Consider the following 72089-nt stretch of genomic DNA (forward strand, 5'->3'; position numbering starts at 1 on the left):
TATATATACTTTGATTTGTGAAAATCATTTTGAACATCTCTAGGCTGATCTTAGCAGGTCTGTTTGCTTGTTTTTCAAAGTCATCTTTATTAAAACTTTTAACACGTTGCATTTCAATGGATAAAAATGAAAAAATTCCTTCAGAAAACAGTGAAACATGAAGTAGACAGTTTAGGCACAAGACTTTCAAACCACTTGGTTTAAGATGATTTTTCCCCCACAGGTAATATGACCTTCAATTCAAAGCGTTTTCAGTTATTTAAATACAAGCTGTGGGTTAGAAATTCTAAAGAAATTGGGCTCGCGTATGTGTAACATGCATGTACTTCCTAATCTAGACAAGACAGCAGGCTAACACAATTCATTAGCCGTGTTTAAGCTTTGGCTTGTTTTAACTAACGAAATAATTCCACTTACGTCTAGCCGGAAATGACTGAATGTTCCTTTTTGTTTAAAACAGATGTGACATAACCTGGTTCATTAATAGGCGAATGGAAAAGAGCCTAATATGTAGGCTACTTTCTGTTTTGATGGCACAGCTGCGCAACCGCGGCGCAAAGATGATGTTCATGAGTACGCAGTGTGAGTCGCTCTATGATTGGCTCCCTCAGTGGTAATTTAAATAGCAATCTTGACATTTTATTGTCTGTTATGAAGAGAAAACACATAAAATGTGATTTGGATGGGGAAGGACGTATTATTTAAAAAATGTTTTAAAGAAATAATTGGTTTGAATAATATGATATGATGCTACTAATAGATAGTTGGGCAATCAAATGCAGCTTTTTAAAACTTCTTTTTGGTATCGTAGAACTCGAAGTGTATTAATCTGTCAGTTAATGGCGTGTCGTTCAGTTGTATACATTAAACACAGATAATGTTAAACGCGTTGAGTGGGTCCTGATCTGCAGGGCTGATAGGGCTGGACGCACCACCCGGTGGGCTCGAGATAACAGGATCCTTCAGACCAGAAGATACTTAAACGCTATTTGACGCACGTTTCACAAGATTCACAACGACCAAGACAAGGACAAGGTAATACTGTTTAAAATGTTTACTCAGCAATGTCCATATGTATTAGCCCTATATGTACAGTTAAAAAGTTAATTTAAATGATCGATTAAATGATAAGTGTGTTAAATGCTTAAATGCATTTTGTCTTTAAACTGATTTGATGTTTGAGAAGCCTGTCATAGCTGATTTATCTTATGGATATTGGACTTATAGGCCTATTTGTATTTACTTTATACCAATATTAGGCTACTTTATATACAGTCTGATAATATATAATACCAAATTGCATATTTAATTTTATTTGTAACTAGTTTCTTAGTTTGAGAAGGCCTATGGTTCATATAATATTGCACAAACACTGGCACATGGAAAAAAGCTATGCAGGCAGCTTTCTGTTTTGATTTTATATATATATATATGTATATAATATAGAATGATTAGCATATTAGCAATGATTTCTGACAAGATTGCAGATTAGAATGATTTTTGAAAGATCATGTGACACTGAAGACTGGAGTAATGGCTGGTGAAAATTCAGCTTTGAATCATATTAATAAAATATATTTTAAAGTATATTAAAATAGAAAACCATTCAGTTAAATTGTAAAAATATTTCACAATATTACTGTTTTTTTCTGTATTTTTGATCAAATAAATGAAGGCTTGATATGAGATAAGAGACTTCTTTCAAAAACATTAAAAATAGTAATGTGTCCAGACTTTTGACCGGTAATGTGTATATATATTACGCTATAATCAAAATAGAAAATTGTCTACATAGGCTCTTTTCCAAGTGCCAATGTTTGTACAAAATTATAATATCTATCTATCTATCTATCTATCTATCTATATACAGTTGCAAGAAAAAGTATGTGAACCACTTGCAGAATCTGTGAAAATGTTAATAATTTTAACAAAATAAGGGAGATAATACAAAATGCATGTTATTTTTTATTTAGTACTGTCCTGAGTAAGATATTTTACATAAAAGATGTTTACATATAATCCATAAGACAAAAAAAAATTAGCTGAATTTATTAAAATAACCCCATTCATAAGTATGTGAACCATTGATTCTTAATACTGTGTGGTTACCTGGATGATCTACGACTGTTTTTTTTGTTTTGTGATGGTTGTTCTTGAGTCTCTTGTTTGTCCTGAGCAGTTAAACTGAGCTCTGTTCTTCAGAAAAAATCTCCAGGTCCTGCAGATTCTTCAGTTTTCCAGCATTTTTTGCATATTTGAACCCTTTCCAGCAGTGACTGAATGATTTTGAGATCCGTCTTTTCACACTGAGGACAACTGAGGGACTCAAAAACAACTTTTAAAAAAGGTTCAAACATTCACTGATGCTCCAGAAAAAAACATGATGCATTAATAGATGGGGGGTGAAAACATTTGGAATTTGAAGATCAAGGTAAATTTGATTTAATTTGTCTTCCGGGAAACATGCAAGTATCTTCTGTTGCTTCCGAAGGGCAGTACTAAATGAAAAAAAAAAAAATGATATTCAAGCGAAATAAGAAAAATTTGGACCTCTTTATCCTGTTCAAAAGTTTTCACCCCCGACTCTTAATGCATCGTGTTTCCTTCTGAAGCATCAGTGAATGTTTGAACTTTTTTTAATAGTTGTGCTTGAGTCACCCAGTTGTCCTCCATGTGAAAAGACGGATCTCAAAATCATTCAGTCACTACTGTAAAGGGTTCAAATATGCAAAAGATGCTGGAAAACTGAAGAATTTTTGGGACCTGGAGATTTTTTCTGAAGAACAGAGCTCAGTTTAATTGCTTGGATCAAACAAGGGACTCATGAACAACCATCACACAACAAAAAAAAACAGTCGTAGATCATCCAGGTAACCACACACAGTATTAAGAATCAATGATTCACAAACTTTTGAACTGGGTCATTTTAATAAATTCAGCTATTTTTTTTGACTTATGGATTATATGTAAACATCTTTTATGTAAAATATCTTACTCAGGACAGTACTAAATAAAAAATAACATGCATTTTGTATGATCGCTCTTATTTTGTTAAAATTTTGCACATTTTCACAGATTCTGCAAGTGGTTCACATACTTTTTCTTGCAACTGTATACAGGTGCTGGTCATATAATTAGAATATCATCAAAAAGTTGATTTATTTCACTAATTCAATTCAAAAAGTGAAACTTGTATATTATATTCATTCATTACACACAGACTGATATATTTCAAATGTTTATTTCTTTTAATTTTGATGATTATAACTGACAACTAAGGAAAATCCCAAATTCAGTATCTCAGAAAATTAGAATATTGTGAAAAGGTTCAATATTGAAGACACCTGGTGCCACACTCTAATCAGCTAATTAACTCAAAACACCTGCAAAGGCCTTTAAATGGTCTCTCAGTCTAGTTCTGTAGGCTACATAATCATGGGGAAGACTGCTGACTTGACAGTTGTCCAAAAGACGACCATTGACACCTTGCACAAGGAGGGCAAGACACAAAAGGTCATTGCAAAAGAGGCTGGCTGTTCACAGAGCTCTGTGTCCAAGCACATTAATAGAGAGGCGAAGGGAAGGAAAAGATGTGGTAGAAAAAAGAGTACAAGCAATAGGGATAACCGCACCCTGGGGAGGATTGTGAAACAAAACCCATTCAAAAATGTGGGGGAGATTCACAAAGAGTGGCCTGCAGCTGGAGTCAGTGCTTCAAGAACCACTATGCACAGACGTATGCAAGACATGGGTTTCAGCTGTCGCATTCCTTGTGTCAAGCCACTCTTGAACAACAGACAGCGTCAGAAGCGTCTCGCCTGGGCTAAAGACAAAAAGGACTGGACTGCTGCTGAGTGGTCCAAAGTTATGTTCTCTGATGAAAGTAAATTTTGCATTTCCTTTGGAAATCAGGGTCCCAGAGTCTGGAGGAAGAGAGGAGAGGCACACAATCCACGTTGCTTGAGGTCCAGTGTAAAGTTTCCACAGTCAGTGATGGTTTGGGGTGCCATGTCATCTGCTGGTGTTGGTCCACTGTGTTTTCTGAGGTCCAAGGTCAACGCAGCCTGCTGCTGACCAACTTTATGGAGATGCAGATTTCATTCTCCAACAGGACTTGGTACCTGCACACAGTGCCAAAGCTACCAGTACCTGGTTTAAGGACCATGGTATCCCTGTTCTTAATTGGCCAGCAAACTCGCCTGACCTTAACCCCATAGAAAATCTATGGGGTATTGTGAAGAGGAAGATGCGGTATGCCAGACCCAACAATGCAGAAGAGCTGAAGGCCACTTTCAGAGCAACCTGGGCTCTCATAACACCTGAGCAGTGCCACAGACTGATCGACTCCATGCCACGCCGCATTGCTGCAGTAATTCAGGCAAAAGGAGCCCCAACTAAGTATTGAGTGCTGTACATGCTGATACTTTTCATGTTCATACTTTTCAGTTGGCCAAGATTTCTAAAAATCTTTTCTTTGTATTGGTCTTAAGTAATATTCTAATTTTCTGAGATACTGAATTTGGGATTTTCCTTAATTGTCAGTTATAATCATCAAAATTAAAAGAAATAAACATTTGAAATATATCAGTCTGTGTGTAATAAATGAATATAATATACAAGTTTCACTTTTTGAATGGAATTAGTGAAATAAATCAACTTTTTGATGATATTCTAATTATATGACCAGCACCTGTATATATAATATATATATACATATATATATGTATGTTGTTACTTGGATTTTATTTATTGAAATTATTTATCATAAATTTCAGTGACTAGTAGGTGGATTGCACTGATATAAGTGAGTTATAAAACTCTTTTCACAGAAGACATAATCAAAACGCCACCACATGGAGGAAAAGAAGCCTTCTCGTTTGTATTTTATCGGCAAGAAAGAAGATCTCATTCAGGCCAAGAGAACGACTGTAACTCTGGATGGAAGAGACATTCTTATTATATATCATCAGAGAACGTTCTATGCAATGGATCTGCAGTGTTACCGTGAGTAGCATGAAAAGCATCTTTGCTTATTTTTCTGCACTAGAGGGAGACAAAGTAGCACTGTAGCACTGCTGTTGAGCATGTGTGCCAATAATACTAGTGGTAAAAGCCCAGAATCAGAGGTCATTTGCTCAAGTCTGATTATTGTATATGTCTGAATGACCTTTTTTTTTTTTCCCAAACAGATGCTGGCAGTACCTTGGAAACAGGAGATATTGAGGTAAAGCCATTTCTGCTCAAGCAGCTGAATCAATGAGTGATCCATAGATGCACTTGATACGCATTGTTACCTCCCATGTGAACTCTGACCCCGTTTAATGTTTCATGCACAGGAAATCAACAACAAGCTCTGTATTGTGTGCCCAAAGCACAAGTATAAGATCACTCTGGCTGAAGGCGAGGGGTTATACAAGGCCAAAAACCCCATGGAAGCAGTCCCTACCCCGCAGTGGTATTCCAAAGGCATAAAGCAGAGAGTGCACAAAGTGACGGAAGTAGACGAAGACATCTTTGTGACGTTGTCCACTTGCCCCGGGTGGATTGAGTCAGACTTTTATCAGACTGAGAAGGGCAGGGCAGAACTGAGAAAAGCGCAGGAGTCGGAGGATGGAGAAGAAGACGTGAATGCAGATGCAGATGAAGACGTATAGTCTGGAAGCAACAGTGAGACGAGAGCTTCAAAGATCCTAAGGGAACTGCATATATTAAGATTGATGATTTCAGAGTCAGTCTGCTTGAATAAAAATGCAATTTGACATCATGAATCACAATAATATCATACCCTTTTTGGTGACAGTGCCAGGCTCTCTGTACATCTCCATATTTCATATTGATGCCAGTATAAATATATATATATACATATATTACATTTATGCATTTGACACGATCCAAAGCCACTGCTTTCAAGGCATACATTTTTATTAGTTCATGCATTTCCTTGGAATGCTCTACTGTTTTAGTTACAGGAATGCAATAATAATAGTAAAAGATGTTCAAAATAATTTTGGAGATGGTTTGATAACACACTTTTCTCGTATTATGATATCTTTGGGTATAACAGAAGGTTGGAACAGTCTATTTTCAAGCTGTGAGCTCATATTGACATTGATAATGCCATGTTTATTTTAGCAAAAATTCAATTGATTCTTGCACAAATATTTAATTTGGCATTTAATTATTATTTCATGCATGAAATATACTAAAGAGAAACAATGACCATCAACTTCAAGCATAGCAGAAAGTAAATGGCAAAGTGCCAGAAATTAGACAGTCTTGGAATACATCATAATTAATTTTCATATTTTAATAAATAATTCAATTTGTTTGGCTCCTGCATGCCTACATCGTTCATAATTGTGTAATTATGTGAGGGCCATTGCTGGAATGGTTTTATAATACATAGTCTGTATATGTTGTCTAATTGTCTTTCATCTGATAAACTGACACATGAAAATTGCCACATTAGACCCAGCAGAGCACAACTCCAGACAATAAAACAAACCCCATGTCAGTCACAAATCCATGTCTCTTCTAAAAGAGATCACTGGTTGCCAAGTCTGTGGTTTTTCCATGGATTTGGGCTACTTTTGAACTGTTGCCGCAGGTTGTTTTTTCCCCCCTGTGGGTTAAAAGTTTTGATATATTGCATAACTTATATTTAACTGAAATGCTTGTATTGAAATGTTATATTCTACCAGTGATAAATCTGAGCTAGATGTACTGATGATCAGTGGCTAGATGTTAAGTTTTGTGAAGAAGGGCCACTATTGGGGAGCTTTTGAGCGGTGTTTATGATCACTACGATATAGTGGTTTTCAATTTGCAATACAGTGACTGTAAATTATGTATTTTAGGTGTGGGAATGGCATATTTTGAGTTTTCATATTTGGGATATGGTCATTAGGCTACTTTTGGGCTATTTTTATGATTGGCCCTTGGGCTAGTTTTGTTACACAGACCTGGCAACCCTGTCTCCTTACAGGCCTTTATTGAATACTTGATTCTGATTGGCCAGTATATCATGTTCACTTACGCTACTGTTCAAAAGTTTGTGGTTGGTAAGATTTTCTAAAATATTTTTTAAAGAAATCTCTTATGCTTACCAAGGATGCATTTATAGATTAAAAAATAAAACACTAAAAACAGTATTGTGAAATATTATTATACTTTAAAATAACTGTTTTCCTATTTTAATATATTTTAAAATAATTTTAAAGCTGGGTATTCCTTCATAAATCATTCTAATATGCTGATTATGTGCGTAAAAAACATTTTTTAATATTATCAGTGTTGAAAACAATTGTGCTGCTTAATATTTTTGTGGAAAAAGTGATCATTTTTTCAAGATTATTTGACGAATAGAAAGATCAGTATTATTTGAAATGTCTTTACTGACACTTTTGATCAATTTAATGCATCCTTGCTGAATTAAAGTAGTATTATTTGTATTTCTTATTCTGACCCAAACTTTTGAATTGTATCTTTATTAATTTGCAGAGTAGCCATGTAATAAGGTCCTCATTGTGATAATGCTATGTAATATTACAAATCTTGCAACAATATCTGGACAATAATACCATAACATTCACTGGTTTAACAAAGGATAAACCATGCAGCAGTGTGCTGAGTAAGTGAAATGTATTAAATGATCCAGAATTATTGATTATGAATCTATTTAGCTGAGAGCAGAAGCTTTAATAAACTCAAATGGTGCCTGTTTAACAAATCCCATTACACTATGAACAAAGAAAGGACAAGAAAACACACTGATAAGTATCTTGACTAACTAGATTGGCAGATATCCATACACTTCTCATTCTGCAGTTATGGACTTATCTAAAAGAAAATTCACAAAGCTTGATGGTACAGTTACTGTAACGTAATATCCTGCTTAAACAGGGCCTGTTGTCCGTTTAATGGCTCTGAATGGACTGTTATTCCCATTCTCAATGAGGAATAATGTGTGTAGCCTGTGTAAGATCAGGAGTTACACTTCCCTGTGGAGTGATTGTGATCTCTGGGCCAAGAATGCACAAGACAGGCACGTGATTGTGCATTGGAGTAGAAATAAGATTCTGCATGGCTGATGACCTATAATAACCCACCCTGCCCTTTAGAAACAAATGTTCTCAATGGTACACCAACCAAGCAGCCTTAAAATAGCATATACACCTCTCAGCAATGCTTGTAAAAAGAACGTGTTTTATTATTTATTTCAGCCTGTTGACAAACAGAAATCATTTCTTTTAGCTTGTAGAATGGAAAGGACTGTCTGGCATGATAAATCCTCATTAGATAATGAATTTATGGAAGTTTGGAATACTGCACTCTAAAAAATGCTGGGTTAAAACAACCTAAGTTGGGTTAAATATGGACAAACCCAGTGATTGGGTTGTTTTGACCCAGTGGTTGGGTTAAATGTTTGACCAAACCTGCTGGGTAGTTTTATTTAACTCAACTATTGATTAAAAATTACTATATGACTGGCTTAAAATGAACCCAAAATAGGTTGGAAATTAAAGGGTTAGTTCACCCAAAAATGAAAATAATGTCATTTATTACTCACCCTCATGCCGTTCCACACCCGTAAGACCTTCGTAAATCTTCGGAACGCAAATTGAGATATTTTTGTTGAAATCCGATGGCTCCGTGAGGCCTGCATAGGGAGCAATGACATTTCCTCTCTCAAGATCCATAAAGGTACTAAAAACATATTTAAATCAGTTCATGTGAGTACAGTGGTTCAATATTAATATTATTAAGCGACGAGAATATTTTTGGTGTGCCAAAAAAAAAAAAAAAAACGACTTATATACTGACGGCCGATTTCAAAACACTGCTTCAGGAAGCTTCGGAGCATAATGAATCAGAGTGTCGAATCAGCGGTTCGGAGCGGCAAAGTCACGTGATTTCAGCAGTTTGGCGGTTTGACACACGATCCGAATCATGATTCGATACACTGATTTGTAACGCTCCGAAGCTTCCTGAAGCAGTGTTTTGAAATCGGCCATAAATAAGTCGTTATTTTGGTTTTTTGGCGCACCAAAAATATTCTCGTCGCTTTATAATATTAATATTGAGCCACTGTACTTACATGAACTGATTTAAATATGTTTTTAGTACATTAATTGATCTTGAGAGAGGAAATGTCATTGCTGGCTATGCAGGCCTCACTGAGCAATCGGATTTCAACAAAAATATCTTAATTTGCGTTCCGAAGATTAACGAAGGTCTTACAGGTGTGGAATGGCATGAGGGTGAGTAATAAATTACATTATTTTCATTTTTGGTTGAACTAACCCTTTAATTAAAATATAAAATATTAAACAATTAATGTAAATGTTCATTTCCAACCTATTTTGGGTTCATTTTAAGCGAGCAATATAGAAATTTTTAGACAATAGTTGAGTTGAATAAAACAACCCAGCAGGTTGGAGTCAAACATTTAACCCAACCGCTGGGTCAAAACAATCCATGCTTAACCCAACTTGGGTTATTTTTAACCCAGCATTTTTTAGAGGGTATATTTGAAGCAAGTCCAACTACACTGTAAAAAGTGTTTTTTTTGGTTAATATGTACATTTTCTGAAGAAAATGTGAGTGGCGCTTGCTATGGCAAAACTCGGCACTTGGCTGAGTTCTACTAGCGTCTTCTGCATGATTGCTAGAGAGCCAACTCCCATGTGTATACAATGTTCTGGTGCTGAGATATGGCTTGTTTATGTTGCTATATGGTTGCTAGGGTGTGGATAGACAGTTGCCAGGGTGATATTTAAAGACTACTTGTCAGTCTGAATCTGAGCACATCCCCATGTCTTTATGTTGTTCTGATCCAGAGATGCAGCCCAATTTGATTTACTGCAAGGTTGCTAGGGTGCTCTAAATGGTTGCTAGAACGTGCCTAGACAGTTGCCAGGATGATACCTAAAGCTTACTGACAGTCTGTATCAAAAGAGACCGACCCCATGTCTCTACAATTTTCTGATCCAGAGATATCCATCACATTCTTTTTCAGTGGAAGTCTATGGGGTGGTTTCTAGGGTGCTGTAACTGGTTGCTAGGGCATGGCTAGGAAGTTGACCCCATTTATTGGCTGGTTGCTAGGCCGAGTGAAATGAGCCCGCCCCCAAGTCCCTACGACATTCTGATATGGAGATATGATGTCACAAAGTTCCCTCTGGACGAAAATCGTACATCTGATCGCTTCACTTCGCAAGCACCACTAATAAAATTTTACAAGAAAATACTATTTAGATTTTTCTATTTCATAATTTCATGTTTAATTCAATTTGTTGCTTGCCGTTTAGCTAGTTGTTTGTGAAATTACTAGCAATTTCTGAATAAAAATTGTTTCTACACCACGTTTTTTTTTCAGTAGGTCATGAAATAAAAACATCCCTATACTTTTACCCTATAATTCAGCAATCTTCCCGCATGTAACGATGATGCAAAGCTTCTCTTTGCGTTCAACGTTGATGGATGTGGGATTATATTAGACCTGTTTGGATAAAAAGCTTGTTATGGTAGAATTAAAATGATCCTTTCAGGAGATCAGGACAGCATGACTGATGGAAATAAGGTGGAATGGGAGCTTAGATTCGCTGCGGCTCAGGAGAGATGATGCTATTTTGGTGATCTCAGAGGGGGATCTGAAGGGTGCTGAGGCTTTTTTGATGTCATATTGTGGCATACAAAGCAAATTAATACACAACACTTGGCTAAAAATAGAAGTATCCAATTTACTGAAGTAATGCAGCTTGTTTATGAATAGAGTTGTGTGAGTCTAATGAATAATGGCAAATAATTCCTGGAGATGAAGAGAACAGACAATAAGACAGCTTTTATTCCTTGCAGATTAGGTTATAGGGTCAAATGCTATTTTTAAACAGCGTTTTCAGCGTCAATACGTTGCCTCTAGGAGATCGACTTTGAATTTACTACACCTTTGTTCTACACCAGTGGCTCTAGGGGGCCTCAGTAAATGAAAGATGTTTTAAAAGATGTGGAAAAATCCTCTCATTGCTGCAAACAAAATTGAAAAATTTCACTATTCAGAGGCTGGTTGAGCTGAAATCATATATTATATATATATATATATGATTTCAGCTCAATATATATATATTCATAATATATATATACAGTCAAACCATAAATTATTCAGACATTTTTTACATTTTTGATATATTTTTACAGAGGGTGTAGGACACTATAGTTCATTTATGTAAGTGAGGATAGCAAAATAAGTAAACTGTTACATATTATACCCAAAAATTCTTCATACAGTGGACTACCAGTAAAATTGATAAAAATTTGGAACCAAAAATTATTCAGACACTTTGACCTGACCATGTTTTGCTGAAGTGTTATCTGACATAATTAAGATTAATTTTTTCTGACACAGTTTAACTTTGAGATCTTGTCATATTTTATTACCATTTTTTTTTTTACAGTGAATAAACTGTATTAATGAATGAAATGTTCAAGGTGTCTGAATAAATTTTGGTTTGACTGTATATACACTGTAAAAAAGAATTGTTGGTTTAACTTAAAAAAAAGTAAGTTACATTAAAATTTTGAGTTCATTGAAATGAAAAATTTGAGTTAATACAATGAAGGCAGTTGTTGGCGAAGGTGAAGTTGATTTGACGAAAGAAAAAATGTGATAAATCGTGAAAATATTTTTTACAGTATATATATATATATATATATATATATATATATATATACTGTGTGTGTGCGTGTGTGTGTATATATATATATATATATATACGCACTACCGTTCAAGTTTGGGGTCAATCTTTTTTTGTTGAACAAAAAATGCTTTTATCAAACAAGGATGCATTAAATTGATCAAAAGTGACAGTAAAAACATTTAAAAACTGACAAAATTATTAAGCTGCACAACTGTTTTCAGCATTAATAATATAAGAAATATTTCTTGAGCAGCAAATCAGCATATTAGAATGATTTCTGGATTTCTGATCTCTGGATCATGTGACACTGAAGACTGGAGTAATGATGCTGAAAATTCAGCTTTACCATCATAGGAATAAATTACATTTTACAATATAGTTAGGCTATTTTAAATTGTAATATTTCACAATATTACTGTATTAAGACTTTTCTTATATTTAGTATATTTATACTGTATATATATATATATATATATATATATATATATATATATAAACCTCCAGCCAAAGTAATGCACAGATATGGAGTCTAATCAATGTTTATTTGTATATTTGTTTATAAATGCCTATTATTACCACTGCAACCTTTCATTAGAGGATCAGTGCCTTGAAAGCCCATAATATAGAGGTAGTACAGTTGTGTGGGTCACGTCATGCAGTGGTGTCAGCATGCAGCATGTCTAATTAGTATTGCTTGTGAAAGCGAAGCATAAATATTGTTATCTCACACCCAAAGGGCCTCTGGATGCCCCTACGGACCCCTGCCATGTCTCAGCTCAGGCATGGCGGTGGGCTCTTTTGACTTTGGCTAGTGCACTGAAGGACTGTGGGGGGCTCCCAGGGGCCCAAAACCGATGTGTTTTGCACCAGCGAGCGTCATATGCTTGTGAAAATCTGGCTATGTAGTTGGTTTTGCACTTGATTGAGCTTGCGGTGAGACTGCATTTTTATTTGTTAGGAGTAACAGTCAAAGACTCTCTAATATCATGTATTAATGACTGAAAGTGCCATTGGTTTGAACAGACAAGACAGCAGAGGCACAGCACTAACACGAAAAGCCTGTGTGCGCAGCCCATGTGTGCGGTGTGGACAGCAAGTGTCCACGTCCGTCCGATCGTTTGCTGAGTCAGGAGGCACCCACTCGCGCTGCTCTTTCTTGTTTTCCTCTAGATTCTTATCTCATTGACCCATGAGCTTTGACGTTATGCTCAAGTGACGTCTGGTTTCAGGGCTCAGATCGTGCCATGCGTCCCGGGAAGCGCCGGATCCCTGTTTTCGGTGGAGTATGAACTTGTTTCTTCTAGCGCAGGATCCACTGGATCTTTTCTGCCTGGATGTGTGTGTTTACAGCCGGATCATTGCGCACCTGACACTCTTTCACTTTTACAGCGCGTGTTTAATGAATGAACCGTTCGCTTTTTTATTCTGCTGACGGATTGTACCGTGTCCGACCTTCATTGCGGAAAACAGCCGGAGACTGATGTGAAAGCCCGCCGCTGAAGTACGTGCTCTACGAGCCTTGTTCCAGCGGACGGCTGTTGTGATCATGTAAGTATGCATATGACTCTTGCTTTGCCATGACTGAAGCCCCAATAGCGCAAAATTGACAGGTATGCTACAGTACCCTGACATAAATATCAATGCACTGTTACTGTGCACGCATGCATAGGTTGCGTGTGCAGTAATAATAGCTTAATAACAGCAATTATTATATATGTATATAGAAAATGGTAGATAAATAGACGTATACTGTAATAACGTGTATGTGCCTACTATAGTGCATGCAAATATTAATGCACTATAACATGCAATAATAATAAAAGCCATTTTGGGCTCTTAACTGTATATTATTACATTTTGTCCCGGGACCTACATATTTTAGCAATAAAAATGCTCATAAAAACAAAACAAAACAAAAAAAAACTTTGTAATATTTTACCATAAAAATGTATTGTCTGATGTATTATATACTAAACATTCTCATTAAATTGTTATTTTACATCTTTTTTTAATCTTTAACAGTATTTAACAGTAAAATGAGTAAAATATAGACTATATTATAGACTATATGTGTGTGTGTGTGTGTGTGTGTGTGTGTGTGTATATATATATATATATATATATATATATTATATATATATAAAACCATACATTTGAAGGTATTTTATGCTAAAATTACATTTAATGCAATGTTAAGCCAGTTATTCACCGTATATGTGACCATGGACCACAAAACCAGTCACAAGGGTAAATTTTTTTAAATTGAGATTTATACATAATCTGAAAGCTGAATAAATAAGTTTTCCATTGATGTATGGTTTGTTAGGATATAGGACAATATTTGGCTGAGATACAAGTCCTTAGCAATGCATATCTAGCCACAAAAATACATTTTTTCTATATTTATAGATTTTTGGCATATAAGAAAAATCGATGTTTTTGAACAATACAATGTATTGTTGGCTATTGCTACAAATATACCCGTGCGACTTATGACTGGTTTTGTGGTCAAGGGTCACAGTTAACTTACAGTTAACCAATTAACAGGTTTTTACTGTAGCATTTTTGGAGTTTCTTCTGTAAAAATTACAAACATTTTCACAGTGTAGAGAGAGTTAGTGAATGACTTTGTGTGAAAGCTGTGGGTTGTGACTGCTTATATAAAGACAAATGGTTGGATTGTAATTTAAACTGCTGCAGGTCTATACACATAGTCGCCCTGGGTAGTGAGTGTCCTGGGGGCGTCGGTGCTGGGGATGAGACGGCCGGCCCGGGACAGGTCCAAGGTGGTTTGTTGTGGAGTTACCTGGGCCACGGAGCTCGGGAATTGGATCCAAACTCAATGACACCATCAAGGCATCCCCTGAATCCTGCGTTTATGGAGTACCAGTCTAGAGTATTCGGGGATGTCAGAGTGATGGTGCGAGATTGTCCCAGCTGGGTGAGTAACAGAGTGAATGAGAGAGGGATGATGGAATTCAAAAGCAGGATTAGGGTTTCTGCAGACACTTGCAAGGGAGTTGTTTCTGCCTGATTGGAAGACTTAGAGGAATTTAATGATATCCATAAGCTGATTGGTGGAACAGATGCTGAGCTACTGAGATATGCCCTCTTAGCATCCCAGGTCATTTCATCCTTCGTTTTAATCACAGGACCTCTTGGACAGTGACTGGGCGAGCGTGCGGAACGTTCTGGAGCAGGCCGACATCGTGGTCATTAAGTACTCGGTCAACGACAAACTGGCCTTTCAGCAGGTCAGAAACGGCTATGCTCCAAGACTTCGCCCTCTTCTTCGGCACTGGGGTCTTCCTGTGATTCTGGTAGCCATTGGGGCGAGACTAAATGGTGAGACGTGATTGTCTGTTTCTGCATTGCATTTGTTTAAGGTATTTTTCTCTATTATGAAGTTTTAAAGAAAAGCCTTTTGCAGTGCAGATGTGGGAGATAATGGCCTTAATGGAAACAATTTAACTAAACTCTAGTTAAAAATTGGCTTATATGGTTTTGCTTATGGAATGTGAGCTTAAGTACTGTAAGCAGAGGAAATAATGTCAAGTAATAATGATGGTGTGCATTTAAGCCTAATTACTTCATGTCAATCAAAGTATTAGACACTTAAATTGACTTTTAAACATTCCTAAAATGACAAAATGCAACATTCAATTAATTAAAATGGATGAAACGTATAGGAACACTATGGTACTGTGGTGTTGAACTGGTTAACCATTACTGATCTTCAAAAGTAACGCAGCATATGAGAAGCTTCTGACTTCAAGGAAAAGGAGAAAGTCTGATCGAGCAGAGATTTGGCGCTCTTTTGATGTGCTGAGCAGGGTTGCGCCGTGAGCGTTTGTTGAATATGCTCATAGGTAAACATTTATAGACTCAAAGCACTTAGACCACAGATTTGGCTCCATTCGCTGTGAAAGCGGCAGCTCTCTGCTCACTGCATGACCTTTGAGATGTATAATTCATCAAGATGTGATTCCATCCAGCTACATCATTTATCCCTGAAGGATAATGGAGGACAAACGAATACGATGGGTTTGTTTAAGACTTGCAAAAAGTTCCTGTAGCGCAGGGTTTCTCAAACTGGGGTTCGCAAGTTGATGAAAAGCTAATAATTAATTAAATAATAAAAAATATAAATTTAAAACAATTGAAATAAAAACACTTGCTAAGACAGAAATATTTCATTTGTTTTTATTTTAAATATTTGGTTTACCTGCATGTCATGTGATTATTAACCAACATTAGAGAACTGCGAACATGTGAATGTGTTGGTAATTTACAGAAAAAAATAATGTTAAGGGAGCTCAGCTGACAAAACTGCCGTAAAGTTTTGCTTGTCATAACTATATTTTATGATAATGTGAGTGTTGCTTGCCTGTGCAAAGCTGAGTTTGATGCTACAGGGTGTTGATATGCAGTAGGTGGTTTGTACAGGTGGGAATCATACGTTCAATCACTTAGAAAAGCAACAAGCATGTCTGTATTACAAATGATGCAGAATAAATTATGCACAAAGTTTAAAGGGATAATGAAATGAAATGAAAATTCTGTCATCATTTAGCCTACCTCATGTCCTTCTAAACCTGTATGACAAATATTCTGTTTATAATCAGATTGATGACTTTCATGTAAACACCTCAATTGATCCAATTAAGCTCGATATGAATGAAATTTCGGATTGAAAGGGGTGGTGTAGATCTGAAATAATCCGATCAACAGGAAAAATTAAAGCTGCTGTCCTTAACTTTAAAAATTATCCAAAATCAATTTTTGAGCAAGTACATAACCAGCCAGTGTTCAAAACTATTTTCTTACCTTACCCAGTTCACAACAGTAAGCTTGTAATTATGTTTTATAATTCGGGTAATACTGGTGGGTTTTCGCGGGAAATTCAAGCATGCCGCCGTTCGTCTTTGCGTCATTACGTCACATCTGTTTACATAAAGAACGAGTCCCAACTAGTAGGCTATATCGCATGTGAAGCGGATCATTTATAGCCTTTTCTCACAGCAGCTGCAATAATTAAACTTATGTATGGTATGACAAATTATTAGATTGTGTACAGAAATTGAAATCTACAGGTAACACTAACACACACTAAATACACATAGTCACACAATGCTGTTGTTAACATTAACAATTTGAGAACAAAGTATAACAATAATAATTATTTGCTCGGTTTGACATGATGCTTTTTTTTCCTCAGTTGGTTGGAACAAAAGTGGCAGGTTTGTTACTTACTTGTTCAGATGACATTTTCCAGTAAAAATTCTTACTTTGGTCATACTTCAAGACTACAATCTGTGATTCTGAAGTAAAGTATCCACACGAATGCGGTGACTGACAGCAAACATTAGATTCATCTGCGCTGAGAAGTCGTGCTGAGGCACAACCCACATAAAGATGATAATTCCGCAAACAACTGCAATTGCAGGTTTCAAACAGAGATGGCGACAAAGAGGCAAACATTACGGACTGCAGCTTTAAGCATGTAAACACATTTCAATTTGACTATTTTCTTAATCAAATTCAAAAATAGGCTACATTGCACACTGTGCAGTCCCGTGATGCATAGCCTATGTTTATATACATTTTACATAAGATGAATTTCGTATGTTTATTCATCTCATGTCTTATGAACTGGTCAGAGAGACTGTATATTTACTTCATATTTGCTAAAAACCTCTTCTTTTTCTTTTTGACATGTCTTCAAGCAAAAATGCTCACAGCAGCGCTGGTGACATTATCGTAATTCTGAAGGTAGCGACTACGCATGCACTGAAATTTTGTTCTGAATACATGTAATGCCATGTGCGGAATATGTGATAAAGGAATAGGTGAAACGGATTGCAACATTTAGGGTTCATAACAGAACATTCATTCTGAAAATGAAAAATTAGTGCATGTAAACATACCTTAAGGAACACAAAAGAAGATATTTAAAAAACACGATGAAAGTCAGTTGGGCCCAATGTTGTTCAGACTTTCAAAATATCTTCTTTTGAGTTCCACATAAAGTCATACAGTTTTGGACAACATGAGTTGAGTAAATAATGAGAGAATTTTCATTTTTGGGTGAACTATACCTTTAGAACTTACACTTAGTGGTTTGTTTATTTCTAATACTCTAAATGTGAGCAAAAGTAATATTTATGCTAATGAATTCATGCCATGATGATCGTGCTGTATTTCCTGTTGTTCGGCCGTGGAGAGACCTGAGGTAAAATGAGACTGTAAACATGGCCTAAAAGGCTCACACATACTCACACAGTACATGTTTTTCCATTTCTCCGGGGTTTTTCTTTTATTGGCTACAGTGATTCATACCTCTTCCTGCCCGTGCCCTGTTCACGTCTTTTTCTTCCACTCTTCCATTCTCACTCCATCTATCTCTCTCTCTCCATTTAGCTGTCTTTCCTTTCTATCATGTTATTGGCTCTTCTTTTCCCTGAGGCATTCACCCTACTAGCCGGCCAACTCCTCCTAACACACACACACACACACACTTTGTTTTTATCCAGCTATCCCGCTCTCTCATTCTGTCACTGCCACTCTCTCCACCCGTCCGCACAAACACATACTGAGTTTAAATTTACGCTGGTATAAACTTGAGCTGGCATGCATTGTTACGTAATAAAGACTCTGATTCCGTCGCTCCATATGCCTGCCTGTTGACATGGCTCTGAATGTTATGTGCTCTCTCTCTCTGTCAGTACGGGTCTAGATGTTTGCCTGCTTTATTTGGCCCCTTGCTCTACAAATGTCATTTGTACTGTGCATCAGTAATTCGTTTGCATATGCATATATCACTTTTATGTTGTGTTCCCCACTGTCATCATCCACAGATGAAGGCCCGCCGTGCACATGTCCTCTGTGTGCGTCCGACTGGAGCAGCTGTGTGCCCCACAGTGAGGGGCTCCAGCTGTCCAGGGACCTGGGGGCCACTTACCTGGAGCTGCCCTCTCTAAACAACTTTTTTGTGGGTCGTTACTTTGGCAGTGTGGTAAGTGTCTCTTTCTCTCTTAATCATTGTTAAGAAGTGTCATTAGCATGCAGAGGAACTGTACTTGAGGTTTAGTGGTTCCGGGCTGGTAACCACCAGGTTGGATGTTCAAACCTTGTAAGGGGTAATTTATAAACTCCATGTCTGGGGTGAAACATAAAACCCATCCATCACCACTGAGACCTTAAACCCTGGTTGCTCCAGAGGGACTGTAATAAGTGGACTGTAAGTCATTTTGGATAAAAGCTTCTGCTAAATGGCTAATTAGAATTTATATTTTGAGAGCGTTTAAGGTTTCTCAACAGTATCTACTGTATCACATGCAATAAGGAGGCAATCATTTTCTCATTCTTATGCTTGTAAACACAAGCAAAACATGTTTACAGAAATGCTTTTACAATTAAAGTCTATGGGGCAAGGCATTAAAGAAAGAATGCTTAAAGACATAATATGTAAGATTTTTGGATTAAAATATCCAAAAACCACTAGAACAATGTTATATATTTTGTTGACTTGTGTACTTGCATTATCCTTAAAGGTGGGGTATACATTTTTTCACTGTTTGGAAGTTAGTCGGGCCGATACCAACAACAAACGTCTAACCAATCAGCATTAGGGGGCGTATGACGATCGAGGAGAGAGAATGAGCAAGAGGGAGATTTGAAAATAACTGCAGAACGAGAGATGGGACACAATACAAAACAGCTCAAAAGAATATCACTGGAATGAAGGTTTATGATTGGGCAAGCGCTTTAGGACCCGCGTTTATATTAGAAAAGCTTTCCAGCGCTGGAAAGAGCTAAGCGGGAAGGCCTGAAAACAGACATGGAGGCTACTTTGATTCCTTCTCATGTGAGTACACTGGGTTTTGATGGTCTGGAGCTGCTGTGCTGTTGGCGACTAACAACAAACACTTGTTTGTATTTTTGTGCTTCCTTGTCGTTTGTTCATCATCTGCGTTTTATTTTTCGTGAAGCGACAGCTATCCACTCGCATCTACTCGCATTGCGTGTGTGAGAGTTTTGCAGTTAAACTACTGCACACTGACGCCCGCTAGAGAATGAAGTGTTTAGCGTCGTTGGTAGTACATTTGCCTCACATGCCAGCAGCGATCGGGCTGTGGTTTAAGACCGACTCGGAGCAGGGTGGTTAGTATTGGAGTGTGAGTTTTGGAGGCGAAGCAATGAAGAGAGGGGTTGGTTTGTTTGGGTTGATTTCAAATATCAACAGTGTTCAACAACGAATTTGAGAAATCACATACAGCGCCTTTAAAAGGTTAGTTCACCCAAAAATGAAAATTCTGTCATTAATTACTCACTCACATGTCCTTCCACACCCGTAAGGCAAGGCAAGGCAAGTTTATTTATATAGCACATTTCATACACAATGGTAATTCAAAGTGCTTTACATGAAAAGGAAACAAATACATAAGAATAAAAATGGAATGAACAGGAAACAAATATATGAGCCCTAATTGCCTGAATCACTAAGTTCGGGGTTCCCCTATCTGATGTGGAACAGACCTTGTCCAGTGCTTTACACTCCCTGTACACAGATGCACCACTTTCGTGTCCCTGTATTAGAGTGCGTTCAGTGTGCCTGAAACTTAGCGGCGAAACTTAGCGGCGAAACTTACATAATGTGCCTTTAAAGGGTTAAATATTAGTAATAATATCATTATCGCTTTATGTTAGTGCTAGATGATGATGTAAACCTCAAAATATCCAATATTGGTCAATAAATAATCGTTATTCACATATTATTATAATCACATAATCGTTATTTACATATGATTCACATATTCTTATTCTGTGACAACTGATTTACATTATATGTGCATTTTGAGACCTTTTATTTAGAAAACAAAAAGGTTCTATCTACAGAGTCAAATGGAATGTGTAGGAGCCATTTGTTTCAGTTTATATAGTTTGTTCTTTTAGGCCACTAGAGGGCGCATAACATATTTATGTTGTCGCAGAATGCAAAAATTTTGAAGCTCATTATCTCAAAACCGCTCAGAATGCAGATGGAACCTTATAATTCCAAGGTGGCAAAATATTAAATCAAAAAAAAATTCAACAGATAACTGGTGTAGTGCAGATGTATCATGCATTCCTGCAATTTAATGATACCAATTAAGATGCGCACAAATTTGCAGAATTTGAATGAAGCTCTAAGAAACCATCCATTAATATATTCTATTTTTTTACCTTAATATTCTGATGAGTTATTTTCTCATGTTCATGACTTAATATTTATTTTTTGTGTGGTCTTAATTTTCTTGTGATCTTGACATAATAAAAATTGTTTTCTCTGGATCTTTACATAAACACCTTTTATCAGACAGCAACACATCTGACAGTAATTTAATTATTGGGAACGCTTTACTTTTTGACTAATGCAATGTAAAATACAAGATAAAATAATTTCTAAATAAATAAAGCAGTAACTGATGTCATCATAGTCACGAGTTTGTTTTACAAGGCTGTTTATATGTTTTGGAACTCAACCAAGGTGGATTACTTTCATTAATCTGCCAATCTTGCCCCATAGACTTCCTCTGTAAGTGCAAAACTGTAAATTTTTGTTCATTTTTTATATATTGCCAGCCGAAAATTATTTTCTGTGGTAATTAGGAGTGCGTCACAGATGCTGTATTGAACATGTATGAAATCCAGATTGTTTTATTGATGTTCTGTGAATTTAAAATGTCAACAGTGTCTATTTACATTGCGAACTCCGTGAACCACTGTTCAGACAATTTACTCATATTGCACATATCACTCCTATTTAACATTTATCGCTAATCAGTCACTATTTGCACATAGTCTAAACAAAATGCTGTTTGTTGCTATTTAAACTTGGGGCAAACTGTATCTACCACTATTCACACTCAATTCCCATAGCATCTAACAAAAAACTGTCAAAATTTGGGTACTAATAGGCCTATGCACCTTTCTGGGGGGTAGTTAAGGTACAAAGTTGTCCTTTTAAGGGTATTGCCTCAGCGACAAGTTGTTGTACCCCTAATTTTTTTCTGACAGTGCACTTAATCTAAATAACCACAAATATCCCACCATATTTGGTCTTGGTGTGATTGTGGTACATTTAAATGTTATTTACATGCTCTCTTTTGAATCTTCATACAGCTGGAATACTTCATGATTCAGTGTCTGAAGCAGAAAGCCAAAGAACGGCCAGACAAACGGCGGGGTCACAGGCTTAACGAGCCCCGCCCCCCTCATTTGGACCAGCCAGGTTAGTGGCTGTTGAGATTTTTCCTCATTATTATGTACATTTTGTGTCTAGTGTTTGTATTTGAAATCGACCTCCCATTTTACTAAAGGATATTTAGGCATCTTTAGATTTTTCTGTTTCCCTTCAAACCTGTATAATTTTGGCTAATCTCACTAATAACGACTTGCAATTTGCTGGGCATTTTATCTTAATCTCTGCACAGCAGTCGGGCAGCACAATATGCACAAAATGGCAATATTCATCAGTAACTGAGTCAATTGACTTGTCTGACATTTAGATAAAAGGATTGTCTGATGAAGGCTAGTAGCATTCTGCACAAGATGAGCATTGCTACCAGCAGTGACACTTAGAAAGAGAAGCCAAAGCTTTCTGTAGTTTGCTGGTGTGGCTCCAGCACCACTTAGGCTCTTTTTATAGAGCACAGCCCATAAAATATGAAGGGTATTGAATGCTGGGAAACCATTGGTGTGGCCTCAAATGAATGGTTATGGACGAGTGCATAAAAGTACAGCAGTAATATATCAAAAATGTGCCTATAATACAGACATGATGAATAAACAACATCTGTTTGTTGTACTTGTTCTATTTCTTTTTAACATCTGGTGTTAATGTGCTCTTCCCTCATTTTGGATTTGCTTTCACGTCACTTTTCCTTTTGCTCCCGTCTTATTACAGTATCCCTTACTCATCCTGTCTTGTCTGCTTTGCTTGTCTCATCATTCTCTTTCTCCACCTTATTTCCATCATACTAAAAAATCATCCTCCTCTGCTTAGCTCACCTTGTTTCTCCCTCTCTCTCACCTCTTCCTTTTATCTTCCTCTCGCTCACATCCTTTTGTACTTCCAGAAGTTCTCTACAGGAAACAATAACCACAAATTAGAGCAGTTTGGTTGCTTCTCTAGACAGCATTTAAATTCAATGGAACAGTTGTGAGCAATATTAGGGACTTTAAAGGGGTCATGAACTGCATTGTTGTATTGTTTTATAATGTTTCATGGGGTGCACTTATAATGTTAGAATGATTTTTACATCAAAAATGGTCATAATTTAGAAATAAAAGGTATTTTTCCTACCCTGATTTTAGCGCTCTTATTTGAACGCTCTGTTTTAAGGGGCGTGTCTGCTGTGAGACTTCAGTGTAAACGCCCACTGCTGTGATTGGCTAACATCTTTGCATATGAAATAGCTAAGTATTACATGTGGAAATCTCTCGAAAACTTTTAGTACGTTTTTACTATTACAGCTCTCAAGGTTAACTAATCATGAAAAGTGTTGATTATAGTAATATATTTAGATCTATAGCATTATATTTAGATTGTGTTGTGAAAGGTTGCAGTGATGAACATTGTAGCCGATTACAGGCATGTTGTTGAGCGCATGAATGCAGCGATCTCGTCGTTGCAACTCGATTCTTGCACTCTCACGAATGCTTTCATCATAACAGTGCAAACATGATGTAAATAAGAGTTTTGTTGATTTTAATAGGAGTTTTGGCGCGAGTCCAGAACTCAGTCACTGATAAACTCCGCTGTTTGATTGACAGCTCCAGCGATTGCAAAGGGAGCGTTCTTTGATTGCTTTCTATATATAATTTAAGCACAGTTTAAATAACAGATTATTTTCATCCTACTAAGAGAAACAATGTGAAGTTGACCGTTTAGTCACTGGTTTGATTTACTGACACATAAAGAACATCTGACTGACTCACAATATAGCTGTTTTACTGTATGTTTGATCAAAAAATACAGCCAAGACACCTACATCTGCAATCAAAAGTCAGAGATTTCACTTTGAACTCATTTCTCCTCTCTCCTAGTCTCATTTGTGTCTATTTGAAGGTTTTTAAGCAGAAACATCTGAGATCTGAAGTTGATATATGAATGAATATGAATGAGCAATGAAAGAGCCACATCTGAGCATTAAAGCTGTTCTATAACATCTCCATGTCTTCCAGCGCGTCTTCCCCCGGTGAGAGTGGAGGAGTCCAGCTTCTCTCAGGACCTGCAGTGGCTTCTCGAACGCGGCGTTCAGTTCGCAGACGTTGCGTTCTACGCGGGGGACTCTGGGAAGGAGCTGGGCTGGGCACATGCGTCCGTTCTGTGTGCCGTCAGCCCATACTTCAGACAGCTGTTGGTGGGACGGCAAGCCTGGGAAAGGCCCGTCTCGCGCTGCACCTGTAGGGAAAGAGATGGCCCCCACTCGCTTTTGTCCACCTGGGATGGAGGTGTAGAAGATCTAGCCAGAGCCGACGGGCATCCTCCTGGACACCTCTCACGGCTGGTTGTGAAGGACCCTCTGCTGTGTTTATGCCTGTGGGAGACGTTAATGTTTCTTTACAGAGGTGAGAGAGAACGTGCACTGCTTGCGATATTACGGCTGATGTTGTTCAAGGCAAATACTGTTGGATAAAGGCTGCAATATATTGATGTTTATAGCTTTTCATTTACATAAGATGAGATCACAGATGAGATCTCTTTAATAACTCAGCTGTTTCTGTTAGACTAAAATGAGAGTAAATGAAGAGCAAATGGAGACCTTTGCTCAAGGATCCTGATTTTTTTTTTTTTTTTTTTTTAAAATACACTAGTAATCAATGTGAATGTGAATATTTTTTTTATTTACTGAGTACCTAATTTTCCTGAGCTATTAAAAAAGACTAATAATCATTTATTTTATTTCTTTTCATTTCATTTCATTTTAGAGAACCTAATTCTCCTGAGATATGAAAGAGCTAATGTCCTCTGGGTAGAGCTTCTTTTATTGCTGGTGTGCTGGCGATGTTTCTTTTTCCATGTTCAATCCTGTCACAACCGTAAATATGAAGCGAGATTAGCATTATTGAAGGAAACAGTGTGAAAATTCTTCCTCGGTTCTGCTGGTTTAGGCATCTCAATTGAGTTACGGTTAAAATTTTCTCTCCAATTCTCTGCCTTATCTCTTGAGCTCTGCAATTGTGTTTTCTTTTGTTTGAAAAGGAGGATTTTTATAGGATGCTTTCAAAATTAAAATGACTTTAGTTTGGAGGCTATTTGTTTGTGTCTAAGGCCTGTCTGATTTATGGTTCTCTACACGTGCCTGTATGACGGCAGTCCGCTCTATAAGACCCTGGAGCTGTGGGACTGATTACCATGCTTGGGAGGACAGAGAGATCTCTGTGTTTGTGTGTGTGCGCTTGTTTTTCTGCTTAAGTGTGTGTGTGACTGTACATGCAGATGAGGAAAATGAAAGAGAGAAACCAGAAGATGTACATTATTATATATACTCAGCAAAAAAAAAAAAAAAAAAAAAGTCCTCTCACTTTTTTTTTTCCAGCAAATTTCTTAACGTGTAAATATTTGTATGAACATAAAAACATGTGTCCCTAAAATTTACATAAACCCTGCCCCAGGGAACACGCAACAAAGGGAATGAGGCCATGTTGGGCTGCTTTAGAGAAGAGAAAGAGTTGTTGTAGTAGAGTGTTGTTGCCCTGCCATCATTTTACGCCGGACTTCTTCACAAACGAGGGTCAATTCAACGCTGGATTTGCACAAAAGGTTAACATGACGGCACATGCTAGTCGATGGGTTTGAATCAATTCCACAGCAACTACATACATTTATCCACTAACCATTCAAAAACGTCCAGATGCATTCTAAAAGTTGTAACTTCTTCCTGAGTCTCTCCATCAGTGTCCGACTCTGGTTTGAACAATGTAAGGTTGAACACCGTTACTGACAATCATCATTTTGGCTGTGTGAGATTCTCCAGCTTTGTTGTTGTTGAGCAACTGAAGCACGAGCTGTTAAAGCTCCTCCTTCTTCTGGAAAGCGGGCCAGGAGCAGCAGGTCATTTGCATTTAAAGGGACACACACAAAAACGGCGTGTTTATGCTCACACCCAAATAGGGGCGAATTTGACAAGCTATAATAAATGATCTGTGGGGTATTTTGAGCTGAAACTTCACAGATACTTCACTTATATTACATCTTGTAAAAGGGGCATTATCGGTCCCCTTTAACGTCCTAAGTTATTGTAACTGTGACTTTAATTGTAAAAGTATTTCTATTTCAAATATACTGTTCTTTTGAACTTTCTATTCATCAAAGAATCCTGATAAATTGTACACAACTGTTTTCAACATTATTATTAGAATGATTTGCTTCAGCTTTGTCAATTACATTTTAAAATATATTCACATTGAAAACAGTTATTTGAAATTGTAATAATATTTCACAATATTACTGTTTTTTTTTTGTTTTTTTTTTATCAAATAAATGCAGCCTTGGTGAGCATAAGAGACTTCTTTTAAAAACAGTAAGAATCTTACCGATCCCAGGGTACGGCAGGGTATAGGCTACACAACACATACAATATTACTGACACCTAGTGGTGTGAATACAGCATCATGCATGCATAAGCAAACGTTTTCAGTTTATTATGCTGTGTTAGAAATGTGCTATTCACAGTCAGCCATGTCTAATTTATTCTGTGAGCTGAAGTGTCGGGAGGTTACCAAGATAAAGCAAGTAGTATTCAGCTGGTCATGTGATCTCAACATGGCTGCCTCCAAAAGGTGATGCACTCCATGTGAACTGGAACAGCCTATTATAGGCCTATCTCATGTTATTTTAAACACGTAATGTTACTTTTGCTATGTTTCAGACTTTTTAATGAGGGATAATCACCTTCATATGGCATGAAAAATATTTTTCTTTTGATTTTGGGCTGAAGTGTATTCTGTACGTTTCTGAAGGGTGTTCTGGATGTTTTCATGACATTCACCCAAATACACAATTACGATTCTATGCTCGTATTAGCCTGCCACAATATGCATTCCTCACAAGCCGGGAATATTACCTCCCGTATCTCGTTCTATGGGACCTCCGATGCAAAATGGAGGCTGGAAGGATGGACATGCATCTCAATCAGGAGGCTTTAACAGTTCAGAAAACAGGAATGGATATTATAGACTCATTTATCAGAATAGGCCATGCACAGAAGGTGAGAAGGTGAGGCCCATACTGATGAGACCATCTCACCCCGCTGATATATAGTGTGATTTTGCAGAGGCCATTTTCATCCAGTGAGCCAAGGGCAGTCGTTACATTAACGGAAATGATACACGGAAACTCGTTGTTCGTGGTTTCTTTCAGATCAAACCCCGCTCAGTCTGTCTAGACAGATTTACGAATAAGGCTAGGTTAATATTATATCTGCTGAACTGTGATGGATGAAAATTTTTACGTGGTTTTCACTGTGAAATAACAGTTAATATAACAAGTTAAATATTGGTTTCATTGTCTTAGCTGTCACCAAGGTGGGAAAAGTTTTTTTTTTTTACAATTTGATTTTTATGGAAAACGGCTGTAGGCTACCATCACCTTATTTGTAGCCTTTTATATCATATTATAGTATATCGAGAAGAGAATGCTGAGAAAAGTCTCTGACAGCCTTGTTTTTAAAGTTGTAACTGAATCCACCAACCTTGAGAGGTTGAACTGTTAGTTAAACTCCAGCAGATCTGAGCAGCCAGTGTAAAAGGACGAGATTTACTCCACAGTCAGCCGAACAGCCAGTTAATGCAGGATGCGTTCATGGGTCAGTGCGTGTTGGTGATGTGTATTCTTCGCAGGGGCCTGGGAATGGGAATACCTCGAGGAAGCCATCGCTGAAAAACTGAAAAACCCTTTGGCCGTGGCTCAGCTGATGGACAGGATACGCTCATTTGTTGGGAGAGAAAAGGTATCACTCTGACAGACAGGACGCTGATTGGATCTATAGAACTGAGGCTGCATCCGAAATCGCATACTCTCTTGAGTAGGTAATTATTTTGAATAAGTACTTACTTTGCGACCACTAAAAAAGTATGTTCTATAGTATGAGTGTGTGTAGTATGAATGTAATCCGGACGTAATACATTCATCATGTTGTCATTATCACGTGACCTACCAGCGTCAGTTGCGTCGCTTCACTGCCATTCACAAATCCTCTCACGTGGCATCAAGGGATAGTAAAGTGTCTATTGAGTACCTCAGGGATGTCGTGTTTTTGTAGGCAAAACCCGGAAGCGAGTTAGCATTTTAGGACTTCCGGTTCCATCGCCCTAAAGTCAATGGGTTTTTTGAATGGGTTTTTGCTAAATTGCCTGAAATAAGGTCTGTGGTTAACAAAGCCTCTAAATATTTTTACGTTTTGATCTATGACATAAAACACACCAGTTATAACCCGCTTGTGATTTTATTTTTTAAACCTTTATTGTGTCTTAAAAACGGCGGTTGCTAAAAGGGACTACTTCCTTTGGCGGCGACTTTAGACGTCATCATGACAAACAGGACATTTGGACAGCATTTCTCATGAAAAAGTGGATAAGTATTCATACACAGCGCAGATCATAATCAGCGAGCATGTTTTTAAATAAAGTTGTTTTTTAAATAAAGTTTGAGGAAGCTTGGTGGTGGTGACGTTGATCCGCGACCATGGTGTGCTGTAGTCCGTTTATAGCCTACTGTTAGCTTTTTATATCTGACGACTTTATTTAGGCTTCAAAATGTATAAATATTGTGTTAACTTGTAAAGATTATCTTGATAGACAAAACGTGTAAGTGTCATAACCCTTTGTTAAACACAGAGCTTATTTTTTGCGATTTTCCAAAAGTCTGTGGGAAAAATGCATAGGCTTTCGATCGAGGGAACCCGTGCGCCGCTAACTTCCGGGTTGGCCTACAAAAACACGTCATCTCTGAGGTACTCTATTGTATGCAATCTTGCCGGAAGAAGTAGGTCATCCGGGTACTTTTTATCCAAGTATTTTGGATTTTTATCCAAAAACTGTCACATACTGTTTTCCGCCTACTATATAGAAGGGGAGTATGTTATTTCGGATGCAGTCTGAGTTTGTTTGGCTGGCTGTTTTTGTTTCGCTGGCTGATACAAGACTAGTCTTAAGACACTTTTTTGGTGTGGTTGCAGCACTAAGAAAAATCCAATAGTTCCTACCAATGCCAGAAATTCTCTATTCTGGGATTTTATTACTATTATTGGTATTTTTCACCTTTGAATTTATTCTGCAACCAATAATAAGTGTGTTACTGAGAAAAATTAGCATTTGTTAATCTATGTTAATACATTATAAATAATTATATTATAATTAAAATATAATTTATATTATTATAGGTGGTTGATATGATCAAATCAACTGTAAATACAATACACTGGAGAGTTTTCATTACATGAATTTATTAAATTTTACAGTTATTCCTTTTTAAAGCTGCTGAAGTTATTCAGTCAAGATCAGTGTGTAATTTTCTCTTTTTCCTTAGTTGTTTAAAACATTAAATTTCTACCTTTTCAAATGTGTCAAAAACTTTAAGCAGTCCTGCACTGCGCAGCAGATACATTTACACACTGCAGTATACGCAAATAGCAAAATCTATCAATAGGCACTTTATATCATTATATAATGGTATATATATGGTCTTAATGCCCAGTCCTAATTATTATTATATTTAATGTGTAATATAAAATAATTATAAAATAAGTATATTATTATAACGATTCTAATAATAATACTTATTATGTAAACTATTGTTTGTTGTTAATTTGTGTTATGTTGTGTGTATATCTATCTATCTATCTATCTATCTATCTATAGGTTACACTTTATTTTAAGGTGTCATTGTTACAGTATAATTATATATTTAAGTTTAGATTAATATTAATTAACAACATGTACTTACTATAGGGTTAGGGTAGGATAGGGGTTTGGTTGAGGGTTAGTAGCACGTAATTATGCATAATTTACTGTTATTACTATGGTAAGTACATGTAACATATGTAACAAGGACACTGTAAAATAAAGTGTTACCTATATATATATATATATGTGTATATTTATGTGTATATCTACGTCTGGATCATTATTGCAGTGATTATTATGTTTCTAGCATGTTATATGTTTGGCAACAGTTCTTCTAACCCTAATTGATGGAGTGTGTAGCTTTTCATTTCTTAAACAACCATGTTGGGAGACACACCATGGCCGTTTTCCAGGATGACAATGTCAAGATTAATCAGGCTCAAACTGTGAAAGAATGGTTGGGAGGGAGCATGAAGAATCATATTTTTGAAAATCTTTGGGATGTGCTGGAGTGAACTTTACAGAGTGCTTGACTCTTGCATTGTGGAAATAAATGTTGTGAATCGATGTTATGTCCATCAAGAGGTGCATCAATTTTTGGTCAAGATCTTGTAGGCTATTGAAAATGCAAGAGGTGAGCACTCTGTAAAGTCTCCTCCAGCACATCCCAAAGACTTTCAATTAATTTAAAGTCTGGACTCCACGAAGGTCAGGTGCCAATTCATGTGTGAAGATGATTCTTCATGCTCCCTCCCAACCATTCTTTCATTATATCATACCTGCAGTTGGTGTTACTGTAGTGAATCCACTGTTAATTTTTCCTGGCTGACCTGGTTTATTGAATTATAAATATTCAAGGTACTAACGGTATTCATCGCCTCAAATTGTGCACTGCAGTGTCGATTCGTTCTGGTTGCAGGCCCCCAGGGACACACCCACACCCCGCTCTCAACAAGGTCCTTTGACATTGGGAGGCCTCTTCAATTCTCCTCTGTACTCTGATGTCATCTTCATGGTGCAAGGCAAGATTCAATGCTAACCCTGCATGTTCATGGACATGTAAACAGTCATTTTAGTGCTATTTATACACTAATTATAGTGTATAAATTATAGTGTATAAGTAGCTTTTAATATTTTGAATTAGCTTTTATTTTTTAGTACTTCAACTTTTTATTCATTTATTTTAGTTAGTTGCTAAGGCAACATTTTAATGATTTTTAATCATTTTAGTTTTATTTAACAACCCTGAAACACACACACAATGCCACATTGATTCTGAGTTTAAAGTGGTACTGTAAGTACAAGAGAAGGGCTTGTGTAAGTGTCAGAGCTCCTCTGTAATGCTTGACCCCATGTGTGTAAATGTGTTCAAGAGGTCATCTGTGCGTCTGGTTTCAGGAAGTGTGCTGCCAGCGCACAGAGCCGTGCTTGTGGCCCGCTGCGATGTTATGGCCGCCATGTTTAGTGGAAAGTACGCAGAGGCACGAAGTCGTGTGGTGCCAATCCACGGAGTCTCGTCTGATACCTTCCTAGCTTTCCTGGAGTACCTCTACACTGACACCTGCTGTCCAGGTAAGGATGTGGTTTTAAAGGATTTTAAAGGGATAACAATGCAAATTGTCATCATTTACTTACCCTCATGCCCTTCCATTACAGCAACATTACACACTAAAAAAGTTAAAAAATTCATAATCATAATCAAAGACCGCTTTAAGTAATAATATATTTAATGTTATGAAGTGTATATTCACTGTATAGTGTGGCATAATCCAGGTGTTTCAATCACAATGACATGTAGTGATTCATATAACAATGAAGGTTTAGTATGTCAGATTGCTTCACTCATTCTGTCAATCAGAGTGTGATGGATGCTCTGCTCTTTATATCAAGGACATTAAAAAACACTGTTGAGAAAAATATGCAAATAAAGACAGCTTGATTGACAGTGGGCGAATATGAGCCGAGGTTGATGGATGGGTGGTGGAGGGAGAATCAAGAGGTGATTGACGGTGGTGTGTGTCTGTGTGTTCAGCCAGTGTGTTGCAGGCCATGGCCGTGCTCGTCTGCGCAGAGATGTACCAAGTGAAACGGCTGCAGCACCTGTGTGAGGTATGCGTGTGCGCGTACCTTCAGAACATGCCCAGTCGAGAGCTAGCGTCTACGGGCATCAGCGTGATTCGCTTACTGAGGAGAGCAAAGGTGAGTCTTTGCATCTCTATGTCAACAGAGGTGTGTTTGATTACCTTTTGAAGGTTTCATTTGCTTTGAGTGCTTTGGACTGATAACAACACTATAAAAGTACAACTATATACGGAAGAGAAATGAACATTATTGTTTTTAAGGAAGCATGTTATAAAGGCCATAGAAGCAGAATGCGGTTGTCAGTGCTGTATTTGAGTCCTTAAAGTCCTTAAAGGGTTAGTTCACCCAAAAATGAAAATTCTGTCATTAATTACTCACCCTCATGTCGTTCCACACCCGTAAGACCTTTGTTGATCTTTGGAACACAAATTAAGATATTTCTGATGAAATCAAAGGTTTTTTTTTTATCCCACATAGAAAGCAACATAATTACCGCCATTTGAATTGTTGAATAAAGTCGTTATTTTTGTTTTGTTTTTACACACAAAAATTATTCTTGTTGCTTCATAACATTAAGGTTGAACCACTGTAGTCATATTGACTAAATCAACAATGTCTTTACTACTTTTCTGGACCTTGAATGACGGTAATTACGTTGCTTTCTATGGAGGATAAAAAAAAAACTTGGGTTTCATAAAAAAATATCTTAATTTGTGTTCCGGAGATGAACGAAGATCTTACGGGTTTGAAACGACATGAGGGTGAGTAATAAATGACAGAATTTTCATTTTTGGGTGAACTAACCCTTTAATACGTTACGTTCACAGTTAATTTACGGTAGTGACAGCCACATATTATAACTGAACTCACACCTGTAAATTTTCAGACCTAATATTATTTTTAATTTCAGCGATGCTAACTGGATGCCACTTGCTAATTCATATATGCAACAATATGAAGTCATGTGACAAATGTATGTAGTGAAGTCATACAGTACAATGAAGCATATTACTGTTTGAAACATGTATCAGTGCATAATGCCTGTTTACTGAACAGTATTCAGTAAGTAGTATGCTAGTACTTTATTCAATACATTTTTGAACCGTCTTGTAAATAAATATGGTTGCATATTTTACATTTTTATCCAATTTTTGTGTAAAAATGCTGTAACCTTGGCAGTCCAATTCATTGAGCCAAGTAAGGACAATGCAACATGGGATACAATATGGGCAGTGTGTTTCAGTTATATTCTACCAGTTTTTAAAAAAAATTATTATTAAAAGTATTATTTATATACTATTATAGTATTTTTTTATATATATATTTTGAATTAGCTTTTATTTATATATTTTCAGTTTTCATTTTAATTTTAGTAATTTTGTTTTGTGCTTTTATAGTTTTTTGCACTTTTTTCAGTTTTTTTTTACTTTTAATTTGTTTTTATTTCAATTTAATTTTCGTGCTTCAACTTAAAACTTATTTCAATTAGCCCCCAAGGCAACATTTCCAATTTTAAGTTTTTCATCTAAGGGTATACGTTTACACAACAATGATATACAGGTGCTGGTCATATAATTAGAATATCATCAAAAAGTTCATTTTTTTATTATAAATTATTTTTAAAAATGAAACTTTCATATATTCTAGATTCCCTACATGTAAAGTAAAACATTTCAAAAGTTTTTTTTTTTAATTTTGATGATTAGAGCGTACAGCTCATGAAAGTCCAAAATCCAGTATTTCAAAATATTAGAATATTTCCTAAGATCAATCAAAAAATGGATTTGCAAAACAGAAAAGTTCAAGTTCTTTAAAGTATGTTCTTTTGTGCACTCAATACTTGATCGGCAGGACATATTACAGCAAATGACTTGCTCCTAGCACAAATTACAGCATCAGTGAAGTGTGGCATGGAAGTGATCAGCCTGTGGCACTGCTGAGGCACTATTGAGCCTTCAGATCATCTGTATATTGTTGGATCGACTGTTTCTCATCTTTCTCTTGAAAATATCCCATAGATTCAGGTCAGGCATATTGGCTGGCCAATAAAGCACAGTAATATCATGCTCAGCAAACCACTTGGAAGTGGTTTTTGCACTGTGGGCAGGTGCTAAAGTCCTGCTGGAAAAGGAAATCAGCATCTCCATAAAGCTTGTCAGCAGATGGAAGCATAAAGTGCTCCAAAATCTCCTGGAAGATGGCTGCATTGACTTTGCACTTGATAAAACACAATGGACCAACACCAGCAGACGTCACGCCCCCCCAAATCATTATTGACTTCAGAAACTTCACACTAGGCTTCAAGCAGCTTGGATTCTGTGCCTCTCCAGTCTTCCTTCATACTCTGGGACCATGATTTCAACATGAAATGCAAAATTTACTTTTATCTGAAAAGAGGACTTTCGACCACTGTTCACTGTCCAGTTCTTTTTCTCCTTAGCCCAGGTAAGATGCTTCTGACGTTGTCTCTGGTTCAGAAGTGGCTTGGTAGTCCTTTTCCTGAAGATGTCTGAGTGTGGTGACTCTTGATGCGCTGACTCCGGCTTCATTCTACTCATTGTGAAGCTCTCCCAAGTGTTTGAATTGGCTTTACTTGACAGTATTCTCAAGCTTGCGGTCATCCCTGTTGCTTGTGCACCTTTGCCTACCCAATTTCTTCCTTCCAGTCAACTTTGCATTTAATATGCTTTGATATACACTCTGTAAACAGCCACCCCATTCAGTAATGACCTTCTGTGACTTACTCTCTTTGTGGAGGGTGTCAATGATTGTCTCCTGGACCATTGCCAAGTCAGCAGTCTTCCCCATTAGTGTGGTTTCAAAGAACAAAAGATACCCGGAATTTATACTGTAGGGATGGTCATTTAATGAAACTCAAATGTAAATATTCTAATATTTTGAGATACTGGATTTTGGACTTTCATGAGCTGTACGCTCTAATCAACAAATTAAAAAAAAAAAAACTTTTGAAATGTTTTACTTTACATGTAGGGAATCTAGAATATATGAAAGTTTCATTTTTTAAAATAATTTACAATAAAAAAATGAACTTTTTCACGATATTCTAATTATATGACCAGCACCTGTACTAAAAACGCTTTTTCGCTTACAGACAACAACGTTGTCAAAACGATCCATGTTCACACGGATCCGCGAAAACGATTAAAAACGCTGTATTATTCATGCCAGGCCACTAGTTGGAGATGTCACTTTGTAAAGAAAAACTACGCGCCTATAGACCCATTATGTGTTCGCAAACACCGATGACGTTTTTTTGTGGGTGGAGCCTACTTGGCTGCAGAAAATGACAGTTCTGCAGTAGCAGTCTATGGAAGTCACAGAGTAAAACAATGAAAAAGTTCATTTCGAGTTTATATCTCACAATTCTGACTTTTTTTCACGCAAATCTGAGTTTATATCTCACTCGTTATTCTGTCTATTTTCCTCAGAATTGCAAGTTTATATCCCACAATTCTGACTTTTCCCCCCTCAGAATTGTGTTAGAAACTCACAATTGCGAATTATAAAGTCCGAACGGAGAGATATAAACATGCAAATGCAAGAAAAAAAGTCAGGATTGTGAAATAAAAATGTTAAAGGCTATGTTTAAAAGTTATTTATGTAAAATGTTATAGGTTTAAATATTATTTCATGCTGTAACTGCTATGTATGTATTTCCCCTATGAACTGCATATGTGAATATTATGTAGACTTAAGGAAGGAACACAATTGGTTGGCCGCTGGGCAGTTTTTGTTCGTCGGTCAACTAAGTTATCTCAGTGTGTTCCGCACCGTCGGCTGAAGTTGGTCCTCGTCAGCTTTTTTTTGGCCGATTCAACACGTTGAATCGGCGTCGGAACTCAGTCAGTCTGTCGGGCCATCTGATCATTCTGATTGGCTGTTCTGCTACTGCCACCTGCTGGTACAGAAGGGCATTTCTTCTTACGCAGGCACAGAACGGACGTGCTACTTGGCCGTCGGGTGTCAAGCGTCGGTTTGGTGTGTCAGGGCAACTTTGGACCCAGACGCTGCCGACGTGAGCCAACCCCGCAGTCTGTTTTCGTCGCCACTAGTTCGTCGGCTTGGTGTGTTCCTGCCTTAACTGTTTACATCAAATTCATGCTTTAATAGTAGATTAATCATTGCAGGTTTCATCAGTCCTGTCTGTGACTTGCAACATAAACGTCTCCATTTAGCTTCAAACAACGGTATTTTATAAAAATTAAGTCTATATCTTTTGCATTCCGATTCTGACATCCAAAGACACAACAAAACATTTTTCTCTTATTCTGTGGATTTTTCACATTTTCCTCCACTTGCTACCGCTATTTTTCTGCAACCACTATGTGTGCGCAGCTGCAAGTGACGTAACTGTGACGTCTGCTCTAAATTGGTCTAGACTGAAAACGTAATACCAAAGACTATAGAATAACACAAGACACGTCACTCGTATTATTATGAATGGGAGAAAGTGAAACGCGCAATATGGCGGAATAAGTCCCGCCTTCTAAATAAGAGCCAATCGCCGATTGGTAAAGTCATCACATCACTGCAGCGGCCGTTAGAAGCTCCGGTTCCTATAGAAACAGTCAGACGTGCACCTCCGAAATGAGACACAAGAGACGCGCATTTAGCGCATGTGCATTAGGTTGATCCAGCCTCGAAAATACCATTTTTTTGTCATGATTTGAGCATCTAGAAACAAAATGTATGAGACAGTTGTTGTCAGATTTCATTGGTGATTTCAAATATTAAATTTAATCGAAAGCTTGGCAAAAAGCTTTGGAGAATTTGATGTTTCCCCATTTAAAGAGATAGGAGCTGCACTTGCATGCCCAATAGCCGTTTCAAAGATGGCCGCCGGGTGAAATGACTTGTCTTAAAGGGACTTTGGTAATACTCATGCACATGACATCACCGTTTTCACAAATGTGTGTTTTTGTAGTTTACACGGCAATGATAACGGTATCGCTTTCAAAAACTTGCATTTTGAAACCCGTTTTCAAAAGTTTGCATTTTCAGGCCTTGAAAAAGCTGTTGTTGTGTAAATGAACGGCCAAAACCATTTTAGTTAAAAACAGTGTCGTGTAAATGGCCCCTAATATTTCTATTTTATTTCAGCTTTTTGTTATTTTTAGCTAAGAACGTAAATTACACATTTTATCAACTATATTAGTTCATTGTTTTTTTTTATTTGGTCACTGGGTTTTGCCGAAGAAAATATTTTCTTACAAATTTGCTAAAAATAGTATTTGTATGGTAGTATGCCATTTCAAAAATACCTTCTGTCATACTTCCAACATGTTTGTTAGTTAACATTCTATCTGATCTCTCTCTCTCATACAGTGTCACAACGCTGACCAGCTATATGTCTGGCTCCTCCATTTCATTGCCAATAACTACCTGATCTTCAGCCACAAGCCTGACTTCTTGGAGCTATCAGGTGAGCCACCCGCTTGACCACCTGGAAAGGATGTTCAAGCACATTAGAATACATGCCCACACAATTATCTCTGACTGTTACAAAAACCAGTTACCAGCACCCTGTGAGCACTCCGAACAGCTGGTGCTTCAGACAAGCCCATGCAAATCACTACCGGCTTCTGTCAAAAGCTTTATTATGAAACACTGAGAGCAAATGTAAGGTCACTTTTGAAACGAATGAATCATTTTAACACCCAATTAGTACATCCTGCCCTTGCACACACACTTGGCAAATATGAATTGTGTATAGATTTGTGAGTCAATGAATACAACAAGCAAACAGTGACAGGAACATTTTATTTTTCATCAAGCTCCCTTTAGGTTTTTTAAGCAGCCTTATAATTTCTTCATGCATTATCTTTTTTTACACTTAACAAGAAACACATATAGACATTATAGAGACAATTACATTATTTTCAGCCTAAATTTCAGTTGAAGTGCGAGATATATGGTGGACGGATATAATGCTCCGTTTAAATGCGTTGAATAAGTGGGTTGCAGGAGATGTTGTTGCAGTACTTTCTAAGTCCCGATGATGCTTTTTTGACAGATGAGGAGCGTGAGCAGGTGGAGCGGCTGCGCTGGCCATCCAGAGGCTACCTACAGGAGCTCAGTGAGTACCAGCAACGCAGGCGGCAGATCCGCAAGTCTCGCTGTAGCATCATGTGACCCCTTCTTGACGCCCTACGGACCGGAAGGGAGGGCGAAAAACAGAGGATGCAAATTGGAGATGTATTTACATACAGGATGAAAGAGACCTTTGTTTGACCTCTGGGTTAAAGGTGGATTCTGATGTACTGTATTTACACATGAACTTTGACCAGTGACCCTGTGATATAAAGCGGACAGCTGTGAATTCACTGGATTTGAGCGGATCCTATGCGACATTGTCATATAGATCTCTTCTATGTGGATACTGTATCTTCTGTACGAACGATTACACCTGATTGGTGCAATAAACTTCCTCTGCGATGGATTAAACCCCAAAGTATTAAACAGGGTAGGGTCAACCTTATACTCTCTATATTACAGAGATTGATATTTCACTCTCATGGTCAGCCATGTTTTGTCATGGTGAGATTTCTTTCTTTATGAATTCAGTGGTTACTCCAGCAATATGACTTGAATAAACTTCAAATATTTATTTCCCCCCCCCCCCATGAGATTGATTTGAATTTGATGCAACTATTTTTGTAACATTTACATCTGAGATTTTTATTTCAACTAATAACGTACAAAGTACGCATCCAGCATGTGGATCGCCTGTTAGTGCAGTTGGTGTGGTCGACGTAGATTCTGGCTGTCTTTAGTCTAATCCAGTTCTGTTGACCCTCATCTTATGCTGAATAAAGACATTTTAGAAGGATGCGTGTTTGTTCTCAGAGTCTGTGACTTAAATGGATAGTTCAGCCAAAAAATGAAAATTATCCCATGATTTACTCACCCTCAAGCTATCCTAGGTGTATATGACTATCTTCTCTCAGACAAACACAATCGAAGATATATTCAAAAATATCCTGGCTCTTCCAAGCTTTATAATGGTAGTGAATGGGGGGCGAGATTTTGAAGCCCCAAAAAATGCATCCATCAATCATAAAAATAATCCATACTGCTCCAGGGGGTTAATTAAGGCCTTCTGAAGTGAAGTGATGGGTTTTGTAAGAAAAATATCCATATTTAAAACTTTATAAACTAAAATAACTAGCTTCCAGCAGCCGTATGAATTATTTTTATGATGGATGGATGCATTTTTTTGAGCTTCAAAATCTCACCCCCCATTCACTACCATAATAAGGCTTGGAAGAGCCAGGATATTTTTAAATATACCTTCAATTGTGTTCGTCTGAAAAAAGATGGGATAATTTTCATTTTTGGCTGAACTATCCCTTTAAATCTTAACCAGCTGTTCTCAACGGGTGGGTGGTGACCACTGATCTATATAAATGACATTAATAATGTAATAATGTGTCATTAAATGTATTTTATATAGATCAGAAAAACAATGCTACTGTAGATGAAGGCTAAAAGACACTGTGAGCCAGACAGGTTTTTTTCAAAATACTAATAACCATAATCTCATAACACTGGAGCCAGACTGCATGGACAAATATGTTTTGTGCTGACCATGATGTGTTTAGTGAAACATAATTACTGGCTGGTGAGGGAAAAGGCAGTTTTTGAAAACATTTTAAGGATATTTTTGTGTACAATACACAATTTTGGCACAATGGCCACGTCCAATGTCAAATCTTGGCCCTAAAGCAAAACCAGTTGAGAAGCACTGGTATAATTATGTTGTATATTGTTTACAATAGAAGAACTGTGAAGTATACCCTCACTGCAGAGATCCGATTGCCTGCAACATGCCTTCCAGAGCTCCAGAACGGTCAAGACTTTCGACATCACTTCCTCCTCCAATACACTTTTCCCCTATGAAGACTCGAGGAACCTGCACATTTTACATGGAGAAAAAAGCCTAGGTGTAAATAAACGTAATTTAAATGACAATATAAACATGTAGATACTCATAAAGCATTTTTTTAAGTTGTAATAATTACTTTATATTTATTAATTCATTAATGTCTGCAATGATCATGGCCACGTCTGCTGGTCATGCGCTTTGGTGACTCGTCTAAACGTTCCGTTTTTTTTTTTTTAAAAAGGGTTATTTTAAGTTCATATGTAGAGTCGCACATTACACTTTTTATTACACTTAGATGTAATGTAGGTTGTTACATAATGACTGGCGGTCTAATAATATAACACAAATGCTCAAATGTAAAAAGTACTCACGGTGCGCGCGCCTGTGATCTGTTGCAGATAGTCTTGTATACTGCCCGTGTCACTGCGTCCGCTGATATCGACCAAGTTCAGCTGTCCATCTTTGAATCTATACTTCGACAAAACATCCTTCGCCAGTACGCAGTAAGGACAAGACGGCTTCAAAAACACAACTACTTTATCACCCTTAATTTGAGCTTTAACAAATTCTGCCATTGTTCGTGACGTAAAAAGTACAGCTGTTCACCACTAGAGTCAGCCTCGTTGAAAAAGAAACTATTCTTTCCGGGATTTGTGAATCGCTTTCCTTGAAGTGGTGCTCACCGCAACCGCAGAGCCATATGACGTCCAGCTCCACCTCTGTGGACCTAATGGGTGGAGTCAGAGCCGTTAAATATTTTCAACGGCTCTGGGTGGAGTTATGTGTAGCGATCGTATTCTTTCACTTTTGTTCACGGATGTCTCCTTTTAGACCATATGACCGCTCCCCTGACTTCAAAGACTGACGAAGGCATGAACCAACAGGATTCGAGTGTGGAGTGGACTGTGAACGAATATATAATTTGGGTATATGAACCGATACGCCCCCTTCACTGTGAACAGGTGTTTTGAGTCTGTACAAAAGTCGGAGCGGCACTGAACGATCAATGTAAAAAATGACTGTTTATATAAAATAAAATACGCAAGGACATTGTTGAAACTCGCAATTTATTTAGACTGTTATTTTCATATATTTTATGCCTTGATAAAACTCAGCTGGAAAAAATCAGATATAGATTTTTTTTTAAAAGGGATAGTTCACCCAAAAATGAAAAATATCCCATGATTTACTCACCCTCAAGCCATCCTAGGTGTATATGACCTTTCAGATGAACACAGTCGGAAATATATTTAAAAAATATTCTGGCTCTTCCAAGCTTTATAATGGTAGTGAAAGTGGGGCATGATTTTGAAGCCCAAAAAAATGCATCCATCAATCATAAATATAATCCATACGGCTCCAGGGGGTTAATAAAGGCCTTCTGAAGCGAAGCGATGGGTTTTTGTAAGAAAAATTCCCATATTTAAAACGTTATTAACTATAATACGCATCGATTTGCGGCGGAAGAGTAACCTTTGACCCGACTCATGACGCAATGATGAACGCAGAAGCGCAGATAATAGAGCAAAACAAAACACCGGTCACGAATTAGAAGTCCAAAATGAGAAATTTTAAAGAGAAATGTCAGAGGATTTCGATATAAGAGAAGGGGAGCTTGACTTTGTTGCACAGCCCTGTTTGTTTCATTTTTGGGTGAACTTAACCCTTTAACATAAGACTCGTTTTGGTTGTGAACGACTCTGTGTTAACGAATCGTTTGGGCGAATGATTCAATGGCTGCTTCCGAAATATAGTACTTCCCTACTATATAGTAGGCAAAAAAAAAAAAAAAAAAAACCAGTATGTTGTATGGCTGAATTCACAGTACTTATAAAAGAGTAGGCAAAAAGTAGGCTACCTGGGTTGCCTACGAGGTTCTGGAGTGTGCATATGATGGACACTTGACTTTACTATTCTATGGATGAATCCCAAATGGCATCCTAAACACTCGCGGCCTTCCTACAAATCAAAGGGGGGCGCTTGTGAGCACCCTTTTGAAGCCTAAAATTGACAAATGGGACACCCTACGGTCTTTCTTCAACAAAATGCAAAAATGTTCATTTTACACAAATTGAATAAAATGCGAAATATATATGAATATATCTAAACAACACTTCTATAATGAGGATAACAATTATCATTGAACAATGTTGAGAAGAGTGACAGTGTTCAAGTTGTCCTGGTCTTGTTAAAACCAGTTAGATGACTGCAAAACATACATTTATCATCTTTTAATTTATTAATTTAAATCTTTGAGGCATGGGTGTTTCAATGAACAACTGTACAAAAGCAATGCTGTAGAAATACAAAAAAAAAATCAAGGCTGCAGATACATTGTCAAGTTCACATTTTATTGAACTGATTTAATATATTTTTAGGTGGACAGGTCAGGAATTCTCTTACAGTCTGAAACCCCCATCCCACCTTTAAAACAAGAGATGACAGTGTTATGAGATTCTTGGCTTATTATCCAACATTAACATCTCTCATTAGTGGTGTCAGAGAAAACAGGTGTTGGTCACACACACACACACACCACCAAATACTTCCCCACCCAACCCAAATTACAATGATACCAAGTTCTATGTGTAGATGCACATTCTCCGTTCCAAGCAACACTTCTTAGTGTCATCCCAAATCTTTAGGGTTCAGTGTGGTGGCTATTTGAATGCTGAGGAAATAAGCATCTGAGAAGTAAAGTGCTGCTAAATTTCTCTGTTAAATACCCATGACTTGTATTTGGTTGTCATCAAACATTGCGATCAGTCTATAAACAGGGACTAAAATGAACAGAAGCTCACACAACAGAACATCTTGGTGAGTTTGATAACACGCAAGTCCCTTAAAGAAGCAGATAAGATGCCATCTGCCGACCCAAATACTGAGAACCAACATTTGTCAATGGTTATTTTGAGAATGGCTCACTCAAGGTTTTTAAATTTCAATTTACAACACTGGAAAATAATGGAATAAATGTGATTCTAAGACGAGAGAGAGAATTTGTTTTCAGATCTCAAAACGACATCTTAAAATGTGCAAATACGATGCAGCAAGCCTCAAGAATCAACTAGCCAATCAGAATCCACCACGGAGCTATTTGACTAGTGAGAATTTCCATAATTGCAAGCAATGTTATTTTCAAGGCTGATTCACAAAGCTGCATTCTGAATATTTTCCCGAAACAAAGACCAAAGAAAATAAATATATACGAGGACACTGTTCAACCACCATCTCCTTTTAGATACCAAAGTGTCACTCAGAGAAACGTGTCTTATTCCAGACTATCAACATAGGATTGAAAGGATTTTTGTTTCCTTTTTATTACTTTTTTTTGGCAAAACTTCCTACCACACAGGTTTTGTAAACATAACGTTTCCCTTAATCTTTAAGAAGTTTATCACCGTGAAATAAAGACTTTACTTTTTCATAAATTTGATCAGTATCTTTTTCAATACTCAATTCCAGCAATTCCTTTTAATTCAAAACAAAAAAAACAAAAACAAATAATATATATATTGCTATTCATATTTTATAAATAACTCTTGCAATAATTAATGAATACATTTGAAATGGATATACAGGTCTGCCTCTGCTCGATGCATTTCCTTTATAAATCAGTAGCACCTTTGCCTTCAAGATGGTTCGATCATTTACTTAAACAGAGCAGGCCCAAATTAAGAACATGTAACATGAGCCAGGTTGATCCCGAAGGCTCTGGCTGATCAAAGAAAAATATTTATATAGCAGCTTTTTTTTGGGGATTTTTGTTTTCTGTTTTTTTTTTTTTTCCTTTTAAAGTCTATATCCAACCCTCCTCCCCGAGCCTCTCTCTTCCTGTAGTTTCTGACCTTCCCAAGAATGAACAAAAACACTGACAATTTACACTCGCCACTTTCTCGCTTTTCACTCACTCACACAAACGAACATCACTCACACCTTCCACGAATGTGCGGTGGACCTGCGACCAGGTCATAATAACTTCTCCCCACTGCCCCGGGTGCTTGCAAGTCTGTATTAATACCTTAAGGCATCATTTGCACTGTGGGTGTGAATACTGATGCTGTTCAAAAAGAAAAAAAACGGGGCCACTGGGAGAAATGAAGTCTCGAGGCTCTTGGAAACACCCTCCTCTATGGCCATTTTTTCACATGTACTGGCTCAATCACCCCTGTGCAAAAGGCGTCAAGAAATATGCGCTGTAAGGCCCACGGTTTTGCATTGCGTAACTTTTCTTTTTGCATTCAAAAATGTTTAATTTTTCTTTGTTGTCCATTTTTTCTTTCAAAAAGTCCTTCAAAAATAAAGACTGAAGAATAAAGGGTATGGGAAAGGATGAACAAGGGAGAAAAGAAGAAAAAGAGTGATGAAGAAGGCCAGGTATGGGAAACAGGCAAGTGGGGAATCTGTAAATAGAATAAATAAGGAGCTGTTTGATCCCCACACTCCCCTAAATATGGTACTCCGGCTGAGCAGCGCACCAATTGGCCGAGGTGTTTGCTTGGTCCCGTGCCCTACAGCCAGGACTGCGCCCTCCGCTGGTCGAAGTCAGCAATGAGCCTTTTGATGTGGGCCAGTTTGTTGTGCAGGTACTCGCAGCGCTGTTTTTCTTCATAGTATTTTGGGCTGTGCTGTAAAACAAACTGTGTATCAACATACTATTTTCATTTGACAGTATGTTTACTGATGGACCCAGATGGGTTAGACATGCTCAGTTACACTTACTTGTTTAATTTTTTTGTATTCTTGCAGCACCTGTTCATGTACTTCCTGTTAGGAAGGGAAAAAAAAAAAAACACACTCACTGCATAAAATACAAATAAAACGTATACATATAGTTCTTCGTATAAAGAAAGTGTCACGCAGTAAGTACATAAAACAAAAATGAAGTCTTGTTCTTTTACCTGGTACTCTTTAGTTCCTGGTGCTAGCCGCCTACACTGGGCGTCCAGTTTTGTAAAACGACGCGTAACGCTCTCAACGCGGGCATGAAGGATACGATATTCATCATATTCTGCATTGAAGTCATCCTTATAGTGCTGCCTCTGATCCATAGATATCACTGCAGTGTACTTACTGCGATAAGAAAAAAAGAAAGTCAATATTAATGCATGACGATTAATTTTTTCAATTTAACACGTTAAAAATATTTGAGAATTAACGCAGCATCCGCTTTTCCTCATTCTTTTGCTAGAGTTACATTATATGATCATGCTATCATTCATTCAAGTGCTATTAAACCATTCAAGCGCGATAAGATGCAAGAGAGGGAAAAGAGAAAAAAAAAAAAAAAAAAAGAACTTAAATCTGTACTGGCACGCTGTCTGTGAATCTCCTGTCCATGTGACAAGACACACACAACTCATGCGCACAGAAATTCGCTTCAGACAGCGTGCCGGCCACACTGAGTTCTCTTTCACGCTTGAACAGACAAAAACACACAAAACTATGCTAAACTATGTTCCTCATAAGCACAGTCTTAAATGAGTTAACTAAAGACTTAAATGACTGTAAAGAGTTGTGAGAACATCAGATGTGTGTCAGATCTTAAAGTGACAGTAGCCTAGTAAACCTGCTGCTGTGATGTCTGTCATTAATGTTAAGCAAACAAGACAAAGAGAAAAATCACTCATTGCTCTTGACTGAATTACTTTTGTAGCTTTAATAAGGATTAATCCATATTTAATGTATAATTTATGCAGTGAAGACTGAAGTGTTTGAGAACTTTATTCAATTTCGGTTCAATTTCCTACCTGATGAAATATTTAAAATATACTAATATACTAATACACACACACACACACACACACACACACACACACACACACACACACACACTGTCTATGTTGTTTCTACATTAATTTGGATATTAAATGTGAAATTTCTGTAATAAAAAAAATCTATTAAAAATGTTAGGTGCAATTAATCATGATTAATTACAGAAATGTGTGATTAATAGCACCCTCTGCATTAAATTTTAATTGGATGCGCGTTTGTGTGTGTATACACTCACACACACACACACATCCTTGTTTATACTACTTTGTGGGGTCCAAATGGAGTAATGATGCTGAAAATTCAGCTTTGCATCACAGAAATAAATTATATTTTTAAAGTATATTAAAATAGAAAACCATAATTTTAAATTGTATTAAGATTTCACAATATTATTGTTTTTTTCTGTATTTATTATGAAATAAATGCAGCCTTAATGAGCATAACAGAAAAAAAACATTAAAAATAGTAATGTTTCCAAACTTTTGACCGGTAGAGTGAGAGTGTGTGTGTGTAATATTATATTATATATTATATTATATATATAAATAAATAAAGAATGTTAAAATTATGTTAGGTTCCTGTGATGGGTAGGTTTAGGTATAGTGTAGGGATGAAGGATAGTAAATTGAGTCAACATTTAGTCTCATAAAAGATTTTGTCCTTGTGGGGTCCAATTAAAGGACCCCACTAAGTCAAAGATTCCATATCTTTCATACAAAGTAATAAATACAAGCACACACACGCACACACTTAAAATTGAATGCAGAGGGTTTATGCAGAAACATGCACTATAAAGCAGTCAAAGTTCACTCACACTATGTAATCAGGCTTTGTTGGGACTGGAAGTTCAGTGCTGTTGACAGGCTTGTCTTTGCCAGCTGTAAAGAGACACACCAATCATGTACAAACATGGAAATCTGCCATTTTACAAGAACACGTAACACATGATCTTTGGGTCTTTAGGAACAGAATAACTTGATGTTGTGAACCAAAGTTCATGGTTCAAAGGCAAATGTAACATTAAAGTTATCCATCAGGCCTGACAATAAGCTTAACAAATGTTTAATTCACAACTGCTGGCATGCTGCTAATAATTTTTGGATCTTTTCTTTGAAATTTTTGGCTGTTATTCTACTTAGTGGTATGGTTTACAAATCCTCAGTAAACAAACTGGTTGCAAATTAGCTGCATCAGGTAAAGCGCTGTTGCAATTTGATTCAATGATTTATTAATTCAATAACTCATTCAACTAATGACAGGTTGTCATTAAAATCAACCATCAATTAATCATCAATGTTAATCCCAAAAAATGCATATGGAGGATGGCAAATACCACATGAAGTGCAAAACAAACCTTCTTTGTCTGATTCGTGGCTGATGTTGGCAGGAATGTGTTTATGTTCCGCCTCATTCCGGTGTTTCTTTCTAGGCTGTGCTTCCTTGTCGCAGTGATCCTCCCTGCGATGCGCTCTATCCCTCTTCCGGTCCTTATCCTTATCCATCTCTCGCTCTCCTTCTCGCTTCCTCTCTTTATCTTTGTGCTTCTTGGACTTCTTGGGCTTTTTGCTGCCATTGCCGTCACGGCTGGCTGTAGGAGACGCGGCAGAGGAAACGTGGTGGCCACTGCTGGTGGTAGTGGTGGAGGTGATGGTGGTTGTCGAGACAGTACAAGTGGAGAAGGATGAGGGGGAAGTTGTGGAAACTGGTTGGCTGGGTGGGCTAGGCGTGTGGCTGCGGGGCGCGTAGCTCTCCGCGGAGTTCCCACATATAGAGCTCTGGTCCAGGGGCAGATCCTGTGACCCCCGGCCCTCCGGCGTGCTGGGGGAGTTTGAACTAGAGCCGGTGACAGGGGGAGGGTGAAAAGAGGGTCCAGGGCAGGCGGCCTTGGGTGCGTTTTTTTTGTCCTCAGCTTCCGAAGGATGACGACCAGATGAGGAGGAAGGTCCTCGGTTACTGAGGTGGGAGATTCGGGGCTTCTTAGGCATCAGAGGGTCGATGAAGTCTATCTCAGGTTGGCGTTTCTGAAAAGCAAGGAACAAAACATGATTCTTGTGTATGCAAATTCATGGATGTGCAAATCGTCACTTTTTGTATGATATATGCTCTGCTGATCCTGCAGCCAATGAGATTGCTTGCTCAATGTTTAAATAGGTTTGGTGTTTGCTGTAGGGTAGACATGCAGTGTGCTCTCAGAGTTCCTCTGAAACCTCACAGTACTGCTTCTAATGCTAAAATATAATTATTGTTGTGATTTAATGGATTCAAAGATATATCACACAAAAGTTTCACCAAAACTAAGTCTTTGGGAACAACTAGAGAATATCTGGAAGTCAATAACAACAGAGACTGTGGAAAAGTACACAAAAAAAATGCCAGCAAGAATGCAAGCAGTTGTCAAGGCCAATGGAGGCCATACAAAATAAAAATAAAAAAAATATCTTTTTTGGTTATTATGTGTGAATAAAGACTATTTAGTCGTTTCAGTTTATTTGGTTAATAAATGACAATAAAATATGTGTCGTACCAGTGGGGATGTTGGCTCTTTGGTTGGACTGCTGGATGAGACAGACTCTGAATTCAAGCCCAATTTCCTGTTGGAGGAAAAAAAATTAAACTAATTCAGCTTTGCCAAATACTCTTGGGATCTCAAAAATGATTCATGTTCAATTAAAGAGTCATTCTTCTTTTAATTGCATGTGACAAGTGAATCTTACCGTGCCAGGATCCTGTCAACCTGAACCCGTTCATCCTCCGTATAGCCCGGCCAGTCCCTCTGGACCTCACGGAAGATAAAGTCCTTCAGCGAATACGAGTTATCCTTAGGGTTTAGATTGGCCACCTATAGAAATGGAAAATATTGCGTTGATTGCTCTTGATTCTTTGATTAAAATACAGGACATAAAATGTTTTATTAAAAGGACCTCTTTTAATATTTTTAAATGAATAAAAATAGAAAAATAAGTAATAAGTTTAATTTAATTAGCGGTGCTTGCCAAGGCTAGCTTGGATTTTGAACGAACATTGAACAAAGTATTAATCTAGCTCATCTTGCACTGTAGTAAAATACTCATTTAATGTTAAATTTAAATGACCAAAACCATTTTGTTTTTAATGATGTATTTGTTCATCATATTTTATTTTTAGCAACTAAACTACTTATACACATTAGATAGGAAGGAGAATGAACACAATGAATACTTACACAATGAAATATTGTGTACTCTTAAGTCGGCATACTTAAGAGCAACAGATACACAAACACTATAAATAGTAATGCAAATGGACAGTTAGGCAAAGGGATATAGTGTTACTTCTTACGTTACAACTCAGCGAGGGGACCGTTTCAGATTCTCAGTCCTTCCTTCATTTCCAAAGAAGGAGAGAAGCTTGTTTCATACTTCCCTTTTCAAAGCTTGAATAAATTCCTTCTATACTTGACAGAAAAGGTTGTGAACCATGATGTTTCTCCTTTGAAACTAGTGGGGAGAACCGAAATTGCTACTTCTACCCCTTTTGAAGACAAAAGCCATTCAAATATGACTAGTCAACAACATGACCAAGATCAACTGAAATGAACTACACCGTTCTCTTCAGCATGTGAGCTGTTTGAGCGAGAATGCATGTGCATAATTACACTAATAAGGTTAATTTATGGTTGACTAATTTGCCACGTGCTATACATTAAGCTGTGGTGAATGCAAGTCTTTGTGTTTGGGCTGTTAAATGGTGACTTGCATTACGGGACACTGTGCTTCTGCAAAAGTGCTGCGAGTCTGTAGCCCATTAGATTGCAGCATCAAATCGCAGCTATCTATGCGTCAAGTCTCTGTCCGGAAATAATATTCCTGATTATGACACTCCTCAAGTTGCATTCAGAGAACTTGCACAGCAAGTCAAGTGCCATTGGATATATTAAAAACTGTTATTTTAAACTGTAATAATATTTCACAGTATTACTGTTTTACTATATTTTGATAATATAAATACAGCCTTGGTGAGCATAAGAGACATCATTCAAAAACATTAAAAAAAACATCCTAAACTTCTTTATATGTCAAAGGAAAGTGGAAATGAATTGATGAATTGGTGAATAACATTATGCCTGGTGTCTCACCTGATGTAGTGTAGTACCCAAAGAGTTGCGGTCTTTCTGGCTGACGCCGTCTCTTTGCAGTCTGGCGAGCACCTCTAGCTTCTTGTAGGAGCGCAGGGCAAGGAGGTGAATGACGCGGTCCCGGTACGGCCGCTGCGATACGGGGTTGTTGGTAAGGCACTTGCGGATGGTGTTGGCTGGATTGAGGGGAGTGGTCTGCTTCCTCTCTGGAACCGGGTCAGGGGCTGAGGGGGCCGGTTTTCGGTGCTGGACTTTTTTGTCTATGCAAAACATTCACAAAGAGATGGCCAATAAGAGTAGTAATTAAAACAGTGACATATCAAAGTAAATCGCTTAAATACTTTCACGGAATTCCTTATGATAAATTATACGTGGTGGACCATGTACTCGAGGGCTAATTCGCACACTATCCCATTCAATAAAGAGTGCAAGATTAGGATTACACCAAAGTGTCTAGATCAGGGATGGGCAACTGCGGCCCACAATGTCTTTAAATACGGCCTGCTGGACATTTGAAAACCAAGTAATGTAAAGATTGCATTCAGATTATAATGTTAATACTAAATCAATCGAGGAGAGGTTGCCATTTCCAGCCGATCCCCGTATTAATAACAGCGTAGGATGTGCACGCTAATGTGAAAGTTTACTAAAATTAGCAAAAATAAATGAAAAATTGACAAAAAAAAACGTGTTTTCACCATCCAATCAGGATGGTTAACGGATTATCTTTTTACCAAGTTCAAGGGATCACAAGGGGATTTGTTTGGAAACGAAATCTGTAATGAAAGATTTTATTGTATTTTGCCATTACACCACTGCACTGCTCACAAAATCCACTTTCCACCATCGGGCCGAATGGATGAATGGTAAGGAATGGTTCCAGTTGTATTTTCAATTGAGCCCGGTACGGCACGGCACAATTACAAACTGTTCTCCGCCCGGAATTAGCCACCCGTGCCAAACCGTTCTGCTAGAATGCGAGTAGTGATGTCGTCACTCAGGATCGGTCACATGTCTGTTGCATGGTTGCCAGTTTCTCCGCAGCTTGCTAAACATGATATTTGAGCAACATGAACACAAATTAATCATACAATGAAAAGAAATAACTGATCATCCTACATAATGCGGTCACTATTTACATCGCATATCGTGTGTAAACTCTTGCGTTAGTAAGGCAACGACTGAAGAGCTCCGTTATCAGCCCCACAGTGGAAAACGAAAGCATATCCGTACCGGCTGGCTCGGATCGGATTGGCACAGAATAGAACGGTAAAGCAAAGAGAACGGTTTGGCCCGATGGTGGAAAAGCAGCTAACGAGAAGTATGAAAGATACACGTGACGCAGAGTTGCACTCGTCTTAGATTTCAAAGGTAAAAATGCATAGTCAACAAAACCATTTTTTGCCAAATGAATGACAGAAATGTATGCACTAAATTATGTTCTTATACATTTTTAAAAATAGCATTTTTCATGGTAATATGTGGATGTGGATTATGGTAATGCCATATGGAACAACTTTTTTTTTTAAATAAGCACTTTTTAATGAGGCTGAGTTGAAAATGTTCTCTAGGCTTGTAATCAAAAATAGGACTTCTGTACATTTGTTTGTTGCAAATTTACAGATAATGCAATTGAGATGTTTACATTTGCTTGTTGGGATAATATTGCTTGTCAACTGAAAACAAAGTTTCCCATTTGTATTAGCAAAATTGCACAAGTTTAACAGTTCATAAAATCTTAAAAAAAAAAAAAATTACATTAATTGTACATTGATTTCCCTTAATAAAAAGTAAACTGAGTAAGACAGTGCGAGTGTGGATTAGTAATCTGGCCCTCTGGTATTAAGGAGAAAAAATGTTGGCCCTCGTCACTATCGAAGTTGCCCATCCCTGGTCTAGATGCTATTTCCATTGGTGGGGAAAACAGTCTAATACTGCTCAATTTGTCTACTGAAAAGGTCAAAAGAGAACCAAGGATTACAAGACTGAATTGCACATTTAATTTTAATCGTGCAAAATTAATCTTGCAAAATTCATTTTAATGAATTATATCTTGAGTTTTTTCATACTATTTGAAAATAGTCTGAAAAGAAGAGGAAAAGGAAGAGTTGTTGTAATAAAGTGTTGTTACCATGCCACGCCGGACTGCTTCACAAACGAGTGTCAATTCAACGCTGGATTTGCACAAAAGATTAACATGACGGCACATGCTAGTCGAGGAGTTGAATCAACTCCACAGAAACTACCTAAATTTACCCACTAACCGTTCAGAAATGTCCAGTTGCATTCTAAAAGTTGTAACTTCTTCCTGAGTTTCTCCATCAGTGTCTGACTCCGGTTTGAACAATGTAAGGCTGAACACCATTACTGTCAATCATCATTTTGGCTGCATGAGATTCTCCAGCTTTGTTGTGGTCAAATAACCGAAGTGCAAGCTGTTAAAGCTCCACAGCAGCTCATTTGCATTTAAAGGGACACAAAAAAATGAGCTGAAACTTCACAGACACATTCTGGGGACACCAGAGACTTGTATTACATCTTGTAAAAGGGGCATTATAGGTCCCCTTTAAAGTTAGGATCTATACTCAAAAGTACACACTCTCCAAACAATACTGAAGTACCTACATGTGCCTAAGAAAAGTTTCCTTAATTATGAAATTCCTCAAGAGCTATTTTAAAGATTAAGGGTAGTGGCTCCTTAACCATCCTACTGTCTTCTTATACAGACACTCCCTCGGTTTGCCCGAACATGTGCTGATGACTGGACGACATCCAGATGCGAACTTTCACTGTCTCACCTCCTGCCAGTCAGGTGAAACTCTTGCGTCAATGGATAATAAGCTTTGGCCATCACACATGTAACTACGTACAGCAGACTGGGAGGAATCAAGGAAGGGAAGATCTTTTTAACTTTAATAATATGGCAAATCTGCACAATTTCGAACTGTTGCTTGTGTCTCTCAGGTTAACCACACAAACAAGAGTATGACTAGGCTTCCTGAGCACCAGCTGCTGCAAAGCCTTCCTTTTCTTGCACATCCTTTTGCCGTTTAAAATGCAAACGCAGCCGATCACTCCTCCCCTGCGGCTCAGTGCCAAGGGAGGGGAGTGAAACTGACTTTTCCAGTTTTGCAGTAGAAGCCAGCTGTGGTCCGGAGATCGGGGGCTCCCAGAGGGGAGTGACAGCTGAACAGGTGCTGAGAGACAGGTTTTGTCTGGAAGGGGTGAAACGTAATGAGCTGCATTTAAGTGTTCGTTAAAGACACTCTAAAACCCTCAAGGGTTCTCCTTTTTTCCTAAATGATGATATCTTTTTTGAAACATGAGATAAAACGTGTCTCTAGAGTTGTGGCAATGTCTTCCCCCTGCAGTTTTTAAAACACTGCTTTCATTTAACAACCTAAGCAGGTGTCTTTGCAGGTGACAATAACTATATAAGATTTGAACGATTCAGTCTGTCACTTTCCATTTTGCAATAAACACTGGGACACACTGGTAATCTTGGAGACATAGGTGCACCACGACTTAGCCACGTCAGATAAATAGGATGAACTTTTACTTGCTTTTTCTCTTGACCCTAATCCATACATCACTACCTGTAAAGCTTCCAATTGGTTTAACGCACACGGTTATGTGACCAGGGACAACTGAACTGACCAACTGGCCGAGTGTTACAGGTCTGTGAGAAAAATGAGGAGATCTGCATGATGGGAGATCACAAAATTACATGTTTATTAATCTATTTCAATCTGAAAATGAGCACATTTATGTAACGTATTACACGCAGATCTAAAATGGAAATGATAACAGAAACCGAAAAGAAAACCGCATCCTGTGTAGATAATTATCAGGTGTGCAGAAAGATTCTTTGAAACAGAAACATCTCGATTGAAACTATAGCCAGAAATTAAACGGAAATGCTTGAAATGCTAATTTAAACTGGACAGACATCTAAAAAAAAATCCAGTGAGAAAATCCTTTATGGGCTTTTCACAAGCTCAACTGTTAACCTAGGGTCATTTTTAACTTTGGATTAATGTAATACTGGGTACTCCCCTTATCTTAAGTGACCAGAATGCGTTTGTGTGTGCATGTTACAGGAGATATAAATGCATTGGATGAATATCAAACCTCTGAATGGTCCTCCGGGTTTGATGAATTTGGTGCTGTTCTTGCCTTTATCCTCCTCTGCTTTGGTCACGCGTACTTTGGTCACCTGGTAGGAGTCATTGGTGGCACATACTGTGATTTTGTCTTGAATCGTTCCCTGGGAGGACAGATGGGGGACTCCAGAGCTAACAAGCACAAAAGAGTGGTTAAAAATAAGAAACAACAGCAAAATGAGAAGTAGTTTTTGACACAAGAAATTCACTCTGCCCTTACTTAGATATGTACTGGTGGATACACTCAAAGCTTCCTTGAGGATTGTCTTTGCCGAAGTTGGACAGATAAAAGTCGAAGTTATGAGAGCCATCAGAAGCATCTGTCGTTGGGATTTTAATGCGCTGAAGGGGCAGAGATAAGACCAAGTTTAATTACTTGAGTGCTAATATGGGTAATCATTAAAAAAAAATACTAATACTAGCTTGTCAAAACACAAGTGAGCTACCTAAACAGTAATTTAAGGCATCATAGTTTTTTTTTTTTTTGGCTGTTTCAAAAAGCAGCAATTATGCTGCCTTATACCTAGTTTTGGATAAATTTTAAGGTAGCATTGCATGTATCCTTTATCAAGTAGGCAATTCCACAATGCCAAGATGGCAGATGGAGTTGAGAGAAATTACGGTTATAAATTATTTTATTTTTCACTTACCAATAACTATTGACAAAAATAGTCATGCCTGATTACTAATCACCAGTGTTGTTAGTGTAATCTAAAACTATTAAAAACATTTTTAATTACATTGTAAAAGCTGAAATAAAATATAAATAATACATAAAAAATGTAAGCTTAAATTAAACAAATTAGAGCTGTTTCTGGCAACTAACTCAGATAAGTTTAAGTTGATGTACTAAAATTAAATTGATTGTGAAACTAAAATTAAAATAAATTGGAGCCAAATAGAAATATTAAACAAAACAAGAAAAACGAATAAAAATGACAAAAGCACATAACCACCACAATAAAATAACTAAAATGTAAACTAAAATTTAAAAAAAAGTGAATTCAAAATATTAACAAATACTACAATAGTATATAAATAATACTACAACAACACTTCTAATCACCTAGTAATTTCATATATTTATTTATTTTTTGTGTTTTTAAGAGTTTTTAGAATATCAACATGCTTATGCCAAACTATTGGAATCAATGGTTAGCATTAGTCAAGTCTTCTGTGCGGTTCTCACGAAGAGAACTATTTGCGATATGCTTGACTGACAGTTAAAGGAACTGCCGCCCATGTAGAGCGTTATAAATTACCTATCACCTATGAGGATCCATCACTGTTGATGGATGGTCACAGTGATTTTGCCAAGACAGACATGTTCCTGGATCAGCAAATTTTGTTGATCCTGGAACAACATTCTTGTCTAAAAATTTAGTCCTAACCCTATTCCTACCCCTAAACCTAACCCTACCCATAATTTATTCCTAAAATCAGAGGGAAATGATAGGTGAATAACACTGACGTAGAAGCACCTAACCCTGGTTGTAAGCCTAAACTTGACATAAACTGTAAACTTTTCCCTCAAATCTGACTGGTTGATTGGAATGTTGTTCCAATGTGGGATTGGAATGTTTAAAACATTCACATTTATTTGTATAGCGCTTTTCACAATACATATCGTTTCAAAGCAGCTTTACAGAGAATGCATGTCAACATTACATGATGTACTTAGTAAAAATCACGTTCACCGTTGATGGATGTTGCCTAAAAAGATAGCTACCTACATAGCAAGGCAGTTTTGGAACAGACTCATTGTGTCAGAACAGCCAGAATGCAGCACAGACACTAGTTAAATAGACTCTGTATTTAGAGAGAGTATTCATGAGCGTAAAACCGGAATCGTACTCGCCGACCCAGTATTTATAGTCACACGGCGTCTGAAGTAAACTACAGCATGGTGCGCAGGGTCAGAGGTTAAACAGGCGCTTTCACAGTGGAAAAGTGAGACACCTCCCAATAAAACCACAGAAGGCTAAGGGCTCTTAAGACACCAGGTCCACAATTTTAGGGTGCTTTGATGAGTAACTCCCAACATTCAGCCAGTGATGATACTCATTCAGATGCTGTAAAACTCCTATCAACACATCTATTCCACAAGCAATGGAAAGTCAACTTACCCCTTGAAGACCCTGAAAACGTATCGTCGCCTGTGAGGATGGTGCATTCTGGAAAAGATAAAACAAATTCATAAATTAAACTTGCCCCTGACAGCACACGTACATCTCAGAGATGTCTATTTGATGTGCGTGTTTACGTCCTGAAGACGTATTTTTTAGAGCGTTCTAGGAGTTGGACATTAAATAGACATTTAGAAAGTGTTAAGATGTTTATGATTTAGAATGTACGTAAAACTGACATCTTAAAAGGTGTTTCTTAGATGTTTGTACACAGCAGATGCTTTCCAGATGAAGCGCTCTTTACGTCTTGCAGACGCATGTGTGCTATCTGGGGCCACTAAAAAGTAATTTAATGCTCCAAAACATTAAATATAGATAACCATATGGGTATCTGATCATTTAAATTAAGAAAAACTATGAGGTTAGTGCAACTATAATGCAACTTCGGCATGCATAGGATACCAGCAAGACCTACTACTTCTCTCAAAATACCATATCCCTCAATGCAATGCACTCGACTTGAACTTCCATTTCCACTGGAACAGGCGTGATTTTTTTTACAGTACCATATTTAGAGTTCATTCTGTGCAGAATTCATTTCATTGTTAAAAGAACAGATGCACATACATAAACCAAACTCTTCACTTCCCTGCAACCATACACCTTTAGTTATATTCAAATACTGCCCAAAGCCTCCTCCATCTGTAAAGGCTTGTTTAAGCAGATAAGTTTCACAAGCCCCCACCCCCCCAAGCACACTTGCACACAGACTAGATCAGATCACATTACACAGGAGTACGAACAAGTACGATTAAGCTCTCTGATGATTTGGAAGCCTAAACCAGTGGTTTTCAACTCTTAAAAATGGGTTGCACATCTGTGTGGAGTCTAATGCTAAAATGCAAATAATAAAACTCCACTTTCCATATAATCGTGCATAATTAAGATAGTAAAATTCAGCCTTGACATACATTTGCATATTTTTGGGCAATGCAGTTCAGTCTAATTTTAATACATTTCAAAATCTGATTTGAACAACTTTTTGGTGCTTCGTTGAGTCGCAACTTGATGTTCAACATTAATTCTGCAGCAAAAACAACCTAAACCACAAATAACCACAAGCGACAGAAACAGGAATTGTAATTAAATCAGCTTCCTTAGTAAATTAAACATTAAAAATAAACACAGACGCACTTTTGCAACTTAAGATCTATTATCAACATTTAGTGCCATGCAAGAGATAAGGCACGGCTCCAGGATCATCGCTGAGGTTCACACATTCCCTGTCTTTGCCCTGACTGTCTTGTCCCATTGCCGAGAGATGAATAATGATTAACCACAAGCTCAGCTGAAAACGGTAGCTGGAAGACAAACAGATCTGGAACATGACAACATGACACTGTAAACACCAAATTCTGGTCAGTGAAGAAAGCTAGCTGGAGACACTTAAAGCATTATGTCTATTTTGCAGTATTATGCTAAACCTAGAGCAGGTATGGTACGGATGAAGTAAGTAATCCCTTACTACTATCCGATTAATATAGGAGGACGCTAAGCCCTGCAGGATATGATCACTACATTCTTTACACTAACGTGACACTTAATACACAACACGATTGTTATGTAACCTTCGGCAGCCTTTGAATATTTTGCCGTAACATTTTTTCAATCACGTTAGATATCGTCAACTGAACAGCATGTGATTTGCTCGAAAAACTAAAATTATTAAAAAGCATTTTTGTTAACTGAAATAAAGTTATATACTAAATATAGATATTAGATGAAAAAATTTAATTTAGGAAAGTTAAATGAATATTGAAATAAAAATATTTAACAAAAAAAAATAAAATAATAAAATTGACAAAACCACATAAAATTACTTAAACTAAAATTAAAATAAAAACAAAATATTAATAAATACTTTAACAGTGCAAGATAAAATCAACAGAATGGCACGTTTCGCTTAAGACTTGGCCTTACCGATGGTGTGTTGTAACATTTTGAGCGTCAACCAAACTGCAAGTCCTAATCAACAAAGACAAACAGTGCCAGTCTAAAGCAGCCAGGAACTTGATGGATTACTAAGCTAAATTTAGTCCCAAACAGGCTTCAAGGTTCAACTTACCTCTTTTGAGAGAAATTCCAAACAAAATTGGTTGACTTTAACTTAATAGGTGGCCCAGATCAGATGCAATGGGTGAATGTCCAATCATCCACAACCCAAAGCAAATCTTGGGCCTAAATGTTTAGCTGGATTTGGCCTTTCAGGGTTCGAACGAACCATCTCTATGAACCCGGTGCACAGTTTTTTTTCCCTTCTTTTTTTACAACGGGCCAGCTGTAGCTTTAAGTCAAACACTGCCTCGTAAGCACTTTGAGCAGCGTAGAGCTTTAAAAAAAAAAATCCAGACAATGCAGCTCTTCACTGAAGCTGCCTGATTTCTCCTAGTAAGCCAATAGAAACTCTTTCAGGCTTTTGAAATGATAGAAATGCCCAGAAGGTTTTTTTTTGTTTTATCAATTTCCTTATCTTAGTGACATAATCATAACAGATGTACACATCTAACTCATACACTGTACTACTACTCTCTTAAATGACCCAAATGGAAATAATTATACACATCATTTGTGGTCAAAACTAGTTTAGAAAGTTCATTAAAATTACATGGAAGGAAGCTGATTTATGTCCTATTAAAATGTTTAAGCCAAAGTAATGGGTTTCCCCACTTAGTCACATGCCACACATCAAATGCAAAAAAACTCCTTTCTGAAAAAGAATTAATTCTCTACTGTGTTTTTTAAAGATAAATATGTTTGCCTAGCACATAATACACAACGGTTATGGTATAAAACGACACAGTTTATCTTAATAAATCATTAAACTCCTCAGGTGTGTGTATAAGTCTTCTAAGCTAACTAGCTAGCTCAGCAACCATATTTAGACGTTAATTAAACAAACTTTGATGTTATTTGGTCTTATTGTGATTCTAAACCATGTTTATTTGGACTAAGAGCCATGACTATAAAAACAAAGAACAAAAATATCGCCACATTTATGAACTTAATCATTGTTGGAGGACTGCCAGCTAGTAACATTAGCCATGCTATCAGCTAGCTCAGCAAACTTTAATTTTCGTCAAACCCAAAGACTTTTTCGTATGTAACACGAAATATTTACTTTAAAGAGAATGTAAACTAACTAAAATGATCAAGATGTCGAAATGACAGACAGCTGAATCGACGTTATTCGTTCGTAGAGAAAGTTTTAACTATCCGTTAGCATTGTAGCTCATATTTCGAGGATAAAACACAATAAAACATACAACCTACACAACAATATAGCTTTTATCCAGTTAATATAAGCTTTATCAATCACTCAGACTTCATAAAATGTATTAAAAGTCATTAAATGTGATTTTTAGTGCTCAAATTACATGCAGAGAGTTCATAGCAGGTAATGGTGTGTTGGCATAATGTTCACCCCGTAGAGTCTTTTTTTCTTTATTAAAAACATTTTCCAATCAATTCTGCAAGGACATCAACCAAATGAAAACATGTGTCAACTTTTAAGAGCTGTTGTTTAGAGAGGAATAAAACAATTATTTGACACATCGAATGCCTTTTTGGGCGAGCAAGCTCTGGCTTTCCATTTCTCTCCATAAAGCTGTAAGTTTTCCAGCACTCACCTTACAGTTTTGGTAGTTTTCTAGCGCTTTAAAGGCTGATTCTGTCAGTTTGACATGTAAAACTGATATTCTGTCGCTCTTGCGGCCACAATTGAGTCCATATCTGCCATCCTCGCAGAGAGCTGCCATCATCTTCACCAGCCCTCCACCATAGTCTCTGTGACATACGTGCAAACTCTCTCTCTCTCTCTCTCTCTAATGCGGACAGAGGGAGGGACCTTAGCAAAAGTAAGTTCCTTTCCTCTCTTTTCTCTCTGTATTTTTTTATGTTAGAGGGGTTTCCTTGATATTTTTTCTCTCTATGCTTCTTCTGTTCCGCAAGTATCCCATAGTATAATGATGATCAGATTTATGCTGGTTATTTCCTCTATGCTTTATATTTGATAAATAAAAAATATATTAAAAATATAAAATTTTGGCCATTTTGAGTTTAATTATGGGTCATTAACCAAGCCCAGTTAGCTGATTGGTAGTTAACCCTGTGTCAGTTTCAAAATCAGGCTTATCAATTAATAATCAACATTTTTTTGTTTTTATTAAGCATTAATTCAGTATTACAGTATTACATTTATTATGTATTATATAATATTATATAATAATTGTCATTTAAATTCAGTAATTCTTTGCATTTAATTTGGTATCTTTAAATTGTATTATGTATTGTGTGCATGTGTGTGCGTGTCTATGACAAATCTTGCATACGTTTATGCTTATTTCCTCTATGCTTGTTATTTTATAAATACAAAAATATTAAAAATATATATAAACCGTATCTTGAAATGGCCTAATTATTTATAGACCAATTAATCTCTTGATATTTGGCCATTTTGAGATTAATTATGGGTCGATATCCATGATTAACAGTAGTGGTGGTATACCATTGCTGAATTCGTAACTGTATACTAGCATACTACTTTATTTCCGCCATAGAAAGATATGGTAAACATAGTATGAGTAATATATTAGTATGCGGTTACGAATTCAGCACGTGTTGTGTTTCAAAATCGGTCTTGGCAATTAATAATTAATTAACATTTTATGTTTTCAGATTTTTTTTGTTGTGAATTTGTTAAGTCTTACAATAAATATTCTATAATACGCGTTGATTTAACTACAGCGATTTAAAAAAAATGTTTTTACTATCATTAAATTGTATTATGCAGTTTATATTGTGCTTTCTAGATATCTCACTGGACCTTGAAGAAAATTTTGTCATTACTTATTCACTTATTTTGAAGAATGTTGGTACACTGTAAAAAAAAAAAAAAAAAAAAAGTTTGTTTCAACTTAAAAAAGTACGGATCCCCGCACATGACATGCAGGAAAAAAATAGTAGGCTAAATCATGCGCATGATTTACTTATTCGTTCCCTCAATTTACTAAATTGTGCATGGGCTTTTCTAAGTCGTTCCTTCAGTTTATAAATCGTGTGCACGATATGCTAATTCGTTCCCTCAGTTTGCTAAATAGCAAATCATGCGCACGATTTAGCAATTCGAGGGAACGAATTAGCATATCGTGCGCACGATTTATTTATTTTTCCCTGCATGTCATTTGCAGGGCTCCATAAAAAAGTATTTGTGCTGCCTTAAAATTTTAAGTTTAGTCAACTTGAAATGTGAAGTTGTACTAAGTGACAACTTGGATATTTGAGTTGACTAAACTTAAAATTTTAGGGCGGCACGAACACTTACTTTTTTAGGTTAAAACAACACTTATTTTTTTTTACAGTGTACCCAAGACAGTTGACAGCACCCACTGACTTCCATAGCAGGAAAAAAATCCTATGGAAGTTAATGGGTGCCGTCAACTGTCTGGTTACTATATCCCTTAAAGAAAGCTTCTGTTTTCCCTTCATTATTATAATGAAGTTTACAGATGAATTTGCTTGCGTCTTCTTCTGCACCCTTCCTGTAATTTAAAGGATTATTAAACACAAAAACTAAGATTTTATTTGCCAGCCGTCATACATACCGCTCCCTGTGTTTACCACTGTATTCCTGAAAACACTGCTATATGTCAAACAAGTATTTGGCTGGTTGGGTCCAACCTGCAAGTGTATTATTGCACATGTCTCAGTGTTTGTAAGTAGTACTAGACTGCAATCATTAGTCAATTGCATTAGGGTCATCATGAGTCATAGTTAGTCCATGGTTGCATCACTCATACAGTAATCTCCAGGAACAAGTTGAACAAGAAATAAAAGTTTCCAGAAATGATCGCTAGACTGGGTATTTTTACATGTAGGTGTGACGTACTATTGCATTATTCATATTTCAACAAACCAAGTCTAAACAAGTATTTTAATGAACTAAGTCTGAACTTATAGATCACCTAGACTGGATTCGGCCAAAGTGTCAGCTGAGAAGGTCAACCGCTTATTCGTTAGCCTGGCTCATTGTAAAACTTGTTTGGCAGCTTCTGGCTATTTTCCCCCAGCATGCACACCTGCTGTGTCTTAGAGTCACACTCTGGGACGGAGTGATTATGCAGAGTGTTTTGGTGTGGTGCAGTAGTTTTAGGCTGGGTGCAGGGAAGCCACTGTGAATCCTTGAGATTAGGCCTGCATAAAAAAAAGCCTACCACACCCTTGATTAAAAACTAGTTTATTTAGTGTTTAAAAGCAGCCCTGCAATGCATGCTGGTCCAGAATGCTACACAGACAAAGTAATGGGATTATATAAGATGTGTTTGTAAAGGGAACAGTCTTAAAGTGATTTTTAGCTGAACAGCTTGAGTATTAATTAAGTGGGTGTTAATTAGTTTCTCATCATGCTGATGCATCATCACCGCAATGGCTGAGGAGCGGAAATATTCAGGCACATTAAAGTCACCGCATCTGATTACATTTTCTCTGATTTCCATGGCATTGTTGACACATTGTCATGGTTGAATCCTGCATGACTGGACTGCTTTTTCATAAACCTCATTCCGCTCTGGAACACAGAATACAGAACAGATTGAAGCAATTAACTTGGTCACCTCTGATTAATGAGAGAAACCATGACTTAGTAGAGCTTCAACTAAAAAAAAAAAAAAAAAAAAAAAAAAAATTGTCTTCAAGCATGTAAATGCCAACATAACATTAAACAACATTTAAGACTCAACAATCATATCATTTTCGTCTATTTTTATTTCATAAACTTTACAAGAAACATCTGAAACAACATTGATTCTTAAATTAAACTAAAAATTCCATTAAGCTTTGCAAGTGTGAACGTAACATATCGTCCTCAAAGAAGTCTTTGTTTTTGGTTGTGTTTATCAACAGATATTTAACATTGTTCAAATGGGTGTGAATCTGTGCGTGTGTGTGCAGTCACCTCAACACTTTGAGCTAACTTTAGCTGCCTGCATTAGATTACAGTTAGATTGTGGATCTTTTGGCCTTAGTACTTCATGTGGGACTGAGACACATGTCTGTGTCCACAGGAAATGTGAGAGAAACCCACCTGGACAGGGTTGAAAAGGGTAGGAAAAATGGATAAACATAGCACAAGATAATGCCAATGCTGTTGTGAAGGCAAGAAAACAAACAGCATCAATATTCTAAAAAACAAAAAGATGAAATTAATTAATGTTCCAGGTTAAATAAAAGCAATACAAAAGCATATTATGCGTTAGCATGAAACTAATCAACTCATTTCATGAGTTTCACTACAGCAAAGGAAGTGCATTACTTAGAGCAAACTCCACCCATAGGAAACACATCAGTAACACATGAATCAGAAGTTCATTCTTTTAGAAAAGTATTTCCATCTCATATGGACCATTTAGACGACTTTAAAGATTAAATTTAAAAAAAAAAAAATGTTCCCACAAAATATTCTATCTAGTGCATGCAACCTGGCATCAGTCTGCAAAATGTCAAAGAATTTGATTAGACAAATGACATCCAGCTCCACCTCTCTGGATCTAATGGGTGGAGGGATTGAGTTATGATTAGGGTTAGGGTGTGGTTTGACCTTCTAGATCCACCCATTATGCTCAAATTACATCCAGAGAGGGGGAGCTGGACTTCATGCTCCACCCATGGCTCTGCAGTGAGCAGCCTCTCTGAGATATTTGAGATCGTTAGCAGATGATATATTGTATTGTTGACTTTGCGTCTTTGTACTGCTGTAGCTAACAAGGCAGTCAGGAACATAAAGTTGGTAAGTAATAAGGTGAGTGGTCTCTAGCGTCAGATGAGCTCATGACTGAAGGAGTGTGTGTGCTCTATATAGTTCTGGTGACGAGGACTAGATGAGTTCCAGGTGTGCGTGGTTTGGTGCCAGAGAGGATGATGGGAAATGCAGTCTGTGACAATAACACAAACAGAAAGTGTTTTTTCCTCCCATTTATTTTGCTATCCTAGCTGTTCATGATATGTTAGTTGTATTTTCCTAGCCAACAAAAATGTTATTTTTATGTAATTAAAAAAATGTACATATATTTAAAAACATGTTATATATTATTTTTTATTAATATGTTATATAATATGTGAACGTTTTGCTAACGTTCCCATTAAGTTATAAAAACATTATTTCTGAATGATTTCTGAACATTCCAGATGTCCAGTTTTTTAAATGTTTTAAAAAAAAATCTTGCTAATGCGTATGTTAAAGGTGCAATGTGTACATTTTAGCAGCATCTAGTGATGAGGTTGCGAACTGCAACCAACGGCGCTCACCCCTCCCTTTCGGAGAAGCTACGGTGGCCATCTGGCCGATACAAGACAAAGATGTCGTCATCTGAGACAGCAGAGAGTAGCCAGTGAAGCAATGAGGTTTCTTCTTATTTCTAACAAATAACAGTCTCTGCTTCTAATAAACCAAATGACTACTGCTACTACTACTATTTTGTGCGTATTCAATGTAGTGACAATGCAAGCTGCCTCTAAAAACACAAACGATTTAGAAGAACAACAACATAGTGAGTAAACGCGCACTGTAGAGTGTTTGTCCGTTTAGGGCTACTGTAGAAACATGCCGGCGCAAAATGGTGAATTAAAGGTGCAGTGTGTAAATTTTAGCGGCATCTAGTGGTGAGGTTGCGAACTGCAACCAACAGCAGCTCACCCTCCCTTTTGAAGCAAAATAGAGAAGCTATGGTGGCCGTCTGGCCAACACAAGTCAAAGATGTTGTCGTCTGAGACAGCAGAGAGTACGTTAGCCAGTCAAGCAATGAGGTTTCTTCTTGCTTCTAACAAAGAACAGTCTCTGCTTCTAATAAACCAGACGACTACTACTACTACTACTTCTTCTTCGTGCGTATTCAATGTAGTGACGATGCAAGCTGCCTTTAAAAACACCAACGATTTAGAAGAAGAAGAACATAGTGAGTAAACGCACTCTGTTGAGCAGTTTGTCCATTTAGGGCTGCTGTAGAAACACGCCGACGCATAATGGCGACTTAACAAGCAAGGGGACCCGCGGTGTATGTAGATAGAAATGACTCATTCTAAGGTAATAAAAACATAACAGTTCATTATGTAAGGTCTTTATGGACCACTGAAAACATAGTTATGTATATTATATTGCATATCTGTCAATAGATCCTCCCAAATTTTACAAATTGAACCTTTAAGGGAAAATTCCATTTTATAATTTTGCAAACATTATGATACTTTTGAATGTTCTCTAAAAATTCTGAAACAAATAGTAATATTTAAAAAATGTTAGACAAATGTCAAATGTCCAAAAACAAATTCCATAAATGTGCTACATTTTGAGAACATCATTAAAGATCAGATAACTTTGAACTAACCATCTGTTAACATTATAGAAGAATGTTTCTTTATAACTAAAACTTTGCAAGAACTTTGCCAAAGTTCTAAGAATGTTCCCTCCGTTGTTATTTTAATCTAGCTGTGAACTATTTTTATTTTTTTTTTAACAAAAAGTCGAGAACCACTGCTTTTATGGTTGAAAGCCTGAAGGCCGTGGTCACACTAGATCAAGCACACGAAACTGCCGAAATGTGAAACTTCTTTGCATAAGCATGCGTTTCCGGTCTCTAGCATTCGTACGCATATGAAGTCAGTAATGCATATGGAAGTCAATAATGAAAAGTGTACTGTGACCGCCCCTAAACCCATCTAGCAACTATAAAAATTCATTGACCTTATTCACAGCAGCGCCATCTTCGATTTTTAACAGGAATTAAAGTGAGGCTGTGAGGGATAGTGGGTTGTACTGTTATTTAATGTGTTTTTTGATTGTTCTGTTGATGAAACACTGCAAAAATATCTTTTCAAGAAATTTCAGTAGACAAAAATCTCCAGACAACATGAGCTGTCTTCTACGAGCTTTTTATAAAGCGGATGCCATTAAAAACACGGTAAGCCTATCCCTCACAGCCTTACTTTCATACCTGTCATGCCGGTGCTCTGAATAAGGTCTATTACTCTGTCAACACACTCAGTATGTACAATGCACACAAAGTGCCATGCGAGGACACACAGAATGCTCCATGTCAGAACAGTCTGTCTCTCAGGAAGTACATGATGAGTTGTTTAAGTATACAGGTGATGCTGTTGTACTGCTTGTCAGTTCCTCTCTTTTAAAGGCCTTGATACTGCAAGCCCTGTTAATGTTTGACCATCATATGGAAATACGAGTGGCACCAGCTGCAATGGTTCTTATCACATGAAAACACTAACGTATGAGACTTATCTCCCAACAGACACTGATGGCGTGGCCGGTCTCATGTTTCAAAACAGAGGCAGGTCTCTTCTCAATAAAGTAAAATACTGGCCCATCTGTGTAATATTGAGGTCCATTCTTCAATAAAAGTCGATGCATATTTTTCACTCATTGAATTGTCCAAGAGCACATTTCTTCACACGATTTGAGATATTTTTCATGTCTGTAGCATGGTGATCGTTTTAGCAAGCAAATTAAATGAGAGCTGTGTCAAGCATTTTGCTAAAATCGTTCTTGAATTTTTGCAGTAAGTCCACAGGTTATTGAAATATCCAGTGTATGTTTGTCTGTATGAGAGAAATACTCATTTTAAGGCCATAATCTCCCTGGCATATTGTTGTTGTGGAGCTTCATAATCTTGCAAAGTCAATCTCAGCACATTTTCATAACTTCCAAACACCTTCCACATCGCCTCAGGCTGGACGGAATACCACAGCATTCTGATGATTCCAGAAAAATGCAAAATGCTTCCTTCTGAATGCAAAGCAGAAGATGAGATTTACAGTTTGAGAGAGAGAGAGAGAGGCCCTCCCTCCGTCATTTCCTCTTATTTCTCATCCCCACCAAGTCTCTTCTACACCTGTTCCATCAGTTTTATCCTAATGTTTTCTTTTCATTTTCAGACTCTTAACTTGACTTTTCCTGTTCTTTATTTTTTGTCCTCTCTGCTGGTTCTCTCACACAATATCTCTGCTTCTTTCTCATCATCTGACCGGTGGAATCTGTTTCTCTGGCTCTCGTCCAAAGCTGCCAGATTTGGAAGGAATCCGGGCGGAATAAACTCCAGGAGGACAATTGATAGCGAGGAGCAAAAGAGAATGAGAGAAATGAAGAGAGAGTCTAAAAGACATGAAATTGTAACCTGTTTCTTTTAAAAAGTAGACTATGTTAATGTAGCTAATGTTTCATAAATCCCACTGCATATTAAGCAAATTTTGAGCTTGTTAAAGGTAAAGTGTGTAATTTGGAGTGCAATTGCATATGTGACCCTGGACCACAAAACCAGTCAGAAGTCCCACGGGTATATTTGTAGCAATAGCCAACAATACATTGTATGGGTCAAAATTTTTCTTTTATGCCACAAATCATTAGGATATTAAGTAAAAATCATGTTCCATGAAGATAGTTTGTAAATTTCTTACCGTAAATATATCAAAAATTTATTTTTGTGAGTGGATATGCATTGCTAAGGACTTCATTTGGACAACTTTAAAGGTGATTAAATATTGCCAAGTATTGTCCTAACAAATCATACATCAATAGAAAGATTATTTATTCAGCTTTCAGATGATGTATAAATCTTAATTTAAAAAAATGGACCCTTATGACTGGTTTTGTAGTCCAGGGTCACATATATTCAAAAAGGAGGTCCAAAATGTGTGAAGCCAGTTAAAGATTAATTTTTATTAAAAATAATTTTAATAAAAAAAATATACTATACAAAAATCTACTATAATATAACTGAACTATTTTGGATTTATATGTTGCAATATAATGAAATATTTGGTATTTATATGCTACTTACAAAACAAAACAAAACAAAATTCAGAATACACAGCTGTTTTGAATGGCTGTCGTTGGGTCTGTCGCCATTTTGAATTTAACGCAGATTAAAACGAGGCTGAGAGGGATAGACGAACGTAGTCTTTACAATGACACGCACTATATAAAGGTCCTAGATCACGTAATTTTCACAACTCATAACTTTTGAAACTGTTTTATGGAGTTTTTGTCTACTTAAAGTTTTTTTAGGATAGTTTCGTCAGCTGAACGATCGTGTTGTTGTTGTAAACAACATTAATCCATTGAACGCAGTGTATCCCTCACAGTCTCGTTTCCATTCCTATCAAAAATTAAATATGGCGCTACCCTACTCAGGTCTATCAATAGGGAAAGATGTTTTTTCAGACCAGAAGAGGCAAAACGGTGATCCAAATAGCTAACGCGTTTCCACTTTCCAGCCCTGACCTTTGCTGTTTTTAGTGTGCATTTTGCGTCACAAGATGGCGCTATGTTTCTTTATGAAATATCAAACACATCACCAGTCTTTAAAACAAGCATTGAGAATATTAAATCAAAACCTAAACAAATTCTGACAGACCATCAAAGCAAATTAAAAAAAAGCTTGCTTGATTAAGCCTATCTAAGTGTTCGTTTGATTGAATTGACGTTTTAATCACTGTTATGACCACAAGAACAGTTCAGGGTGTGACTTGTTCTCTAATTGCGATAGTAATTTACTGATTTTATGTAATTGGGTTATTGCATGGCCTTCAGTAAGAATATATTGGCCAGTTTACAGTTTATTGAGGTATGTTTGGACATGCTTGAGGAACAGCTGTTAAAGCTCTCACAAACCAGAGGTGTTTGAATTATTAATGAAGTGTAGCAAGAAACGAACGGAGTATTCACTCTCTTTCTCCATGTATGTGTGTAATGTACTGTATGTGTCATTGAAAGAAAGCTATGCATCCATACAAAAGCATCTTTTGAACTTTAAAAATTAAGAATGATTATTGAGTCTTACACATGCATATATAAACAAAAAGTTTGCTTGCAATGTTACTGTTCAGTTTATTATGATAAAAGTCATTTCATATCGATATACATTAAACTATATATTTTGTAAACAACTTTGGACAGAAGTGTAAATTGGTATAAACACTAACCACATTGAATAATTACAAGGTGTGTGAGTGTAAACGGTCTATTTCTGTTGTCACTTTAACACATTCTATTGGATCAGTAGATCAGGCTAGAGTTACAGCCCACCAAACCTGGCCTTTTAAATATATTCAACTTTTGATAATTGACTTCACTCTGAAAAATAAAAATAATAAAAATTATGTGCTGAACCATGACAAACATTTATTAAATCATTTCTTCTTGACAAACTGGCATTTCCGGCAATTTCAGATTATACCTTTAAAAAATAAAAACAGAAATGTGGTTTCTGAATTACTTTTGCATTCAACTTAAAAGTTAACTTAAAATGATAACCTTTGCACTAGGTTGTGCGAAAATAGAATAAAGCATGAACATTCAAGCCTGTTTTACAAATGCGAATCACAGACAATCCCTTTCAGAGCATCATCACAACAGCTGGATAAAGTTTATTGGAAATAAGTCCAGAGACATTCAGGCTAAAGGTACAACAACATACTCATGAGAGACAGGTAGGAATTGCGATTTAGGCTTATGAGGTAAATAGTGATTTAATATATTAGGGTTCTATATAGATATTACTTTGTGTACTCTCATAAACTATGAACTCTTAGAAAAATAAAACTTTATCTTTGTTTTTATGAATTTTAAAATACAAAACCTGTTGATACATACTTATTTGCTTGGGATGTACAATTCACTTTTTTCATGAGCTTTAAAACCATAATTGAACTATTTAGAGATTATTTCTAAAGCAGATGTTACTAGAGAGAGCAGGGGAGAGGTACATGGTAACAGTTGTGCAAAAAAAGGGCAGAGAAATTTAGGCTTCAAGGTGTCCCACAGGTATATGTCCTCGGTACTGTACAGTTTACTGATGATAGTTCTCTAAGTATGTAAATGCTGTCATCCTGAGTGTTACGGTGATCTATAAACACTCAGTAGTGGAACCAGGTGTTACTGATGTCTTTTAGTCTAAAACAAGGTTTCCCAACCTTTTCTGTCTGCTAAACCACCTATATGACACTCAATTGTTTACTGGAAGTACTTGAGATTTTAAGTAATATTCTAAATTTTTAATATTTATTTAGTAAAATATAGTTACAGTTTTTGTTAACATTTTGTATTAGATTTTATTTTTTCCGTTTCACTTTAAAGGGTTAGTTCACCCAAAAATGAAAATTCTGTCATTTATTACTCACCCTCATGTCGTTCCACACCTGTAAGACCTTCGTTCATCTTCAGAACACAAATTAAGATATTTTTGATGAAATCCGATGGCTTGTGAGGCCTCCATTGAGAGCAAGTTAACTTTCAAACATTCAGAAAGCTACTAAAAACATATTTAAAACAGTTCATGTGACTACAGTTGCTCATCCTTAATGTTATGGAGCGACGAGAATACTTTTTGTGTGCCAAAAAAACAAAATAACGACTTTATTAAACAATATCTACTCATCACTGAACTAAACACGAATCTACAAATTACGAATCTTTTGTTTCAAATCAGTGGTTCAGTGTGTGTATCAAACGATCTCAAACTGCCAAAGCCACGTGATTTCAGTAAATGAGGCTTCGTTGCGTCATAAGTGTTTCAAAATTTCAATGGTTCACGTGACTTTGGCAGTTTGATACGCGCTCCAAACCACTGATTCGAAAAAAAAAAAAGATTCATAAAGCTTCGGAGCTTCATGAAGCAGTGTTTAGTTCAGTGACGAGTGCTAGATATTGCTGAATAAAATTGTTATTTTTGTTTTTTTGCCGCATAAAAAGTATTCTTGTCGCTTCATAAAATTAAGGTTGAACCACTGTAGTCACTATTGAACTATTCTGGGTGTTTGAAAGTGTAAGTTAACTTGCTCTCAGTGCAGGCCTCATGAGCCATCGGATTTTATCAAAAATATCTTAATTTGTGTGTTCCGAAGATAAACGAAGGTCTTACGGGTGTGGAACGACATGAGGGTAATTAAAGACAGAATTTTCATTTTTGGGTGAACTAACCCTTTAATTTTATTTAAAGTTTACATTTTTTTGTGTTTTGTTATTTTTATTCATTTTTTTTATGTCTATATAGTTTTTATAGATGTTTATTTATTAATTTTAGTTTATTTAATTTTAGTACTTCAAGTTTAACTAAAGAATGTTTTAGTTTTATTTCAGTTGATTTTTTTTTTTCAAGCAGCAAATTTTTAGTTTTTAGTTTTAGTTAATGATAATAGCCCAGGAGCAAATTTAGTCTTTTTAGCAAATTTCAGAATTTTAGACAAACACTGATCCCCTACAATACATAATTATTAGCTTTAATAATAAATTTAGTGATTTTGAATGGTTATGATGTTTTAATCATCCACCCAATTTAGAATAAAGTTAGTGTAAATCATTTTAAGTACTAGGTTAAAATATTTTTACAGGTATTTTACTACTTCGTGCACCTTTTATTTGGTAATTCTATTACAATCTCACAGACTCCCTGTAGTTCCATCATTAACCACCCTAGAGGTCCACAAACCAAGGTTGGGAAACCCTGCTCTAGAAAAACAACAGTATTTAATAAATAAATAAATAAATATTTTAGCTATCAATTTGACATGTGAAAAGTGTTTTTTTTACATCATAAAAGAACTAGGGACGAACTGAAATAGAAAGAGAAATTTGTGGCATCAGTCAAAAAGGTAAGTCGTTTTAGAGGCGGAAAGCAAGTCATTATATTTTGCTAAAGTATTAAGACAAACATTTATGTATTTGGAATAGTGTGCACTCACAAATCGTGCACAATGAGACAAAGAACGTGCATTAAGAAAGTAAATCGGGTCAGATTTGATTTCACGTCGACTTTTAAGGACTGATTCTGTGAAGAATGAGACTTTCCCAAATCTTTACAATTCACAATCATCATCTTTATAGTAGAATATTCTCATAACATCCAAATGTAAACGTTTTAATAGCATGCAAGTTGGTGGCAGTGAAGGCAACATGAGAAAAATCATCAAGAGGGCAAAGGGCAAGAAATGCCATGATTGGTCCTGTCATTGGTTTTATATCGTAGCAACCTGGTTCAAAACTGAGGGATAAATACAGCTGGCTGTTCACCACAGATATACAAACACTCACACTGACAGACACAGGCCGTAGAATGCTTATACTTGATAACTACATGTGCAGATAAAAACAAGCTTGTCTGGAAGAGAACAATATGCAACATTTCTCTTGGAATCTCATTTCATCCCCCTGAAGTTGTGTACCAGCTTACTTCCTATCTTGCCCCTTCTTCGCCCTGCTGAAAAGACTAGTTTGCCAGG

At 36.9% G+C, this 72089-nt stretch overlaps 5 protein-coding genes across 7 annotated transcripts in view; 2 read left to right on the top strand and 3 right to left on the bottom strand.

Moving 5' to 3' along the window:
• The first annotated feature begins 669 nt into the window (after nt 1-669).
• Nucleotides 670-6339, top strand: rfesd (Rieske (Fe-S) domain containing). The gene is made up of 4 exons (XM_051916954.1): nt 670-1035; nt 4830-5004; nt 5190-5224; nt 5337-6339. Exons 2-4 carry the CDS (start codon nt 4854-4856, stop codon nt 5652-5654), a joined length of 504 nt encoding a protein of 167 aa, XP_051772914.1. The 5' UTR covers nt 670-1035; nt 4830-4853; the 3' UTR covers nt 5655-6339.
• A 5994-nt stretch (nt 6340-12333) lies between these two features.
• Nucleotides 12334-37823, top strand: LOC127524905 (rho-related BTB domain-containing protein 3-like). 2 transcript variants are annotated; one of them, XR_007933197.1, is made up of 11 exons: nt 12334-13244; nt 14397-14637; nt 14849-15041; nt 18554-18711; nt 21861-21969; nt 23925-24311; nt 27585-27694; nt 30508-30610; nt 30987-31160; nt 31625-31787; nt 37017-37152. XR_007933197.1 is itself a non-coding variant. In XM_051916946.1 (11 exons), coding segments are annotated over exons 1-11 (1758 nt in total). In that variant the 5' UTR covers nt 12341-13242; the 3' UTR covers nt 37131-37823. The 2 variants fall into 2 exon arrangements, 1 of the variants encoding a protein (XP_051772906.1); XM_051916946.1 differs by having other exon boundaries at nt 12341-13244; nt 31621-31787; nt 37017-37823.
• LOC127524912 (glutaredoxin-1-like) lies at nt 37433-40284 on the bottom strand. The gene is made up of 3 exons (XM_051916955.1): nt 39948-40284; nt 39488-39603; nt 37433-37838 (listed from the first exon to the last, which is right to left on the bottom strand). The coding sequence occupies exons 1-2, from the start codon at nt 40149-40151 to the stop codon at nt 39490-39492; spliced, it is 318 nt and encodes a 105-aa protein (XP_051772915.1). The 5' UTR covers nt 40152-40284; the 3' UTR covers nt 37433-37838; nt 39488-39489.
• Nucleotides 40285-41908: 1624 nt separating this feature from the next.
• On the bottom strand, nt 41909-59670 carry LOC127524904 (RNA polymerase II elongation factor ELL2-like). Its single transcript, XM_051916945.1, has 12 exons — nt 59441-59670; nt 55755-55802; nt 53849-53970; nt 53597-53760; nt 49466-49725; nt 48066-48190; nt 47876-47942; nt 46706-47372; nt 46166-46229; nt 44478-44649; nt 44299-44343; nt 41909-44204 (listed from the first exon to the last, which is right to left on the bottom strand). Exons 1-12 carry the CDS (start codon nt 59570-59572, stop codon nt 44088-44090), a joined length of 1983 nt encoding a protein of 660 aa, XP_051772905.1. The 5' UTR covers nt 59573-59670; the 3' UTR covers nt 41909-44087.
• An 11247-nt stretch (nt 59671-70917) lies between these two features.
• The window catches only part of LOC127525348 (neuroendocrine convertase 1-like), a 20895-nt gene continuing 19723 nt past the window's right edge, over nt 70918-72089 (bottom strand). For both annotated transcript variants that reach the window (XM_051917844.1, XM_051917842.1), the window contains exon 14: nt 70918-72089. This exon is cut by the window's right edge. The gene's annotated coding sequence lies outside the window, so the exon portion shown is untranslated.

The sequence above is a fragment of the Ctenopharyngodon idella genome, chromosome 13 (genome assembly GCF_019924925.1).
Source record: "Ctenopharyngodon idella isolate HZGC_01 chromosome 13, HZGC01, whole genome shotgun sequence".
NCBI lineage: Eukaryota > Metazoa > Chordata > Actinopteri > Cypriniformes > Xenocyprididae > Ctenopharyngodon > Ctenopharyngodon idella.

What these genes read in the sequence shown, in the direction of transcription:
- LOC127524904 (XM_051916945.1), bottom strand. Translation starts at nt 59,572, where the DNA reads ATGATGGCAGCTCTCTGCGAGGATGGCAGATATGGACTCAATTGTGGC. An exon ending in CAGGAACTAAAGAGTACCAG is followed by an intron (nt 44,344 to 44,477) that starts GTAAAAGAACAA and finishes CCTTCCTAACAG; the next exon opens with GAAGTACATGAACAGGTGCT. An exon ending in AATACAAAAAAATTAAACAA is followed by an intron (nt 44,205 to 44,298) that starts GTAAGTGTAACT and finishes TTTGTTTTACAG; the next exon opens with CACAGCCCAAAATACTATGA.
- LOC127524905 (XM_051916946.1), top strand. An exon ending in TGTCATCTTCATGGTGCAAG is followed by an intron (nt 30,611 to 30,986) that starts GCAAGATTCAAT and finishes GTCTGGTTTCAG; the next exon opens with GAAGTGTGCTGCCAGCGCAC. An exon ending in CACTGACACCTGCTGTCCAG is followed by an intron (nt 31,161 to 31,620) that starts GTAAGGATGTGG and finishes CTGTGTGTTCAG; the next exon opens with CCAGTGTGTTGCAGGCCATG.
- LOC127524912 (XM_051916955.1), bottom strand. Translation starts at nt 40,151, where the DNA reads ATGGCAGAATTTGTTAAAGCTCAAATTAAGGGTGATAAAGTAGTTGTG. An exon ending in AGATCACAGGCGCGCGCACC is followed by an intron (nt 39,604 to 39,947) that starts GTGAGTACTTTT and finishes TAAAATGTGCAG; the next exon opens with GTTCCTCGAGTCTTCATAGG.
- rfesd (XM_051916954.1), top strand. Translation starts at nt 4,854, where the DNA reads ATGGAGGAAAAGAAGCCTTCTCGTTTGTATTTTATCGGCAAGAAAGAA. An exon ending in AATGGATCTGCAGTGTTACC is followed by an intron (nt 5,005 to 5,189) that starts GTGAGTAGCATG and finishes TTTCCCAAACAG; the next exon opens with ATGCTGGCAGTACCTTGGAA. An exon ending in TGGAAACAGGAGATATTGAG is followed by an intron (nt 5,225 to 5,336) that starts GTAAAGCCATTT and finishes TTTCATGCACAG; the next exon opens with GAAATCAACAACAAGCTCTG.